The sequence below is a fragment of the Acinonyx jubatus genome, chromosome B1 (genome assembly GCF_027475565.1).
Source record: "Acinonyx jubatus isolate Ajub_Pintada_27869175 chromosome B1, VMU_Ajub_asm_v1.0, whole genome shotgun sequence".
In the NCBI taxonomy this organism is placed as follows: Eukaryota; Metazoa; Chordata; class Mammalia; order Carnivora; family Felidae; genus Acinonyx; species Acinonyx jubatus.
Genome location: NC_069382.1, coordinates 76,740,173 through 76,812,261, shown reverse-complemented (window position 1 = coordinate 76,812,261; position 72,089 = coordinate 76,740,173). Strand labels below are relative to the sequence as shown.

At 36.4% G+C, this 72,089-nt stretch overlaps 1 long non-coding RNA gene across 3 annotated transcripts; it reads left to right on the top strand.

Annotated features, from left to right (window-relative positions):
• The first annotated feature begins 15,467 nt into the window (after positions 1–15,467).
• LOC113601111 (uncharacterized) lies at positions 15,468–65,261 on the top strand. Of its 3 annotated transcripts, none has more exons than XR_008296080.1 (5): positions 15,468–15,545; positions 34,870–34,971; positions 50,229–50,367; positions 53,680–53,807; positions 63,924–65,261. It is a non-coding gene; the product is annotated as an uncharacterized LOC113601111 (long non-coding RNA). The 3 variants fall into 3 exon arrangements; XR_008296081.1 differs by lacking the exon at positions 15,468–15,545 and adding an exon at positions 31,964–32,099; XR_003422260.2 differs by lacking the exon at positions 50,229–50,367.
• Positions 65,262–72,089: the final 6,828 nt, after the last annotated feature.

Sequence of the window (72,089 nt, the reverse complement as noted above, 5' to 3'; positions counted from 1 at the left end):
AGACTAAAGATAAATAGAGTACAGAAGGCTGCAGATCCTTGAATAAATATGATATGCAAAAGGTCTGAATAGTCAACTCCATTTACAGACACTCCTGTGCAAATTAGATAGTTGGATTTTCCCCTAGGTAAGTGAATTTTGGAGGATATTTAAAATCAGAGTGGTAGATGGCCTTTTTATTAAAATAGAAAACAATGAGTATGTGCAAAGAAGTTTGCATTTGAATGTCCCACAGGGATCATTGGATTCACTTTAGCTCTCACAGATAAAGAAATTGAGATAAGCTAATTGGCCTTAAATATCACAAAACTAGGAAGGTAGGGAGTATACCAGACTCCATCCTAGTCTGTTCTCTGGTTACCATGACAAACTGCCACCCAATGACTCTGCAATTCCTCCTCTCAACTCCCCTGAAGCAAAATACTGAACTTTTCAAATGTTCCCAATCTTGGGTTATAAAATTTGTTTTGGTATATTAATACCAATGTTACTGATGCATACATAATAAAATAATTGGAGGTGGAAATGATTACTGAACTGCTCTGTGCCTGGCACTGTACTAGATGTGCTAGACCCAAAGGGTGCAACTGTGAGCAAGACATGGGCCCTAAACTCGAGGAACTTCAAAGCTAGTGAAACTGGCTTCTTGTTCTGCCACTTATGAGCCAACCACTTGGAGTCTCAATTTCCTCATCTATACAATGGGATAATCATAGCTCATAGAGTTACTGTATAAAGAAAGGTATACACAAAAGTCCTAACATACAGGATCTCAGTAAATTGAGTTATCACTAGCAGCTTTGTTTTACAAGCAAGGAAACGATGGTCCAGAAAGACCAACCAACACACTGAAGGTCACACAGTTGTAGGCAATCTGATTCATCCACAAACAGGATTTATATGGCTGGGGAATTCCTAACCATGCTCAAGGGTGTACCCTTCACTTCAATTTTGTTGAATATATCTTGCATCATAGTTGCTTTCTGTAGTACCTTTTACATTGCAATCTCTTGGAATGTAGAAGCAGATGATTGAATACCAAAGATGACTTAACAAGTGTTCAGGGGAAAGCCCCCCAATATTCTTGAATCAAATTCTTCATTTCTCATAATAAAAGGAACTTCACAGTCCATTTAATGCATCCTCCCTATTTGGTCATTCAAATTAAGTCTTGTACTATTGGCTTTCTTAAAAGCTAGCTAGTGTTCATTTTAAAAGATGCTTAAGTAGCAGATAATCATCATGTGAAAGCACACTCATGGTTACAGAGCTTTCCAGTTTAGAAAATAATGCATTATAGAACCTATTCAAATAATATGTTCTCTTCAGACTAGTGTGATGAATTTACTACTGGGTAGGGGAAGGTGAAGAGGTAATTGGTACCCATTGAGTAATATTCAAAGATTTTCAGAAAGATTTACATTTAAAGGTGATTTAAAGAAAGATTTACATTTTAATAAGCACCAATATTTGCTGTTATATATACCAAAATTCATTTTAAGAGAAAACAAATCTGTTACCTCTTTCAGGACTCCGATTCAGTGCACTCACTCTGGAGAAAGGCGAGGGAGAGATCCTCCTCAGCAGCTCTCCCTCTCTGCTTCTTCATCCTCATTAGCCATCTCTTCCCCAGGGCTTCTCCTGCCTCAGGTTCACTGGGAGCTTGTTACAAGGGCGTATTCTTAGAGCTCATCAGACCAACTGAATCTGAGCTGGGGGTAGTGTGGGGTGGGTTTGAGAGAATCCACAGTTTAAACAAGCTCTCCAGGTGACATTTTCCCCATAATAAAGTTTGAGAACAACTACAGGTGTGTCCGTTTATTGGTCCTTGTTTTAAACCAGTGGTTCTCAAACCTGGTTACATGTAAGAACCGTCTGGGAAGCTTTGAAAAAATATCGATGCCAGGGCCCCACCCATGGAGATCCTGAAATAATTGGTCTGGGACTGAGCCTAATCATTAGTATTTTCTCCAAGTGATTTTCATTTGAAGACATAGTTGAGAACCATGGCAATGCTTCCGAGATCCCCACGTGATGCTTTCCCACATCTGCCCTCTGTCTCAGTATTCTGCCCCCCTGTCTATTATTTTCCAATTTGCTGCTTCCTTTCCTTGCCTTGTACATCCCTAATTCCTGACAGATGGAATTCACAGACCATTTGGCATCTGAAAAGGGATACCATAAAGCGAAAAAAAGCAGGAAGTCACTCAGTATTTAACGTGTATTGCTGGCTTTTAATATCCAGGAAGGTTGTGTTCTAGTCATCCTCCTATAATTCAAATGATGCCCTTTGCACCTGGCTCTGAGATTCTGATTATGGAGATGACACATCTTAAAAATAAAACAACAGAAAAAACGTGATTGGTCCTATTCCTGCTGATGTTTAAATTTACTCTTATGAATAGGGGAAGGTCATGAGACATGTTGGGCCAAATGATATATCTCCTGTCATCTTAGGAGGTTCAGATTGAAGACTGGAGTTGGTCCATTTCTTTCATTCCACAACATGTAGAGATGTATTTCCTCTTTTGGATTTTTGTGATTATTGTTTCATTCATTATGTTCATTAAATAAATATGTATTGGGCACTACTACAATGAGAATGAATGATCTATAGTCACATGCAACAATATGGATGAATCTTACTAACATAATGTTGAACAAAAGAATCCATACATAAAAGCAATGTACCGTATAATTAAATAAAGTAAAAGCAAATGCAAAATTAATCTATGCTATTGTAAACCAGGATTGTGATTACCCATGGGGATGTATGTACTGGAAAGCGCAAAATGGAAGACTTCTGGTGAGCAAGCAATGTTCTATTTCTTAATCAGGGTGCTACATACTGAGTATGTTCAACTTGTGAAAATTTATTGAGGTTTTTACTCATGATTGTATTTTTGAACTCTTTTATATTTTCATAGAAGTTAAAACTACATAAAGAAAAATATTTCATGGGCACTGTGAGACCCTAGGGCTTCAGAAGTGAATATGTCAGACGTGTACCCTGCCTTCATGGTATATGCAGTCAGGTGGGGAACACAGGCAAGTTCCATCATATACAGTATTACAAGGTTTCCCAGAGAAAATGACAGCTAAGACATTTGAAGTGTGAACAGACGCTTGTCAGCATAAGTGGTGAGGATAGGGAGAGTACCCATGGTCGCAGGAACAACATGGACAGGACTCTGAAGGCTGAAAGCATGGTGGGGCAGACAAAGTGAAACAGCCAGCATGCAAGATGAGCCTGGACAGAAAGCAGGGCCAGATAAAAAAGACCTTCTAAGTCATTTCAGAAGCTGGACTACTTGTCACAATGGGGTCCCTGAATAACATTTGAAGGGGACGTGGCAGGCTGCAGTCCTGAACAGATGTGGTTTTAAAAAAAATTACTGTTACTGCAGAGAAAGGAATAGATTGGAGAGTGCAAGTCTGCAGGCTGGGTTCCTGTAATGCAGGCAGGAGATAATGGAGGTCTAGCTGTGATGGAGGCAGTGGGTGGACCAAAGTATTGAGAGGCATTTAGGAGGTAGACTTGCCAAGATTTGGTGCTAGGTTGGAAGTGAGGGAGAAGGAGAGGTGAGCAGCTCTCTCCTGAGAGGTTGAGCAGCTTAATGAATGGTGGACACTGGTAGGATGACGGTGGGTCCAGTTCTGGGCACAGAGAGAATGAGACTGATGATTCCAGCTGAGAACTCTCTTATGAAGGTGTGTTTTCTTGTTCTGCCTGCAGCCTTCCCTAAGAGCAGAGTCTATTTCGAAACAGCCACATTAATGGCAAAATGAAAAGAAGCTATTAGGTCCATTCATTGGGCAAGTTGAGGCATGTCTCTTAACCACTAGGTCTCTCAGCTTCTTTCTCTGTAAAATGATGACAATTAACAAGCCCCACCTATCCACCCAGAGGTAGAGAACATAAAATGGAATCCTAATTGTAATCATGTTCTCTCAATGCAAGGAGACATTATTTCATCATATTTAGTCTTGGAGAGCATTTCCCTGTATTTTCTTTTGCAACTGATGTTAGATAATGTAAAATCTGTTCTCTCTAACTTCACATTCACAGGAAAGGTATTTCTGATATCCGTAGGAAAAGGACTGGAATCAGACCCTCCTTCATGGTTACCTTTGAGATGGGATCTTTCTGTGTCAATCTTTGCCATTTTGGCATTTTGGTTCATTTTGTGTTGCCAGAAGGTTGTCTCTGCAGCGCATGCTTCTCCTGGAGCTGCTCTCGGAATGTTTTAGTTATAGAAGTGGTACCACCATCCACAGGTTGTGTACACAGCCTTTGTCTGCAGCCAGGAAATTAGTCGGGAATCTCGACCTCCTCCACTGAAAGACCAGATGACTTCCCACAGACTGTCTCTCTCCTGCTCACTAATGAAGAGAATCACAGATGCCATTTGATGATTACTTCCCAATTTTATTAGTTGTCTGTCTAAGAAGATAAATGAAAATCCTTCCTTTAGTACGTGTTTCTGCAAATTGCTCCAGTAGGAAAGGCCAGGTTTATGTGTAATCATTATTTATCTATTAATGGAACCATAAAACTATAATCGTAATTTAAACTATAAATCACGGAGTTAGAGATGACTTGTATGACTGCCTAAAGTTTCCGTGTCATGCTCAGTGTATGGTATTTTGGGGAGAGAATCTGACTCAACCATGCATCCTCCCTAGATTCTGAAGTAATTTCTGTAATCATTGTACATCACTGTGGTACATAGTATTGTTAATATTAGGCAAAATATGGAGAACTGTCTCATAGAAAATGTCACTATAATCCATTCATATAGTTCTGTCCAAGATAAAACGAATTACCTTGGTAGCTACTGAAAATACAGTATTACATTGTGTTAGAAAAGAACTAGTCTGAGGAATTTATTACATATTTACTTTGCGTTCAGTACCTTGGATATCTGAGTGCCTTCCTAAGTACTGAGTTGTGTCATGATCTTTAAGTTCAGGGACCCCGGGTGTGGTTTACTCCTTTCTCTGTCTCAAGTCTACGCTCTAATCCTTTCCTTACCTGTGCCCAGACTGTTCTTAAATCCATACACTGAGACTTGTTGCACTGGTTACACTTTTCAGTTTTATTATTTATATTTAGTTGCTTTTAAAATCTGCTTGCCTTATTTTTGCTTTATAGATTATATAATTTCCTTTGTTCTGTTTAATGTTTAAAACAATCTTGGGTTGCTTTTTATTACCTACACTCTTGGACTGTGAATTATGCTGTTTGTTGCATCAGCAGATTCTTCTGTGATAGTTTTTCCTCTTCTGTTTATAAATTTTGAGGGTGGTCTCCTCTTCCATGCAAGCCTTACCACACGCCCTGGCTGAGGGTCTCAATATTCAGTTGGACTCAATTTCCCCCAAGACAGACCCTCTCTTGTATCTTCCTTGTACATTTTCTTGTACCTTTCTATTTATACCTTCCTATTTTCAGAACCGCCTTCGCCTCTACTTCCAGAAGTAATGAGTACCACTGATGTCTGAACCACTGTACTATAGAACAATACTCTTCTATTTTCATTTCATCCAGATGATAAGAGAGAGCCATATTTGACTCAACTGAGAATGTTTTAAAACACACTATTATAAAGAGCATTATTATATGACCAGTGGATGATTAGTTGCTTTACTGTTCCTACATTAACAAAGCATACATGTATTGATCACATACTATATGTGTCAAGCCCCTTCTGGTCACAAGAGATCCAACGCTGAGCAGAACTTATCTAGTTGAGGAGATTGACAAGTGAGCGATTATTATATGATCTGATAAACACTATAATAGAATTATGACCAAGAGTTCTGAAAGAACAGGTGCTATTAATTATCGCAGCAACTTATGGACATTTACTTTGTGCCAAGCACTGTGTTAAAGGCTTAATTTCAGTACTGAGAGGCAGTTGACAGTGCTGAACCCATGTCAATATTCTCATTTTACAAATGAGAAAAATAGGGGTTATCCTATGAACAGGAGTTATACCCCTAGCAAGTGGCAAACTGGTGTTTTTAAGCACATCACTCCTGACTCTAAACCACCCCTTATGAGTAGAAACTGGGGGGATTTCGTGGAGGCAGTTCAACTGGGACTTGGATGAGTAGATATTAGCCAGTCAGGGGAGAGAGAAGTCACATTAGTATGGGAAGCATCTAGGAAGGGGAGCATCCTGATGTGACAGGGACTTAGGGAACATTGAAGGGGTGGGTAAGCATGGAAGATGAATTGGAATAGATCCTGAAGACTTCACAGCCACCATTGTCTCTCATATGAGCATCACTGGGTTTGGGGAGAGAAGTGAAAGGGTAGGATTGAGAGTTGGGATAAGTATGCTATTGACATGCATTTAAATAAGAAAAATATAAAGTTCAGATATTGGCAATGTATGTGAATTCTCTGCTCCATTTGCCTCATGTATAATTGGAACCACAGAGCTACCGTCAAATGAGCAGACTGTACCTACTATCCTGGTGTGGCGTTTACCCTGTAAACACTTATTGCCTCATTGCATCCTCCTTCCCTTACTGCACAGCATCTGTTTCTGTTTGTTACTGGACTCCACCTCAAAGGTTTCAACCAGCAACTTTTTTTTTAAATGATTTGCCATGGTTGAACTTTGCAAGGAAGAAAATCACCTCCTCCCCTGCCACCCCATATTCTGGAGAGTATGTAGTCTATTCAATGACTTCAGGCAACTAAGTTAAAAAATAATAATAATTTGTGATAACATTTAGAGGAATGTCAGCGAGTTATGGTGTTGCCTTTTGGTTGGCATATGCACATTTGATTATCACCTAGGTAAAAATTATCTTCTTATAATGTATATCAGGTGATGTGCTGAAGGTGAAGCATCCTTCCTTCCTTCCTTCCTTCCTTTTCTTTCTTCCTTTCTTTTCTTTCTTTCTTTCTTTCTTTCTTTCTTTCTTTCTTTCTTTCCTCCTCTCTTTCTCATTTTTTTGTTCTTTCATCCTTCCTTCCTTCCTTCCTTCCTTCCTTCCTTCCTTCCTTCCTCCCTCTCTGCCTCTCTCCCTTCCTTTCTTTTCTTTCTTTTCTTTTCTTTTTCTTTCCTTTCTTTCTTTCTTTCTTTCTTTCTTTCTTTCTTTCCTCCTCTCTTTCTCATTTTTTTGTTCTTTCATCCTTCCTTCCTTCCTTCCTTCCTTCCTCCCTCTCTGCCTCTCTCCCTTCCTTTCTTTTCTTTCTTTTCTTTTCTTTTTCTTTCTTTTCTTTCTTTCTTTCTTTCTTTCCTCCTCTCTTTCTCATTTTTTTGTTCTTTCATCCTTCCTTCCTTCCTTCCTTCCTTCCTTCCTTCCTTCCTTCCTCCCTCCCTCTCTGCCTCTCTCCCTTCCTTTCTTTTCCAATGCAACAGTGACAGGATTTCAATCCATCTGACAAATAATGTTTTGAGGTATTTTCCTACATTCACAAAGAAATTCCTGTGTTTTACTAGTATGTGTGTTAGGGGAAGTGAAGACATAAAAATTGTTACTTGTTGTGGCCCTTTGTTGATACAGATATTTTCCTCTCAGGTACATGTTCACAGCGATTAAACACAGGCCATCTGAGCACATTATTTCATTTGAAATCCCAATTAAAGTGTCTCATAACTATTAGAAGTTTAGTTGAACTTGTGTTCTTGGATTGTGCTCACTGTCAGCCATTCTTTTTATTTCAGTGCTAGATAATCACTAAATCCTTGTATTTATTTCCATTTTCCCAATTAGCTTAAGTTGTTAGTGCAAATTTATATGTCCTGGTTCTTCTAAGTTCTTGCCAATTACTTTGCAACATTGAACACTTTAACTGTGCTTGCTCTGGGGAACTAGCAATGAAACGGTAATTAACTGAGATACTTGCTCTTTTCTGTGAAAGCTAAGAGAGTGAGACTATACTCCAATAAACAGACTTAAAGCAAAATGATGGTAACTCTTTTGATAACAAATTGTTAATCATAGTTTACATGTAATTCATTTTTTACATTAGTTAAAACTACAGAAATGAAAACAAACTAAATTATAGTTTGTCAGATATAATAAAATGCTAACAGATCAGGTCTGGCTTGGCTCAGGGATACTCTACAATTTACATGACATTTTAAATGAATCATAAAATGTTAATCAAGTAGAAATCTTGACCAAATCCAAGTAATCTGATTGAGTTCTGCTATAGAGATGAAACAATGGAAATTTCTTTCCCATTGCACTTTTTCTTTGAAAAATCATTTATGGTTATTGAAGAACAGACTTAGAAATAATTTTTAAAATATTCTAAAGTTAATCTCTTCTACCACCTTCAAAGACAGTCTGGTCATTTTTCAGCACTGTGGAAAAAAATGAAATGGGGATAAATTATCACAATGCTCAATAGTTAAGTGGAATTTCAGACACACTTAGCAGCAATCAATAGATCAGTGACATTTACTGAGTTTCTACTAATGCGTCTAGATAAAGATGCTAAGGAACTGATAAGATACTAAGGAATAAATGTGTATGTGTATATATACAGTTGATCCTTGAACAACATGAGTTTGAACTGTGTGGGTCCACTTATACACAGTTATTTTTTCCAATAAATACAATAATATGCTGTAAATGTACTTTCTCTTCCTTAAGGTTTTCTTAATAATATTTTCTTTTCTCTAGCTTACATTATGGTAAGAATACAGTATATAACACATACAACATACAAAATATGTGCTGTTTGACTAATTATTTCTCAGCAAGACTTCTGGTCAACAGTAGGCTATTAGTAGTTTAGATTTGGGGAAGTCAAAAGTTATATTTGGATTTTTTAATTTTTATTTTTTATTTTTTTAGAGACAGAGAGAGTGCAAGCGGGGTGAGAGGGGCAGAAGGAGAGAGCAAGAGGATCCTAAGCAGTCTCCATGCTCAGCATAGAGCCTGATGCGGGGCTTGATCCCACAACCCTGGGATCATGACCTGAGCCAAAATCTGGAGTGGGACACTTCACCAAGGTGCTCCATATTTGGATTTTTGACTATGCAGGAGGTCGGTGCACTATATATGTGTGTATGTATATACATATATACATACACATAGTGTATATATATATACACACACACATACATACATATAGTGTGTGTGTGTGTGTATACCTCCAACACATTGTGATATTATAAGCTGGTTTTTATATGGATCTAATACTTTAGAAGCATAAAATCCAGAGATGATGTGAGAAAATTTTTTTGTGTTGTGGGACTTACAGATACCTGTTCTGAGGCAAAGACTGAGATGGTGAGATGGAAGACCCAAGTGGGAAGTTCTGCAAGTTACACAGAGGAAGAGATTCTATAGCTATACAAAAGTGTGGTGTCTTCAGTGGGAGCAGTTGCCACCCGCTCCTTCACTTCTTAAAAGTCTTCAACTCAGTTTACTGGGAGATCGTTTCTTTTTTAATGTCAACATAGTCAAGTTTATTATGTAAATTAAAAAAAACATTTAGTTTTAAAAAGGTTACATAGCCATTGTTTTTGGTATTATCTGGGTTTCATAAAACCAAAGATTCGTATGAGGTATTTTAATCAACAATGTTTTCCTAAGTTCAATGCCATTTGTTCTGCAGCAGGAGGTAATGTCCACTGCTGACATTCCTTAGCTATAACTTTTTTTTCCTTTCAGAATCTGGGTCTCTGGGCAGTGGGAATTTGTGCCACCAGAGAAGGAAAAGTAGCTTGTGTTAGATTTCCACATCCCCAGAAAAGTTCATTTCTTCTCTTTGTGAAACCTATCCATGCGGTTTATGATTTACTTCTCTCTCCTTTAGGAGCCAAGTATCTGTTTCCTATGAAATTTACTACATTTGTGAAAGTAAAACCTGGTACAACTATTCTTACATGGACTTGTCAAGACTAGGTGGAAAATTTTTTAGCTTCATTCATATCAAAACCTAAGTTATTTATAGAAGCTTTTCATTAGAAGGCTAATGGTTCATTGGGACATCTGTATCCTTGTTTTTCCTTAGAAGTTTCCAATTTTCCTCTCAACATCTAAATGAGTATGACAAAAATCATTCTCCTGCTGTATCTTAATATAATGTAGAATGAAATATATCATCAGATGCTCATTTCTAACAGACATCTCGATCTTGGCATATCCAAATTGAGCTCCTAATGTCTAAATACCAGCCCATATGCCCCATGACTCTTTCCTCTTTCAATCTGTTCTGTCCTCCATCTTCCTAATATCAGTTGATGGTGACACCATCCTTCCAGTTACTTAGTACAAAAATCTTAGTGCAATGCTCACTTCACTTTGAAGCACTCTATCCTGGTGTATCCTATCCCTCTTACCCTGCTCTATTTTTCTTTTTACCCACAGCATTTAGCATCTTCTAACACACCATATGGTTTACTCTTTTGTAATGTATATTATCTATTGTCTGTATCTCCATATTAGAAAGTAAGATTCTCAAGGACCCGAGGACAAGGATCTTTGGCCTAAAATAGTGCCACCATAGAAGACACTCAAGATATATTCGTGAATAAATGACGAAATAAGCTATGAATAAATTCCACAAGAGTTAGCTTCAGTTAGCTATTTTTGTTGCCTAGAAGTAGCTAAAAGTACCCAATATCAAGGAATCTCTTGCTGACGATTCCATTTAAAATAGTCTCAGAAGGGGCGCCTGGGTGGCTCAGTCAGTTAAGTGGCTGACTTGGGCTCAGGTCTTGATCTCACAGCTGGTGAGTTTGAGCCCCACATCCGGCTCTCTGCTGTCAGCACAGAGCTCACTTTGTATTGCTTTGGATCCTACGTCCCCTCTCCCTCTGTCCCCCCCTCTCCCCCAGCAGTCTCTCTTTCTCTCTCTCTCTCTCTCCCAAAAATAAACATTAAAAAAAATAATAAATAAAACAGTCTCAGAATGGCTATGATTTGGCTTTCAAAGTAAGAGTGAGGCAGGTTAGGCTGGTTTCTAGAGGCATCCTGCAAGTGAAGTGAATTATGAAGACTAGAAGAATGATCTCTAATCTTTGATAAACCTTTATATGTAATATTTTGAGAAGCGGTAGGTATAAGGAAAGACATTCTTTACGGCTTGAGAAAAATTAGTTTATATTTTGCTGTTATTGCTACAATTCAGCAGCATGATCACTTAATTCAAAGAGCATAGCTTTGATCCTGACAACACTCTCAGTAAATTTGAACAATTACATTCTTTCTTCTTTAATTTACTCAACTTAGCTATAGGAACTAGGATTAGATAGTTTTGTATTTATTTCTTCCCCAAGCAGGAAAATAAATTCAGCATTTTTCAAAATTTCTTAGAACATAGGAAATAAAGTAGTAATAATAAAAATGAATTCATAAGGTGTTTCATTTTCAGATAATTAAGACATAAGATTATTGTTTGTAAGTTGCATTGTATAGATAATTTGTGAGATGTAAACAGTGAATTATTATAGTTAGAAGTGTTATTGCTAGACTAGTTAAAATCAACAACACAAGAAACAACAGGTGTTGGCAAAGATGTGGAAAAAAAAGGAACCCTCTTGCACTGTTAGTGGGAATGCAAACTGGTGCAGCCACTGTGGAAAACAGTATGGAGGTTCCTCAAAAAGTTAAAAATAGAACTACTCTAGACCCAGAAATCCCACCACTGGATATTTACCCAAAGAATTCAAGAACACTAATTCAAAGGGATGCATGCACCCTGATATTTACAGCAAAATTATTTATAATAGCCAAGATATGGAAGCTGACCATGTTTATTGATGAGTGGATAAAGAAGATGTGGTATATATATACAATGGAATGTTATTCAGCCATAAAAAAGAATAAAATCTTGCCATTTGCAATGACATGGATGGAGCTAGAGAGTGTAATGCTAAGTGAAATAAGTCAGTCAGTCAGAGAAAGATAAATATAGGATTTCACTCATGTGGAATTTAAGAAACAAAACAAGCAAGCAAAGGGGAAAAGGAGACAGAGAGACAAATCAAGAAATAGACTCTTAATTATAGAGAACAAACTGATGGCTACCAGAGGGGAGGTGGGTGCGAGACGGGTGAAATAGGTGATGAGGATTAAGGAGTGTACTTGTTGTGGGGTGCCTGGGTAGCTCAGTCAGTTAAGTGTCCTACTCTTGGTTTTAGTTCAGGTCATGATCTCACAGGTTCATGGGATCGAGCCCCACATTGGGTTCCATGCTGACAGTGCAGAACCTGCTTGGGATTCTCTCTCTCCCTCTCTCTCTCTGCCCCTCCTACGATTGCTTTCTCTCTCTCTCTCTTTAAAAATAAATAAACATTAAAACAAAAAGGTGTGTACTTGTGATGAGCACCGGATAATGTATGGAATTGTTGAATTGCTATATTGCACACCTGAAACCAATATAACACTGTATGTTCACTATTTTGGAATTAAAATAAAAACTTAAAAAGGATGTTATTATTAGTCTACGTTTTCCAGAAGGTTTGACTTTTATTTAATGTGTTTGATTAAAATATCTGAATCTGAGATACATAGTTTTGAGTAATACCTTGAGTAATTTATTTCTACTTTATAGGAATAGTATTTAACATATATGAAGATCTGCTTCAAGTTGACATTATGGAAATGGTTAGGGTTTTAGAAACAAAAGGACAAGGGTAAAATAATTTTACAGTTTATAACGTACAGCTCTCTAATCTGATGCAACCATCCGGAGATCACACAACTTCAGAATTGGAAGAGACTTGGAGATTTCCATAAGACTTTATATTTTGACTAAGAGAAATCAAGTGATTTTCCCAAAGGTATCCCATCACACAACTGGTTCATGGCAGAGCTGGCACTAGAAACCAGGAGTGTGACTGCCAGAGCAGAACTTTTCACTTTCCAGAAGCAGAGTTTTGAGCTAAATTAGGCCATCTTGGAATCTTACATTCTACTTAAACTTGGCTGAGGAGAGCATTCTTATAACTGAGAGATAATTTCTACCAGGAAGCAATCTATATTCAAGAACTACCATGTTTCAAATACCACTAGTAGAAGCATTTAGTGGAGCTGATCGATTTGGATAACTCTAGAAGACAAAATAGAATCTACAGATAAGTTGGAGAAAGAAAAAGGAACAAAAGAGGAAGGAAACAATATTCTGGATAAGACAGAGTCTTGGGATATCCTGGAGGTAGAGAGAAAAAAAGCACTAAGCCGTTAAAGCATTCTGCTTCCTCTTGAAAGGAATGTGATTTGGGGTAAAAAATCATTGGAAAGAGGGCAAGTGGAATTAGAGCCTATCAATCCAGGAGCACCTGGTTGATGACAAGTCCAGCAGTAATAGAGAGGAAAGATGGCAGTTTCATTGGAATCAAGTTAAACTTGGTTCCAGAATTTAGTGGACGCTAACTACAAGGACATACCACAAAGAGGGAATTTCTTACATTCAGAATTCATCTGGAGAAGGGGAGATATTATATGGAGTATGAGGAAACATAGAAGTCTATTTAACCAGAACAGAGGAGCAAACATACATTAAAATCTCATGGGTCACCCCCAGGAGGGATGTAACTCCAGAGGTTCTGAGGGATGTAAACTGAGTTTGGTATGTTAGGTCTCAGTATTACATATGTTTATTATGCCATGTTATTTGTTAATACTCTATTATCTGTCCTTCCTGCTCTGTTACTCTTTCCCTCATTAGGTTCTACTAAATTATTTTGAGAGGAGAACTGTGCACTGTCTATTGTTCTATATCCTGCACCGCCCCTCCCATCTACTACCCAGTGTTCCTAATCTCCCTACCCTGCCCTATTTTTATCCCCTTGTATTTACTATGTATTATGTTTATAAGTTATTGTCATCTCCTGTTCAAAGAATGTAGGTTCCATGAGGAAAGAGATTGCTTTCTTTGTTTTTGTTTTCCAAATATCTAGAAACATGCTGGGAGGTTAGGAAGTATTGAGTAACTAAGTGTTGCCTAAATTGTTAGGTCCCTGGTTAAATATCTTGGTTAGTTCCACGTATCTTATGGTTATGTTGTTCTTCCCTTGCAAGTAGATCCACAAAGCCAGATATTTAAGTCAGCATAGTCTCTGTTTCTTTTTCTACGATTTGAGAGCAAGCTGTTGGCCTGAAAGGAGAGAAAGAACATAAACTGACCTGGGACTGATCTAGGACCTGGAAAGACTGTGGCACCATGAAGAGGGCTTTCTGCTCTGGTCTTTGCTAATTCAAAGAGGCCCAGAATTTGCCTCAGTATCCTGAGCTTACAGGTGGGAGACCCTGGCTCTTGTTCTATTCTGTCACTAATTTACTATGTGACATCTAACGAATCACTGTCTCAGTTTCATTGTTTATAACATGAGTATAATAATGGTTTTAAAAGTTTAAGATGCTGTGTATTTGTAAACATATTATTACTGCTTTTATTTTAAAAAACATTTTCCTAAGACAGCATCTATTTATGTATAGGATAAGATTTTAAGGCATAATATATAATTTCTTTAGGTGACATATTTGCTTAATATGCACTTTCATGAAATATTTCCTGGTTTAGAATATCAATCGTTTTTGTAGAGTATGATTTTGGGAGATATCTTTTTCATTCAGATATGGACATCAGTTTTTACTCCATTGGAAATCAGAAAATGAAGTTCGGCTATTTGTGATCACTGCTTTTGGCTGAAAGAATACTGGATTTGAAGTGAGATGCTGCATAGAGGTTGCACAGAGGGCCTGTGGGAAAGGCTTAGGCAGGTAATGGGCACTGAGGAGGAATGAGTTTGTCATGAACCAGCCCATCAGGTGCAAGGGCCATAAAATGAGGCCATGAGGGACACAGTGTTCCTGATGACAGTAGTAAATCTGTTTCAAGTAAAGTGAACTGTTTGCTTAAACTTTCCCATGTTCTGTCAGACCTTTGGCACTGAGAACCAACTCAATACAGAAATTAGCTCACCCAGAGACTGCAGGGCAGAAAGACTCAAGTACAGATTGTTGCATCAAAATTGTATTTAGTAAAGCAAAGCTCTCATGAAATATTTGGTATATTGTTTTTTTAAACTTTCTGGTTTGAATAGAATTTTCCTTTCTTATATTACTGTTCTTTTAGCATAAAATGTGAAACAAAGTTCTTACCTGATAAAATATGTATATATATATATGTATATATATATGTATATATGTATATATATGTATGTATATATATGTATATATATGTATGTATGTATGTATATATATATGTATATATATGTATATATATACATATGTATATATACATATTTCAGCTCTCTGACAAATCTATACTCTCTTAATTTTAATTTTTTATTAAAATTATACAAGGAAAATTATTTAGCATCCCAAGGAAGCATTGATTGTACTTATCCTCACGGACATTTCTTATTTTATTTTTATTTTTATGTGGACTTTTTTCTACTTCCTTTTCTCCAGTGAACATTGTTTCAAATAAAGCTGTCTTATATAGAACGACATGGTTGCTAGGGAGCCAGAGTCACAACGGCTGATGTTACTAGGGAGGATACAGAGGTGAGTCCCTGATTATAGAAGAGAACCATTTTTCATTCTCCTTGAAAGTGAGTCTTTATATACAGATGACAGGTTCACTAACTCGGTTAGGAATAAGACGTCAGAAAGAAATATGAAATTTTAATATGTTTCCTCAGAGTGATATAAATCTAAAGATATTTCTTCCAGATGAATGGATGGGGTTTATACCCACCTCTATCTTACTCTATGGTAAAAATGCTTTTGGAAAATACCACATAGTGCAAATTGGTTTATAAAACTGGGCAAACTCTCTAAGATCTTGAGCTCAAAACCTGTCATTAGATGAATCTCTGCCCAATATTCCTTTCATTTTCACATTTGATTAAGTATAGGTCAATAAACATCCACTGAGATCTACTATATGCTAGGCATTTTACTAGGGGATTTTCATGTGTTTTCTCATTTAATCTTATAATCCTGATGCAAAGTATTATTATTTTAACAAACACTAGTAAATATTCTAGCTAGTGGAGAAGGCAGAATTTGAATCCCATTCAGTGTCACTAACTCATTTCTCTTAAAACATCTCCTAATGATGAATAGAATAAATACATAAATACATCAGTGTCATATAAACTATACCAACAGTACTTTTTCTGTTAGTTTTATTAATGCTTCTGAAAAAATCCATAAATGGTAAAGTTTAGTAAAATACTTTCAGGAGATTATCCTGGCATTTGAAAACAAAATGTGCTAAACATTGCTTAGTTTTACCATTAGATAATTTAATTTTGTTGTTTGGATTCCCTGTAGGATGTTGTTAATGCCCACGGTTAAACTCAGTTAAAACTTACTGAGTAGATACCTTGTATACAACGTGGTGCTAGAATAGGTAGGATTGTCATTATGAAGCTTTCTATATAACATGGTGGAGATATTACCAGATGGCAAAAGGAAAGCATTTTGAGTATGAATCCTTTTTTTTAAATGTAATCTCTGTGTTCAACGTGGGGCTCAAACTCATGACCCTGAGATCAAAAGTCACCTGCTCTATCAACACAGCCAGCTTGGAGCACCCTGAGTAGACATCTTTAATGCCTTTTCAATATTTGAAATTTGCAAACAATCATATCAGCAACATGATCCTCTTCAACTTTAGATACCTACAGTCTTCAGTACCCTAGAACACATTAGTGGAGTCCTAAGGTCAAAGCCAAACACTATCTTTACACAACTTCTGAGATTATGGAGTTTTCATTGTCACCAGCATCCATTCACAGAATCTGAATAAGAGCATATGGAATAAACTAATACACTTTAAGAAAAGGTTGTGAATCTTGAGGTTTACACGAGATGAAGACATGAGCCACACTGAAGAATGGATTGGCACCCTATTAGCCTGAGAAACCACATCCCATAACCCAGAATATCTTTTAGAAAACAAAAGTGGATTAAAAAAGAGAGAGACATGTTCTTGGAGAGCAAGCTGTATGACTTGAGTGGGATTTATTGAGGTAGTTATTGTGTCTGGGTTTTCAAGAGTGCTGGAAAATTTTATGATCACCACTAGGCACTTGTAGCCTGGTCAGTGGAGATATAAGAGAAAGATTATTTAACGCTTCTGAATGTGGATTTATTGTCCGTGGGAATTAGGATTGAGAGTCTTTCCATGTATTGCTTTTTCTTATGCTAGATTATTTTTTTAAGATTTTTTTAAAGAAATTTTGGTCTTTTCCTCTGAAATACCTATTTGTTGATTACTGTGAGGGGCAGGACATGTGATTAGGTGTATTGGCTCAAGTGTAGCAAATGCCACCCTACCTTAATAGAGGTTGCTTAGAAAGGTAGAATTGGGGATTACTACCTTAATGGTCACCCATGGATTTAGCACTGTCAATCCCTTATCTCACAGAAGGCATGGGCAAACCTTTAAATGACTCCAATTTTAGAGATGGTGACACTGTGCATTAGACATAAGCCTTTGCAGCAGACCTGAGCCTTGAACACAGACCGAAATAAGAGATTTATGGGAAAGACAAGCCTTATTTTTCGAACCACTGGCTGTTCATAAAACATGACAATCAGATAAAACTGTATGAGTTTTAAACATAGGAAGAAAGTGGAGATATTTCTCCACATACTTTGTGATTTTATCTGTAAGCCAACTTTCTAGGAAAAACCTTATAAACAGTTGCAGTAAGCTGCAAGGTGTTAAGGGAAATGGCAATATTAAAATCAGCTGTAGGACTGCATTGTTTACAAATGAGCCAGTTCATTTAGAAGGATTTGATTCATTTAGGGAGTCAAAATAGCCAAACTATTCGTATAAATTACCTATGTTTTTATTTTATTTTATCAAAAAAAATTTTTTTAATGTTTATTTCTGAGACAGGGAGCATGAATCAGGGAGGGGCGGAGAGAAAGGGAGACACAGAATCAGAAGCAGGCTCCAGGCTCTGAGCTGTCAGCACAGAGCCTGATGCAGGGCTCGAACTCACAGACTGCGAGATCATGACCTGAGCTGAAGTCGGACGCTCAACCGACTGAGCCACCCAGGCACCCCATAAGTTACCTGTGTTTTTAAAAATTACCTATGTTGAAATATTCTAGGGGTTATGTGTATATATACAATTCACAAAGCATCCAGAAGTTAGTTGGAAGTTTTGGACATGGTTTAATGTGCCCCCTCCCCTCTGCCTTAGTACTGAAAAGGAAACATTCAGTTCTCCCCAAGATACCTACTGACCTTATTTTATGTCAGGCATTGCAAATGTGCCTATGGGTTAGACATAGGGAAATACAATCCTACTATTAAATAAAAAAGAATATTTATTAAACACAACATTGCCCTTGAGACAGGTTGTACGAAACAAAATAGGATTATTTGACCTTGCGTGCTATGTCAGTCATCATTGCCTATTTTAGAAGATCTTGGTTCATCATAGCAAAGACCCAAGAGACTTGCATATTTTTAGGTTATAATCACAAGAAATTAAAAAACTGTTTCATAAATATTTAAAGTCTTCTTTTTCTTCGGATACATACAAATAATTGCCGATATGGTTTTTTTCTTTTGTTTTTCTCTTTGAATAGGCAATGGCTACAATTGATTCAGTGCTACTTTACCAGAATAAGTAAAGGTCTATTTGCCTTGCATGATATTAAATTAAATCTGTCTGAGAGATAAACAACTTAAATTTTAATGCTTCATATTCAAGAGTGCATCTGTGCTAATATTTAAATAATACAATACATCTATCTTTCAGACTCTGATTTAAAGTTTCGGTCTTCTTTGGTTTTAGGCTTTTGTTGAAAGCTCTAAATTTATTTAATCCTTCTCTTTTCCAGAAAGGTGAAGGTATTAGTCTAAACCTTGCCTGACTAAAAAAAGAGTGCAAATCTTACTTCAGATTCATCCACTGAGTTATTTATTTTACTAGTTTACATCAAGGCTTAGTCATAAAGGCAAATAGTATGAAGCAATGTTACCTGTAATATTCTTTAGTATATTTGATAGAAGTATAGAATGACCACATCATCAAATATATGCCTATAAAGAAATTTATTTTATGTCTTTCCTCACCGATTTGAATTACTCCATTCCCCAAATCACTGAAGGTAAAGCAATCTTTCTAGGATTTCTATATGAATATAGGTATTTCTTTTTCACTTTTCATATATAAGATGAACCAGTGGAGTGTAAATACATTTTCATTTTCAATTTTTTCCCCTCCTTTATATTGGTATATATTGTTGCCAAATTACCTCCTTCTTTATGGAGGGTTTGTAATACAGACACACTCACTTTGCCTCATGAGACAAGATAGTGTAAGGAAAAAAAAATTCAGGGCCCTAATACTCTTCCTTCCCTTAACTTGGGTGCAGTTCTAAACCTTGAAGAACTTCAGTCTCTTTATTTGCAAAATGGAGTCAATCTATCTACCTTTTTTGGATTTTATGAGGATTAAATTAACATTCAAAACAAATAGATCCTGACAAATTGTGGGCAATAAAAAAGTGTCAGCCCTTTTCTCCTTATTGTTAACTGTGAATACATTCGTGGGACAAAGCCAATCATTCTTTTCTCTTCCTTCCACTAAGATCCAGGAGAAATGGCAAGACTTTATTTTACTTTTCATAATGTGTAGGTTGTCATTAAGAAGTTGTGGAAGTTAGTACTAGGAGATAGTCATGGTATTGTTTCATGTTTGTTTCTTAGAAGTAACTGAAGTATACTCATTTGAAATTTTATTAACCACAGAAACTATTGTATAGCTTGACAAATAAATCGAGTTGGCTTGAAATTTTATGTTTCTTGGAAAAGGTGTGTAGCGATCAAATACATTATTTTCACTTTGCGAATATTTAGTTCATAGTTATGCCTGAAGGAGTTCTTAATGAGTTTTAATATGATTCCCAGACGAAACAGTTAACATCTAACCTTGTAAAAAATTCCATAATTCTTAGGCATTTGTGATGGATAAGAGTCTCACTGATGGCCATCACCAGTTTCTTCCTTCTCTAAACCTGTCCATTGTTCCTCATATCAAGAGTGGAATCTAATTTCCATCTCCTTGAATCTGGGCTGGCCTAACTAGCTAGTGTGACCAATAACATGGAGCAGGAGTGATGCTCTGTAGCTGCTAAGACTAGGTTATAAGAAGTTTCACATCTTCTTTGTTGGTCTTTTGGGATGTTTCCTCAACCTTCCTTGTTGTGAGAACTCCCAGACACATGGAGAAGCCATGTGTAGGAGTTCCAATTGGCAGTGACAGCTGAGCCGTAGTTGGTGGCCATTATCAGCAGCCAACCATGAGAATGAGCCGCCTTAGATGTCCAGCCCAGTCAAGGCTTCAAATGACTCTAGCCCCAGTAACTGTTGGACTGCAACCACATAAGAAGCCCTGAGTTAGAACCAGTCAACCTACAGAACCATGAGAGAAAAAATTAAAAACCTGTTGTTTTAAGCCACCAAGTTCTTGGTAGTTTGTTATGTAATTGAAATATGGGTAACAGGAATAGCATTATAAACAAGCTACATGTTCATATAAAGATGTGGTGTCTGTTATGTTAAACCTCAACATATTAAACAATTTGTGTCCTTAATAGGACCAAATCCTGTTTTTTAATTTCAATGTGATCGAGTTCTAAAAAAACATAGTGAGTGTATGGTGTTAGATTTGAGGGGGAGAATCAAAATATAGAATTTTGGAACTCTGAGCCTCATATGCATCCATCCATTCATTTAAATATTGATTATGTACATATGCAAAGCAATATGCCAGGTGCTGTGGGGGATAAAGGGATGAGTCAGAAAGCTGTACCAATATTAGCATTTTGGAAGACCCTCCCTTTTCCCTCTGAAGACAATAAAACACAGTGTTCAAGTTTCCTGCTGGGTTTTCTTTTGGTGTTCTTTTCAGTTTTCTTTCTTCTATTCTTTTGACTTTTTTTTCCCCTTCAGATTGTAGTTTCTTTTAGTGTTTGGGAAGTGTAAAAAGAAAAAAAAACCCTTAATTTGAAGGAAAAATAGTCACATACATAATTACATAGTTATAAAAAAACACACAAACTAGTAATGTTAGTAAGCAATCTAAGTTTTGGTGAAGATTTTTATTTTTATTTTTTGACCCAGTTTATTTCTTTTTGACACTATAATATTGTTGTCTTTTGGTGAGATTTATGTTCATGATTTGATATAAATGACAAGAAAGATAATATAATTTTTCTGTAGCTCAGATGCTTCAAGGGTGATAAACCAACTATTAATTGCTTTCAAGTACTGTGACTTTAAGAATATGGACTTCAAAGGGAGAGAAGCTGAACCATATTTGTGACTGACGTTTACTATATTTTTTAATGTAGGTAATTTTCAAAACACTCTAAGCGTAAGTTTTATTATTTAAAAAGTGAGCATAAAACTGGTACTGGGGCGCCTGGGTGGCTCAGTCGGTTAAGCATCTGACTCTAGATTTTGGCTCAGGTTATGATCTCACAGTTGTGGGATTGAGCCCTGCGACCGACTCCACGCTGTGGATCATGCTTTGGTTTCTCTCTCTCTCTCTCTCTCTCTCTCTCCCAAAAATAAATAAATAAAAACTTTAAAAACATGGAGGGGGATGCCTGGTTGCTCAGCTGGTTAAGCGTCTGACTTTTTATTTCAGTTCAGGTCATGATTTCGTGGTTTGTGGGATTGAGCCCCACATTGGGCTCTGTGCTGACAGTGTTGAGCCTACTTGGGATTCTCTCTCTCTTTCTTTCTCTGCCCCTCTCCCACTTGTTCATTCTCTCTCTCAAAATAAATAAACATTTTTTTAAAAACTTAAACAAATTATACTGATATCCAAAGGCTATTATGAGTATTGGACACAAATATGCATGTAGAGTACTTGCAAGAGCTCTAGCACATAGTAAGAGAACCAACATTTTTCTGAAATTATGGTCATGGGAGATTACATTTTTAAGGTATGAAAAAATGGTGATGCTGATAGTTTAAGGAAATGTGGGTTCCACAGTCAGTGGGGCATTTAAAAATTGTCTAGATCTGTTTACTTTTTACAAATGGTACCAAAATTTAAAATGATCATTTAGGAGTGCAAGCTTTCTTTAAGTGTAATCCCATAAAAATGGGTCGTTTATCTAGTTGAAATGGGGGTAGGGATGAATCTCACTTTCTGCAGTGATTCATGTAGGATGAAAACCTAATGGATTAGCAAAGTCCAGGTTAACAATGGTCACATTAGGCTAATCTTTCCATATTTGTGACTATATTTCTTTTTAGTTCTGCTTGGCCATGTGTTGGAAGCCCTTGAAACTATATATTATCCTAAATGTCCTACATCATCTCTTGCCTCCCTGTGAGAGCAGAGTTCCTGCTCCTCATTCTGCCTGCAGAGTCCTAACCTGTGCTTTTGCTCTGGAGATCAGCTTCATTGCTCCAGCTTGGAGGGGAAAGGACACAAGTGGAATATGTTTTAAGGAAAAAAAACCTTGGAATGTGTTAAATTTACTATTGCAAACATTTTATTCCAATTACAAAATGAAATCAAACATGTTTCACCTTAATTGCTCAAGCAGACTGAGCTACATTTTCATCTCATAGCTTTAAGTTTTATAATTTGGGATTTCTCCAAATATATTCTAGGGAAGTTGGTGAAGGCACTACCAGCTGGTGAGCACAGATGTTATTTCATTAACATACTTAGCCAAACCATGATGACTCCTAATATATGTTTCCTTAATCCAGGATGTTTCTTTCCTTGAGTTCCTTTTCTCAAAGACTTCCAAAAATTTCCAGGGATGCCAGCACATATTCATGAGATTTTCCTGGTTGTAGGTCTTTCTTTGGTGAGTCCATTCCAAACTCCACAGAACTTAAAGCTGCTCCCCAATTCTTGTGCATCTCAAGTATTTGCCACTACTATCAGTGATGAGGCTGGCTGTGTTTTGTATCTGGCACAGGGGGTCTCACAGCTTACTCTCGCACCTATAACGTGTAAATAAGAGCATCTCTTCTGCTCTCTGTTAGAGGGAAGGCTAAAAGTTTGCCTGAAAGAAATAAGTCCTAGAGTAGTTGGTGACAGCTTTTTTTAATTAAACAAGAATAAAAATTTAAGAATAAAATATGCTTATTTTAAAATTTGAAATAATGTAAATTCATGTAGGTAAAAGGGGGAAACCCCCACTTTTGTCCATTTTGTTCACATCTTCTATATATTTCTATTCTTTTGTTTCTCTATATGTGTATATACATATTTTAAATCGGAGCTCTTAGAAGGAAGAGAAAGAGAAGGAGGCAGAAGCAATATTTGGGAAGATAATGGATGAAAATGTACCAACTTTGCTTTGATTAGTGTTTCATGATATGTTTTTTATTCATGCTTTCATTTTCAACTTTTCTATTTTTTCTATGTTGTATCCCTTATAATTATATATTATAATTATAATTATATATTCCTTATAATTAATATGCAACTTGTAATTTATAAGGTATAGCCTAAAATTTTTTTCCTTTAACTGGAACATATGGTACATTTAAATTTAATGCAACTACTAACATTTCAAATTGTCCTGTCTTTTTTCTCCTTTCTTGCTTTTTTAGGGTTGATTATTTTTTTATTATTCTAGTATACCCTTCCACTACTTTGGAAGTTGTATATTATGTTTTTTCTTTTAGTGGTTTCCCTAGAAATTATAATGTGAATAATCAAAGTCTAATGCCATATAATACCTTTACCCTTTTCCTAGACAGTAGAAATCTTAAAGACTTTTAATGCCATTTACTCCCTTCTTGATTTATACTACTTTGCTAGATATTTTAATTCTATCTTTTCTATATTCCACAATATATTATTACCATTTTTTTGTTTAATATAGTCAAAGTTCACTTAAATTTACTCAAATACTAATTTCTTTGCTCTCTATTTTTTCTTATATCTCAGACTTTCCATTGGGGATCACTTTCTTTATACCTGGAGAATATCCCCTAGAATTTTATTAATGAAGATCTCTTAGTGGAAAACTTTCTCAATTTTGCTTATAAGAAAAATGTCATTATTTATCCTCTTTAAAAATTATATCTTCGGGGCACCTGGGTGGCTCAGTGGGTTATGCGTCCGACTTCAGCCAGGTCACGATCTCGCGGTCTGTGAGTTCGAGCCCCGCGTCAGGCTGTGGGCTGATGGCTCAGAGCCTGGAGCCTGTTTCCGATTCTGTGTCTCCCTCTCTCTCTGCCCCTTCCCCGTTCATGCTCTGTCTCTCTCTGTCCCAAAAATAAATAAAAAAACGTTGAAAAAAAATTAAAAAAAATTATATCTTCTCTGGATATAGAAGTCTTGATTGACAGTCATTTATTTCAGCCCATTGAAAGTGCTGTTCCACTGGCTTTTGATTTCATTGAGGCTATTGAAAAGTCAGATGTCAGTCTGTTGTTACATTGAAAAAAAATCTGATCTCTGGCTTCTTTTAATACCATCTCTTTGTCTTTGGTCGTGTGCTGCTTTACTGTAATGTGACATTTCTTCTGTGGGGGATGTATTAAGACTCTGCAATTTGTGAATTGATGTGTCTTTTATCATTTCTAGATATCTTCCCACTATCTTCCCAAATACTGTCCTTGCCTTGTTCTCTCTCTCCTGTCCATCTGGGGCTTTGATTGAAAATATGTGAGGCATGCTAACTCTACCCTCAATCTTCTTACCCCATTTCTTTATTTCTTCACACTGCATTGTAGACAGTTTCTTCTGATCAATATTCCAATTAGTTTTCTTTTTAGCTGTTTTTAATCTGTTCACGGTCACATCAGTTGAGTTCTTAAATTTGAATAAATGTATTTTTTTTAATTTCTAGAGTATCTCTTTTATTCTTTCTCATTATCTGCTGGGTCATTTTTTATAGTGTCCACAGATATATTAATTCTTCTCTTTAATAGGCATTTTATAATTTAGAGCTCATTAATTAAATACCTGAAATCTCAGTTTGTTTTGGCTCTTGTTGTTGCTGTTGTTCTAATAATGCCTTCATTTGCTGTGTACATTGTAAGTTTTAATTCTTTGTTGCTTATTTTCTTTGGGAAATTATTTGTGGGAATTGTTGAGTCCTAGAATGAAGATGAATTCCTCTAAAAATCTGAAGAGTATTTTTGGTTTTTTCTTCCATGTACCTGAGGGAACTGTGTCTGTGACTATCTTAAAGTAAATTTATAGTCTGAGGTATTTTGGACCACACAAATGAAATGAATTTTAGCTACAGATATATTGAAAAGCTGGTTTACAACTTTTCATTGAAGATTTATCCTTTTTGTTTTCCTTTAGTACCAAGTCAGATTTCCTTGTAGCCTCCTGGAAGTGGGGAAAGAGGGATGGGCTTATTTCTGATTTACTTTCATTTAGTTTGTGGACACCTGGAGTCACAGATTATTGATGGGGAAGTGTCTTTTATCAACTTCCTAACTTGGGTTAACTTTGTGCTTTATTTTTAATCCCCATGATTCCATGAGGCTATGAAAATGAAATTCAAGTTTCTAGGTTTAGAAAATGCCCCCATGTTAACACTACATTAGTCCTATGCTAACTCTTTGGATTCATTTTTTTCCCTGTTTTTGATTGGAAATAAATTACTATTTTGTCATATCATAGCTGCTTTTAATATGACATTTTTATGATTAATCCAGTATTTTTAGTTGTTTTCAAAAGGATAATCAGTCCCTTCAAATTCCTAACTGCCATAATAACTGAAGCATAAATCCCCATTCTTGTCTATACTATTAGTATATTACTTAATCATATGGAGCTTTGTCACATCTCTTACTTTGTGATTAGTAATTATTAGGCTGTGTAACATTTTATTATATGTGTCACCATTCTAATTGTATTATAAACACCTAAATCAACATTCATGTGACACATATGGCACCCCAAGAGTGAGGATCACATTACTGGTGCCAGAATATATTGGCTGATTGAAAGACTAGGGTTTAATTTTTCCATTTTAGGAATATTCTTTTTTTTTTTAATCTATCAGTATAGCACCATGACCCACTGACAGTAAGTTTATGCTCTTTAAGTTGTTTTCTCCATACACACTGATTAATTTGTACTGATCTATTTCTACTCTTTGGGCAAGGACATTTATCACCAGGGGCTTGTATTCATGAGCTGGAGAAGATCAGGAAATGCAAGAGCAGACTACTTGTGAGTGTGTGTGAAATGGTGGAGGCAGAAATGGTGGAAGCAGGTTAGTTTTCTCTCAATATCTACTCTCCTTTTCTCTCATTACAAGAGGGTTTTTGGTTAGATACATGTCTTCCTAGAATAATAAAATATACTGGCCAGCCTCCTTTGTAGTGATGTATGAAATATAACAATATTCCGTGGGCTGTAAGTGGAAATACCCTGTGAGAGCTTCCAGGACCCTTTGATATGATACAACTGGCATGTACCTATTGAACCTTCACAACCACTTCCTCTAACCTGTTACCTAGAATATATGTGATGGCTATAATTCCATCTCAGGTCATGTGTGAAGACCATGCCCAAAGGATGGCACGGTGGAATGTTGGAAGGAGTCTGGATCCCTGAGGACATTGTGGAACAGGGCCGCCCTACTGTCTCACAGTAATGTTTAGCTATGAGCTCTTACCTGAGAGACAAATGAACTTTTAGCTTGTTTAAGCCACTGTTGTTTTATGTTTCTGCTATTCACATCTGAACATTATCCTAACTAATCTAATGAGTAAATAGTTAATTCCAGAAATTATGCTGTCAGAGGGTTTGCTTTTAAATATCTGGGATCCAGCACGTAACATTTAGTCACACCTGATTAATGGTTTTTGTCACTCCGTAGGTGGGATTGGATGGTAAATAGCATAAGCTAATAATGTAACATCTGTTTTATATGCTTAAATTAAATGCAGAGTAAACTTTACAGTTTTCAGTGTATGTTTTGAGTTCCATTATTTTACAATTTGTTTTGTTATCTTTTTAAAGTCTCCAGCTTAAATATCTTCCCTGTATCTTGTTGATATTGTATGGACTGGATAAAACCCCAGAAAAAAATGTTGTTAAGGTTGGGCTTCATGTCATAATGCACTGGGTGGCCCTGGAAACATGAGACATTTTTATAAACATAACATAGCTAGGTGTTTTTGCTTTATATCCATGTATATAAATCTCCCCACTGAAAACAAAATAAATTGATGAGAGCAATTTCTATGATGTTGATTTTTTTTTGTCACGCCACTGAAGTCTTAACACGATTCTTATTTCGGCAACTGATTATTTTTATGGAAATACGAAGGGAAATGTAAAGGTTTTACCAAGCCTTTCAGGAACAGATAATTACTATGTAATATATCCATTCCAGGGCCTAGAATTGGTTAGTTTTCCAACTCATTTTACGGAATGGCAAAATCCTGCTGTTGATTCCAGAAAAGATAACCCAAAAATGATAACTAAAGGAAAGTCCATCTATGGATATAGATGCAAAATCTTAAATAAAATAACAGCAAATTAAAACAACAGTATACAAATCACCATACCTCATGACCAAATAAATATTTTTTAGGTTGGCAAGTATGGGTCAACATTAGGACAGATGCAAGTGTGATTCATTTTACCACTAACTTAAAAGTGGAGGGAGGAGATCATTCAATTTTCAACTGAAAAATTCCTATTTTTATCAGAGATCCTGATCAAGTCTCTTAGAAAGATAGAAATAAAGAGAAAAATCCCTTAACTAAATATAGTGTATTTATAAAAGACCTTAAGCACAGATCTTACATAATGGCAAAATATTAGAAATGTTCTCATTATAGGCAAGCACAAGACAAAAGTTTTCACTACAACTGGTAGTGCCGATATTCGATGAGAAATCCTGTTCAATTTAATAAATTAAAAAATTTTATATATATGTGTGTGTATATCATTTCTAAATTACATAAGGTTTATGCTTTATAATATTATTTATATTATACAATACATTATATAATTTATACATGATTATATAAATAATATACAAATCTCTTTCTATATAGACTGACTGAAGTCAGTCTAGAACATCTGAGTAAATTACACAGACAGGTAACCGAGGCTCATTTGCCTGATCTATGTAGTACTAGTACCTTTCCTTCAATCCATGCCTATGGCACCACTGGGGACACGCTGACGGGGGAAAAAGGATCTGGGCCTGGCTCACAAAAATGTTGGTATAATATGTTGGTGCTAGTCACAAAACAGTTGCTGCTGTATGAAAGCCCCACTCGATCTTGACCCTGAAGGAAAGTGATTAAGAGAAATCTTCCCCTTGGACACAATTAAGAGCAATACACTTGATTATCTGTTGCACATTGAAAAAGAAGTGGCATGAGTAAAGGATGTATACTGACTCCTGAGGAGTTGGAAATAATATAATCAAATAGTCAGAAGGAACAAAACACAGACATGAGACAAAGATGTCCAGCAGAAACCTATGTACATAGACTACCAGAAAACAGCAATCTCATACAAAGCTCTTGGCAACCAAGTAGACAATGAATGTCAGTTAGCTTCTTACTGAGTCATCCCAGTGCTTATATAATGGAGCAATGAAGCCATGGTAGTAAGGATGGAATGTAAGCAAAGATCAAAACCATATGATTCCTTTCACTAAGGCTTATCTTTTCATCCCACAATCTTAGTCTTTGCTAGATTAGAGATCCTAGCTTTTCTTCCATGGGATCCACCCAACAGGGGGGTTATAATTACCAACTTGCCACTTTGGGGTCCCTTTGCCAGTGAACAAAAACAAAAACAAATAAACACACAAAAAGCAGGCAGTAGCCTGGAATAAAAAAGACGCATACATGTATAGAAATTATCCTTTTAATAAAAAATATGTATATATGTGTGTGTAACAGAGAATATATAAAAATCATCTACAAGTCAGCAAGAAATGAATCACCCAATAGAGGGAAAAACATGAAATATGAATAAATACATAAACTTTTGAAATGATAGTAACTCTGCTGTGAAAATCAGGGAAATTAAATGAAAGCAATTGTGATAAATGTAGATATTCCCTCAAATTTAGAAAAAAAGTAAAAAGATTGATGATTGATAATATCCAGTTTTGGTAAATTTGTGGGGAAATGACAACTCTGAATATACTGTTTGTGGAAATATAAATTGGTTAAGCCTCTTTGGTGGGCCTTTGGAAATCTTTATCAAAAATTTTAAATGAGCTTAACGCTTGAACCAAATTTCAACTTCTATGTACATAGGTATCTAGTTATATGCCAAGATATTCACTGAAGCAGAGTTTATAATCAACTGAGAGAAGCCTAAATATAAATCAATAATGAAATGGTTAAATATCAGCTTTATATAATAATATTCTGCTACAGTTTAAAAATAGGAAATACCTATAAGATATCTGGACATATTTTTAAGAAATATTTTTTTAAAGTAATGTGTATGATATGATTTTATTTATGAAAATAAAAAAAATTTGTTATACACATATATACTTTGTGTAGAAATGCACACACTAAGCATCGACAAAATTTACATTGATCTTTCAGGAAGGTTCTATGGGAGAGACAGCAGGAAGAGGGCAGCAGGGAGCGTAAGGTGGTATTTACTTTGTAACCTACATACTTTTGTCTTATTTGCATGTATTAAAAAAAATTAAAGCCTATGCAATTTTAAAGTGGTTACAAAGATCCAAGATTCTTTCTTTCTTGTTTGTGGCTATTCCTGCCCAAAATGTTCTTGCATCTATTCTTGTATCTTATATCATGAGTAAGTCATACAGCATTCAAGGTGTCCATTTTAAAGGAAAGCCTAATTGATCATTAGGAATTTAGTATACACGTGAAATCATTTTTCAGGACAAAAACAGTGTAAAATGGTAGCCATTGTTACAATAAATGTGTATTTATATTATGTGGACAGTGGTTTCACTCATTATAGATATACAGGTTCTAACAATGCCGTTTGTTTAGGTGTAAACACAATTCTCTCAGACAGTAAGGCTAGAGAATAAGATGGTGAATTTCTATTTCATTTGAGATAATCTTAAAGAGCTTGAAAATTAGAGGAGAAAAAAACAGGTAAATGTGACTCCAGGATTTTTTCTAGAATGTTTCATATTCTGCCAGTTCTAAAGAGCCTCCTGAAGGGACAGATGCTTTTCACTTATTGTCTATTATGTTTTCAGTGGATTAGGAATAAGAATCTTGCTCAAGGAATCCTGCAATGTATTGTAGTCACTAGGATTCCTATCATGTTTTTTATTCTTGGTGGAAGCAAATGGTTGTCATATGACTAGGAATTATGGCTCTCATTTTTGAACACTATTAATGCCCCAGAAAGTCAAGGTTTTCACCTAAGAAAAAATGTAAACTTAAATTGGGGAATAATAATGTCCAGTAAAACTGTGTCTAAGTTACATTGAAAGAGAGGTTAAGGAATTTTAAAAAGGTAATATTATCCCCTGAAGGAAACTGTTTTAGGTTATTTGATATTACATCAAGGCAAAACATTTCTTCTTTTATGTTTGGAGAAAACAAACGAATGAAACGTGTACCAATTACATTTTTACTAGTCACTGCTGACAGATTCAACTTCATATTGATTCCATTTATGAAACCTGAACTGATACCCCCTTTTGTGACTCAATGAAGCTCTGCCAATCTGCAGTGGGTCTAACAATGTGCTGGGAGACAGATGCGTATATGGAATGTAGACAAGGACCAGAGGGAAAAAGTTACTGAAAACAGGAATACCTAAATTTTCAACCCACTGTTGGGAAATTACATCCAGGGAGGCAGCACTGAATTTTACTGTAAAATTCTAAGAAAGAAGGAGGTCTACCAAAGAAGGGCCTCAATAAAATAAAATGGAGGCAATTGAAAGCTTGGCAAGCAGAAATGCATGTCTGGGTAATTCTATTAATATGGGATTTCAAGGGAGTAGTGTGTGAAAGAAGAGACTCAGATAAAGAAACTTAGAACTAGAGAGGTCAAACAGTTTAGCTCTTATTTCATTTCTAATACATCTAGGGCAACTTCTGGCTGTCAGTCTGTAGCTCTTTTACTACATTTGGTCCTTCTTTTCCTTTAAAGAGAAAGCCTTTTCTCAGAAGCAACACTGAAGCAAGTCAACAAGGGAATCTCTATGGACAGAAACATGGAGGGTGTTATAAATAAATATGGAGGTAAATAAATATGTTGATCAGCATAAGAGTGATAAAAGTAAATTTGGCGATAGAAGGTGGCTATCAAGCTTTTTTTTTTCCTGGAACTGGGTGAACTACAATTTTAAAAGTCAAATCAGCCAATATAGGAATAAAAATGGGAGTATTAAATAAATTGAGATGCAAATATTTATGATACAGATTCTATGTTTGCAAAAATAATTTTTCTTATTGAGAATAATGGCTGTTTAAATAATTATCCATGTTTCTATATAGATAGTTTAATCATTTGGGAAGCATGTAAAATACTCCTGGCCTGTGTTAAATGTACTGTTTGGGTTCAGATTATATTTGGCACCTTTTTTTTGACCATCTTTGTTGAAAGCACTTCTACTTTTAGTCTAGTGGACTTTAGTGGAACAATAAAATACCCCTTAGACAGAGTTTTTTTTTAGATAAAATTGTATTCTGTGTATAAAATTAATACATAGTGAAAGATATAGGAAAAGCTAAGGATAGACAGGATAGATGAAAAATGGTATTTCTTATTCCTATCTCTTGGGGATAACCATTGTTAAAGTTTTGACACATTGCTTTCTCAAATGAATATTTTGAGGTATGGAGATCTATGTGTCAATGCTCATATATCTTTACCTGTCTTTCTATTTGTCATCTATCCATCTATCTATTCCTCATACACATCCACACGTGTACACATACACGCACCCCATTTTGTTAAATAAATAAAATTAAAAGAATACAAAGAGCATTTTTAGCTAGACCATGTATTTATGTATACTTTTAATTATTATAATATATTTCTGTTTGAAAAAGAAGATTCATTTTCAGGTCCTAAAAGCCTAGTAATGTCTACATAAAAACTTTAATTTCTCATCCAATTTGAAGGGTCTCCCCTCTACTCAGCCTATTTCTGACACCCTCTGCCTCAAGGACTTGTAATGAGGAAGGTGAGAAACATATTATTATCAATCCTCATCCTACTGTTGGACTTCCCAGTGTTCAAACAAGGGAAGGGGAATTAGAGGAAAAGAGACAAAGTTGTAGATGACTAGTACTATTTTAGTTCTCTGTTGACTAATACTATTTGTTAGCCAGGTCCTCCATTTTGGAAAGTGTCCCAATATTTACACAGAATGGATGGATTTCTAGTTCTTTAGAGTCAGTTTGCACATGCAAGTGCATGCGCGTGCACACACACACGCACACAGAGTTCTGTGCTATGCTGTTTCCTCATACAGATATTTCTCTGACGCCTTAACATGTTTTCCAACTGCCTCCTAGTTTTCCTTTTGGGTCACATCCATCATACCACTTAGCTCTCACGAATCTTATGCATCCTTACCTTGCTATATGGCTGAAGTACAAGCTGCTCCTTATGACTATCTTTTGTCCTTATTTTGCTAACTCAGATGACTCCAGCCCATCACTTGCTTTCAGATTGAGAAGCAGTGTCTAGGGTCCTGAAATTCCAGGCGACACACATCAAGCTCTGTCAAGATTCTCACTTTATTTCAGTCTTTTTTGGAGCATTTGAGGGAGACGTTGAACGGAAGGGAAAATGTCACTGTATTCTCTGTGAGTTTGAACCATTCTTCTCTCTTAAGAGTGCTCTTGAATCCACTTTTGAACTTTAGACTTCGTGTAAGTAGGTTATAGGTGGTGGTAGGAGTTGATAGTTGCTGGAACAGTTCTTTTTTCTTCATTGAATCCTCCATGGAGGTGTCTAGTATCTCTCTTTAGAATGTGAAGTTATTTATAACTCATTGTTCTCAGTTTTGGGGCTTCAGCCAAAATCCTAAGACAACAGGAAAGGTCCTATTCAAATTCTTGAAATATATATATATATATATATATATATATATATATGCACACACCCAGATACAGAGATGATTTCACATTGCTTATGTTGTGCTTTTTAACCTTCTTCTTTTTACTGTCAATTATATCATGTTCATTTATCATGTAATTACATTTCTTTGGAAATGAAATACTAATAATTAATATTTCATCTTTATGAAAATGTCATAATTTATTTTCCCTTTTAATTGTTAAAATGTTAGTTTTTTATTGGATCATAACAGTAATACATGCTCATTAAACATTTTTGAAAAATACAGAAAAGTACAAGAAGACAATAACATCATTTGTAATTCCATGAATAAGGACTACCTGCCTTTTGGTATATTTCTTGCTAGATTTTCTCCCTCTGAATAGCTGTAGATAAGTATATGGATATAGAGATAGTTATATCTATGTATGTGTATATATGTATGCATATACAAACATATTTAATCTCTAATACTTTTTATTATCATACATCTGTATTCAAAAATGAATGGGGTTCCTACTGTATATAGTTTGTACCCTATTTTCACTTCCTATTATATTTTGATTTTCATATTTGAAGAAGTATTTTTGAAACCTATTTTTTTTATTACTAGCAAATCTATGTCAATTATACAAAGGTTAGAACATATAGACTAGCGAAGAAGAAAGTCAAAATAATATTAACTTTTTGGTATTTATCCAGTCTGAAGGTCTACCAAACCGCCTCTAGATAGAAATGAATTCATAATAATACGAATATGCAAATCTCACTAGCTATAGAACACATCAGTCTTCTGCTGCAAAGTCTGTCTCCTATCCCTACCCTCTCCAGTTATTTATGGGCATTCCTCACATTAGAATGCTAATCATTCACTTCTGCTGCTCATTCATCTACTGGTGGCAGCTGTATTAGGATATAGGAGGCATTGGGAGGCCATATCCCTCTGGAGAACCTGGTTGGTGGATGCAGTGTAAGCTGCCATGCTCTAATACCCCAAACCACAACCTTTTGTCTCTGGGAGTTCAGTCCAGTTTGCTACTGAGCTCCTTTTTTTCGCTTAGGATTCTTTCCAGGGATCCCATAGTTCGTACCTGAAATCTGTCCTTCCTACCATCCTCCCTCCACTTCCCATAGTCTCAGAATGATGTCTGTATATGTGGGCAACTAAACTATAGACACAATTACAAAAATACCCTTTGCCCTGGGGGGGATGTTTCAGCCTTGTTGTAATTCATTAGAAGTTGTCAGATGGGAAGTTGGCACAGGCAGTGCTTGCACGTGCACATACATACATACATGCACGCATTTACAGTTATGGGAAAGGTTTTTATAATACACATATTTTATACCATGAAATACTTTTCTGGGTGTATTTATTATTAAATCTTTTAAATTTTTTAATGTTTATTTTTGAAGGAGAGAGAGACAGCATAAGTGGGGGAGGAGCAGAGAGAGAGAGGGAGACATAGAATTTGAAGCAGGCCCTAGATTCTAAGCTGTCAGCACAGAGCCCCATGCGGTGCTCACTCTCACGAACTGTGAGATCATGACCTGAGCCAAAGTCGGACACTTAACTGACTGAGCCACCCAGGCGCCCCTATTATGAATCTTTTATGTGTTTAAAGATTTGTATCTGTGTAAGCATGTGTACATGGTAGTTTTAAAGATGTGTCTATAGATCCTTTGGTACTCCTCCACTAAGGAGAAGCTTAATTACCCTCCCCTTGAATGTGGGCTGGACTTAGTGAGTTGCTTCTAGTGGTAGAATATCACCTCTGATGTTAGATTTTAAAAGACTGTGCATCCATCTAAAGCTCCCTCCCTTCCTCCCTTCCTCTCTCTGTCTCCTTTCACCTCTCTTTCCCTCTTTCTCTCCCCACTCTCCACAGGGGAAGCAAGGTTGTGAACAGTCTTATGGAGATGATCACATGGGGAGGAAATCAAGCCTCTTGCAGTCCTCCTGAGCCTGGAAGAAGATCCTTTAGTCCCAGGTGAGTCTTCACAGATTGCAGTCCTGGCCAATAGCTTGGCTGCAACCTCATGAGAGATTCTGAACTAGAACCATCCAGCTGAGCTACCCCCAGATCCCTGACTCAAAGAAACTTGAGAGAGAATAAAAACAATTGTAATTTTATGCTGTTTATTTTGGGGTAATTTGTTATACATTAATAGATAATGAGCACAGAATAGATAGATAAATAGATGATAGATAAATAGATAGATAGATAGATAGATAGATAGATAGATATAGATAATGTGAGTTATAAATTTATGAAAACCTATGACCCAGGACTCAAGCTTGCAACATTCCCTACTACTCAGTATACCATGAACACTTTTATATGCCATTAAACTTTACCCAATAATATTTTTAAATGATTAACAGCATTCTATGGTATAAATGCAATTTGCTTGACTCCAATACCAAATTTTGGATATTAAACTAATTTCTAGTTATTCATAATTAATAATCCTCTGTTGAACTATAAAATGTATAGTCAGGATTCTTAATTGTAAGCCACAGAAAACTTTTCTTGATGATTTAAACAGAAAAGGGATTTTCTTAGGTAATAGACCTAAAATTACTTAAAAATAAAAAGTAAAAAGCTCTGAAAAATGAAACAAGGGGCAACTGGGTAGCTCAGTTGGTTGGTTAAGTGTCCTACTCTTGATTTCAGCTCGTCATGATCTCACAGTTCATGGGACTGAGCCCTGTGTCAGGCTCTGCACTGACAGTATGGAGCCTACTTGGGATTCTCTCTCTCCATTTTTCTGTCCCTCCCCTGTTTGTCCCTCCTTGTGCACACACACACACTCCCTCTCTCTCAAAATAAATAAACTTAAAAAAAAAAAAGGATATTAGGAAATGGAAAAACAACATACCATATAGCCCTTTGGAGTACAAAAAGCTGCAGAAAATATTCAAATAATATTATGAAAACTGTTTCAGGAGGAAAATGAAGCCACCTCCATATCTTTAATGCTGATCCTACACCTATGGCACTCACTGATCTCGGTGGCACTGCTGACTCAAGTGCCCTGGGAAATCTTGTCTTGTGACTGCCAGGCAGGATTCTCTTAGTCTCTGCTTCTTTCTGATACTGCCTCCCAAGTTTGGGGTTGGTGGGTGTGACTGGTGGAGTCCTTTTCAAAGGCATCTGCCCTCCAAATGAGAAGGGAAAAATGAGAACTTGGCAATTTTAGTTTCTATCCTGGGAGATAAGTTGGATCTTCTACTGAGAACAAGATATAGATACTGAGAAGTGAAAAAGGGTGCCAGATGTCCACTGACATCCACATTGGCATGTGCAACATTAGCTTAAATTTTTCTTGCAGTAATAATAAAATAAAAACCTTTCTCCAACTTAATGTAACTAACCTTCCTGTGTCCAAAATGCATTCCCCTCCTTTCCAAAGGGGAACCACACAAAATGTCATTCACTGCTGCATCCTGGAAAATCCTTTTTCCTTCTAGTTTATTTACAATCTATTGTAATCCTAAGAGACAAACTGAAAGTTGTTTAGCATCAACATACCCTATACCAAATGGTGGAAGGAAAGATAAACAAGAAGGAGGAAGTGAAATATATAAGCCTGAGAAAGGAGGAAAACACAAAAAGTTGTTGTGATCCTCTCTTTGTAACTGGTCACGAGGCTCAAGTTGGTGATTATGACTTTTCTACTACTCATTTTGTGTATCTTTTTAAAAAATTTAGCCAACACCTCAAATGTCAAAGTGCTTAACGTGATGTAGTGTCCCATACTGACATTCTTGAGGAATCTACGGCTTTGGTTATCTTTCCTACATAAATGTTGTGGCCTCCCAAAGAATTTTGTCAGTGAACATTCAGAACCAGGAGGCATCCCAGGATGTTCTTTTAGAGTCATCAATATTTCTTACTTTCTTAATTGTGTAGCAGCAATTCTAATTCCTCTTGACAGAATCAATCTCAAAAGTCAAGAGCATAATACCCTTTATTTCCTGTTCACTTAGTGGCCTGAAGAGTCTGAATTGGCCAGGTGGTATTTTCAAGTTACCCATTAATTATTCCCTTGTTGTATCTTTTGATATAAGCAGTAGTGCTTTGGTTACTGAAACAACCGAATCAACAGCACCTAGAATTTCACGGGTGGAAAGTTATATTTTGAGAATGCCTGTATTTTGCACGGTGCCTTCTGAAATCTAGAATTCCCCATTCTACCCCCTTTCAGTCAACTGATCATTGGCAACTTTGCATAATACCTTAGGCAAGAGTAGAGGAAAGGATAAAATGGTAGCACTAAAACCATTTGTGCCCTCAGAACTTTATCAGGTCCCATCGTGTATATCCACTTCCATTTGATGATGGAGCATTTTGGAGTACACCTGACTTAATAGACAAGTGGGTTAAGATGTCAGATTCATAATGTGAAGTTTCAGGTCCCATGGTCACATGTTTAGTTGTAAATAGGTACCAGAGACAAACCAGGATCTATTATTCAAAATAGGAAGAGACACTTGAGGAAAGGGTAATGGCTTTGACCACGAGCCTGAAGAATTTCTTCTGTGATTCCCCTAGGGGCTAGCCACAAACTTAACCATTGGATTTCCTGGGTAAAATAGTGAAGCTACTTCCAGTACAGTTTGGTCAGCTGAAGAGCCTTCTTTGTCCTCTGAGACCTTACTTGAAATTCATACCTTTTATATTTCACACCTATTATATTTCATAAATGCTCAGACGGCATATTCAAAAGTGGTTACATTTTCTCTCTTACAACTAAAACGGCTCAAGTGTAATGTCCTTTTGTAGTGGATACAAATTAATGCACCTTATCTTTCACTTTGAGAGAGCCCATATTGCCCTGGAAACATCTTTTAGAGAAGTTAACATTAGGGTACTGTGTTTTTATATTTTTACCAGGTATATTTTTACCTTTGGTTCCTAGTTTCCTACAAGCCAGAATAATGTTCTAGGAAGGTGAAACAATCCATTTATCTAAAGGGAATCCAGCTTATCTCTTACCTAAACTCATAAGATTGGTATTTTTCAGAGGTAGGAGTCTCAGGAGAATGACTAATGTCTACTATAATAATGAATGATTCCTGTTAGGTCTGAACTTGCAGTCAAGGAGGATTAACAATTCAACATACTTCTTTGAATGAGGCTGAGCAGTATGAGTACATTTGACAACCAGCATCTTAAGAAAGACCGTTAAGTGTATCATTCAAATACAAAAACCAGTGTACTTCCCCTAGCCACTTTTACCACACTTTGACCCTGTGGACAAGACATGTTTCAAAACTTTTAGTTTGTGTTGTTTTCGTGTGGAGAAATGTGAATGTTCTCTTCATGGATATGTTCAAACTTTCTGAACAACACTATGCTCCCATAGTCATTTGTCCTGGGGGAGATATAGACAAATGGATTTAGACTAGGGTGGGCAAGAGACACTTACTACACTGAACCTATCATGATTCTCTCTACTTCCTAATGACAGAACAAAAAGGACAGGTCCAATGTGCAGAGGTAGGGGAATAGTACCCGATTTGTCACTTTGTTCATCCTCTATGAAAATTCCTCTGTTTACTTTTTCCTGTTTATTCAACAAATCCTCCATCTTTTTTTCTGGTTTGCCAAACCCAGTCCTTTGACGTTTCTTTGTCTCTCTTCATGTACATTTCCCTGAGGACTTTTTAAGGGTAATTACATAAACATAGCTTTTAGTGACTAAAAAAGTAACATGTAGGGAATGCTATATTTCAAGCATTTTTAACTCCAACGTAAGTGCAAAAATTTCTACAGGGCATAGGTATGTAAAGTTGAAAGGAATATCTGATGGGTGTTTGATCGCTTTATGCTATTCATTTAAATACATAATCTTCATATGTCTACGATTATTCTAGTATTAATTCTTACAGTCAAATTTCTAGGTCAAAGGAGGGTCATGTTCATAAAGGGCAAACTTGGCCCCAAGAAAAGATGAATTAATTTATAATTCTACCAATAGTGTACAAAAAGCTTATTTCTTTATATCTTTGTTAAGATATTACAAATAAACACAATCTTTGACAATCTGCTAAGTAAAAGGTATTATTTTCTTATTGATTTCTAATAACTTTTTATATATAAAGAATATTAAACATTTACTTGTCATTGTTGTTTAAATATTTTCTCTAGGTTTTTTCCTCAAGTTAGAAGGAATGTTTGTATTAAATATATATGTGATGAATATATCAACATTTTCCTTAATTTTTTTGTTGCCTGGATGCATTGATAGCATGCCTAGAAAGTCTTTATCTGTGCTTAATTTGTGTAAATGTTCCCCTATAGTTTCTTATAAAACATTTTGTTTCATTATTCCAAAGTAAATCTGTATCCAATCTGTAATTCATTCTAGGGTATATCTTTTGGGGGAGTTGTTGCAGGGAGTATGGCCAGAGTCACAAAAGATGAGTCCACAAACAAAGTACAGTTAAGTGAAGGTCCTCATACTTGAGTCAGAATGAGGCCCTGACTCCAGAATGAAGCTTCTTTTTATTAGGATAATTACTAAAGACTACGTGCATAAAATCAGCTAAGCAAGTGTGCTAATCAATCTAATGGTTTAGCTTTTCAAGGTTGAATTTCGAGTTAATTGGTTTCTATAACACTAGGAAGGGTCAGGTGTGAAGGAGGACTGGGGTCCTGGACAATGTTAATGGCTCTAGGCATTCCTTACAAGCAGAGCCACAGCCACTTTCAGCTATGTAAACATGTCCTAAGGCCTTGCACTTCTTCAGCCCTTCTCTTTTGAAGTCTTTTTCCTTTTTTAAAAAATTTTATTTATAATCTTATATATTTTTTTGAAATTAACATCCAAATTAGTTAGTATATAGTGCAACAACGATTTCAGGAGTAGATTCTTTAGTGCCCCTTACCCATTTAGCCCATCCCCCCTCCCACAACCCTTCCAGCAACCCTCAGTTTGTTCTCCATATTTATGAGTCTCTTCTGTTTTGTCCCCCTCCTTGTTTTTATGTCATTTTTGTTTCCTTTCCCTTATGTTCATCTGTTTTGTCTCTTAAAGTCCTCATATGAGTGAAGTCATATGATTTTTGTTTTTCTCTGACTAATGTCATGTAGCATAATACCCTCCAGTTACATCTATGTAGTTGCAAATGGCAAGATTTCATTCTTCTTGATTGCCAAGAAATACTCCATCATATATATATGTGTATATAAATATATATATATATATATATATATATATATATATATATATATATATACCACATCTTCTTTATCCATTCATCCATCTGGACATTTGGGCTCTTTCCATACTTTGGCTATTGTTGATAGTGCTGCTATAAACATGGAGGTGCATGTGTCCCTTGAAAACAGCACAACTGTATCCCTTGGATAAATACCTAGTAGTGCAACTGCTGGGTTGTAGGGTAGTTCTATTTTTAATCTTTTGAGGAACCTCCATACTGTCTTCCAGAGTGGCTGCACCAGCTTGCATTCCCAACAACAATGCAAGAGAGATCCTCTTTCTCCTCATCCTCGCCAACATCTGTTGTTGCCTGAGTTGTTAATGTTAGCCATTCTGACAGGTGTGAGGTGGTATCTCATTGTGGTTTTGATTTATATTTCCCTGATGATGACTGATGTGGAGCATTTTTTCATGTGCCTGTTAGCCATCTGGATGTCTTCTTTGGAGAAGTGTCTATTCGTGTCTTTTGCCCATTTCTTCACTGGATTATTTGTTTTTTGGGTATTGAGTTTGATAAGTTCTTTATACATTTTGGATACTAACCCTTTATCTGATATGTCATTTGCAAATATCTCCTCCCATTCTGTCGGTTGCCTTTTAGTTTTGCTGATTGTTTTCTTTGCTGTGCAGAAGCTTTTTATTTTGATGAGGTCCCAGTAGTCCATTTTCGCTTTTGTTTCCCTTGCCTCCAGAGATGTGTTGAGTAAGAAGTTGCTGCGGCCAAGATCAAAGAGGTTTTTGCCTGCTTTCTCCTTGAGGATTTTATTTTTAAATTTATTTTTTAATGTTTATTTATTTTTGAGATAGAGAGAGACAAAGCATGAATGGGGGGAAGGGGTCAGAGAGAGAGGGAGACACAGACTCTGAAGCAGGCTCCAGGCTCTGAGCTGTCAGCACAGAGCCCGATGTGAGGCTTGAACCCACAGACCGTGAGATCATGACCTGAGCTGAAGTCGGAAGCTCAACTGACTGAGCCACCCAGACGCCCCTCTCCTTGAGGATTTTGATGGCTTCCTGTCTTACATTGAGGTCTTTCATCCATTTTGAGTTTATTTTTGTGTATGGTGTAAGAAAGTGGTCCAGGTTCATTCTTCTGCATGTTGCTGTCCAGTTTTCCCAGCACCACTTGCTGAAGAGACTGTCTTTATTCCATTGGGTATTCTTTCCTGCTTTGTCAAAGATTAGTTGGCCATATATTTGTGGGTCCATTTCTGGGTTCACTATTCTGTTCCGTTGATCTGAGTGTCTGCTCTTGTACCAGTACCATACTGTCTTGATGATTACAACTTTGTAGTATAGCTTGAAGTCTGGGATTGTGATGCCTCCTGCTTTGGTTTTCTTTTTTAAGATCGCTTTGGCTATTCGGGGTCTTTTCTGGTTCCATACAAATTTTAGGATTATTTGTTCCAGCTCTGTGAAGAATGCTGGTGTTATTTTGATAGGGATTGCATTGAATATGTAGATTGCTTTGAGTAATATTGACATTTTAACAATATTTGTTCTTCCTATCCAGGAGCACAGAATCTTTTTCCAGGAAGTCTTTTCCTTTGATGCTTCTCTCCTGCATCTCCCACAGAGAATTATCTGTTTTTCCCCCCCAAATGATAAGTTCCCTGCTCTATTTTTAAATAGTTTCTCCCCTGATTTAAAGAACTATCTTATCCCACACTGAATTCTTAGGTATGCTAGTACTTGACCTGTCTGGGCATACTTTTCTATTCCTTTTGGTTTGATTCTGTGCCTTGGTTTTATTATTGCAGAATTTTAAACATTTTATTATATTTAGTTCTTAATTTGTCTTTGGTTGGTAAGAACATATTATTTTCCAAGTGACTCAGTTTGTCGAAGCTATTTAAAGTTTTATTCCTAGAATACTGCTATAAAGTTGTTTTGCATTGGCATTATGTTCCTATTTTAAATACTTATGGCATTTGTATTCACCTCATAGCTATATTAGCAACAGTTATTTAGTTTTAACAATGTTTAACTGGTTTCAAGAAACTGTCTTGCCCAGGTAAATAACATATTCTATATTCTAGAGGTCTTGTTTTGACTCTCTTCTTAGTGGATTCAAATTAGACTTGGAATAAAACTTTGCTTTCCATGAGTCCACAAGTAATATTCTTTATTAGCTCATACACAGACACATAAACACAAATACATAAATATCTAAAGCTCTCTTTTTGTTGTGTGGATACAACAGAAATTTTAGTTGGGGTTAGATCTTTAGGGAGATACAAATTTTTTTCCTTAAAATTATCTGTAGATGTTAATTTTTAGTATCATTCTTAATTTTGATTTATTATTCAGACAGCTCTAGAATACTTTTTATTTTATCCTGGAGAACTGCACTTCAGAACTTGACCTATTGCATATCTTAGATTATCATTTTGTTATTCTCATGTAAAATGACTATTTTGATACATATACAATTATTAATTACTTCATTGTCTTTGACATTTTGTGTCCCTGAGTATAAATCTAAGACTTCCCTATTTTTAAAAAAACTTTACATAGCATACTTTTTTTCTGTCTATATGCTTGTTTTACATTTTAGTAATGCAAAATTTTCTTTAAGAGAGCTTTGGTAATTGGCACCTTTCCAGTAAAATTTCCTGCAGCAAGTAGAGCAACAGCAATCACACATATTCTGTTTGCACTGCTGTTTCAAAAAGTTTTCTACAATTATATCCTTGATTGTTTCTTCTGTTTTAATGTTAATTTTTCTTGGAATTTTTGTTTTGAATTCACTGTATTGTGGGTTATCTTTTCAGGTCTGTACCCCTAATTACTGATTTGATTTCTGTACTCTGCTATATTCTATATTGATTTTAATATAGATTTTAATTCTATTGAAATGCTAATTTTGTCACATTATTCCCTTATTTCATACTCAAGACTTAGTCCTAGATTTCCTCTTTATTTTGCTCTTCAATCATGCTTGGTTTTATTTCAATTTAATGTCATTATTTCATTTGTTTCTCTAATTAATTGAGTTCAAACTTTCAGGAGATTTATGATAACATGAAGTGATGTTTTCTTATAATTGTAAGTCTTCTGCACTTTTTTTTTAATATATGAAATTTATTGTCAAATTGGTTTCCATACAACACCCAGTGCTCATCCCAAAAGGTGCCCTCCTCAATACCCATCACCCACCCTCCCTTCGCTCCCACCCCCCATCAACCCTCAGTTTGTTCTCAGTTTTTAAGAGTCTCTTATGCTTTGGCTGTCTACCACTCTAACCTCTCTTTTTTTTCCTTCCCCTCCCCCATGGGTTTCTGTTAAATATCTCAGGATCCACATAAGAGTGAAACCATATGGTATCTGTCTTTCTCTGTATGGCTTATTTCACTTAGCATAACACTCTCCAGTTCCATCCATGTTGCTACAAAGGGCCATTTCATTCTTTCTCATTGCCACGTAGTACTCCATTGTGTATATAAACCATAATTTCTTTATCCATTCATCAGTTGATGGACATTTAGACTCTTTCCATAATTTGGCTATTTTTGAGAGTGCTGCTATAAACATTGGGGTACAAGTACCCCTATGCATCAGTACTCCTGTATCCCTTGGGTAAATTCCTAGCAGTGCTATTGCTGGGTCATAGGGTAGGTCTATTTTTAATTTTTTGAGGAACCTCCACACTGTTTTCCAGAGTGGCTGCACCAATTTGCATTCCACCAACAGTGCAAGAGGGTTCCCATTTCTCCACATCCTCTCCAGCATCTATAGTCTCCTGATTTATTCACTTTAACCACTCTGACTGGCGTGAGGTGATATCTGAGTGCAGTTTTGATTTGTATTTCCCTGATGAGGAGCGACGTTGAGCATCTTTTCATGTGCCTGTTGGCCATCTGGATGTCTTCTTTAGAGAAGTGTCTATTCATGTTTTCTGCCCATTTGTTCACTGGGTTATTTGTTTTTTGGGTGTGGAGTTTGGTGAGCTCTTTATAGATTTTGATACTAGCCCTTTGTCTGATATGTCATTTGCAAATATCTTTTCCTATTCCGTTGGTTGCTTTTTAGTTTTCTTGGATGTTTCCTTTTCTGTGGAGAAGCTTTTTATCTTCATAAGGTCCCAGTAGTTCATTTTTGCTTTTAATTCCCTTGCCTTTGGGGATGTGTCGAGTAAGAGACTGCTACGGCTGAGGTCAGAGAGGTCTTTTCATGCTTTCTCCTCTAGGGTTTTGATGGTTTCCTGTCTCACATTCAGGTCCTTTATCCATTTTGAGTTTATTTTTGTGTATGGTGTGAGAAAGTGGTCTAGTTTCAATCTTCTGCATGTTGCTGTCCAGTTCTCCCAGTACCATTTGTTAAAGAGACTGTCTTTTTTCCATTGGATATTCTTTCCTGCTTTGTCAAAGATTAGTTGGCCATATGTTAGTGGGTCTAGTTCTGGGTTTCTATTCTATTCCATTGGTCTATGTGTCTGTTTTTGTGCCAATACCACGCTGTCTTGATGGTTACAGCTTTGTAGTAGAGTCTAAAGTCTGGGATTGTGATACCTCCTGCTTTGGTCTTCTTCTTCAATATTACTTTGGCTATTTGGGGCCTTTTGTGGTTCCATGTGAATTTTAGGATTGCTTGTTCTAGTTTCAAGAAGAATGCTGGTGCAATTTTGATTGGGATTGCATTGAATGTGTAGATAGCTTTGGGTAGTATTGACATTTTGACAATATTTATTCTTCCAATCCATGAGCATGGAATGTTTTTCCATTTCTTTATATCTTCTTCAATTTCCTTCATAAGCTTTCTATAGTTTTCAGCATACAGATCTTTTACATCTTTGGTTAGATTTATTCCTAGGTATTTTATGCTTCTTGGTGCAATTGTGAATGGGATCACTTTCTTTATTTGTCTTTCTGTTGCTTCATTGTTAGTGTATAAGAATGCAACTGATTTCTGTACATTGATTTTGTATCCTGCAATTTTGCTAAGTTCATGTATCAGTTCTAGCAGACTTTTGGTGGAGTCTGTCAGATTTTCCATGTATAATATCATGTCATCTGCAAAAAGTGAAAGCTTAACTTCATCTTTGCCAATTTTGATGCCTTTGATTTCCTTTTGATGTCTGATTGCTGATGCTAGAACTTCCAACGCTATGTTAAACAACAGCAGTGAGAGTGGACATCCCTGTCGTTTCCTGATCTCAGGGAAAAAGCTCTCAGTTTTTCCCCATTGAGGATGATATTAGCTGTGGGCTTTTCATAAATGGCTTTTATGATGTTTAAGTATGTTCCTTCTATCCCGACTTTCTTGAGGGTTTTTATTAAGAAAGTTTGCTGAATTTTGTTAAATGCCTTTTCTGCATCGATTGACAGGATCATATGGTTTTTATCTTTTCTTTTATTAATGTGACGTATCACGTTGATTGATTTCTGAATATTGAACCAGCCCTGCATCCCAGGAATGAATCCCACTTGGTCATGGTGAATAATTCCTTTTATATGCTGTTGAATTCGATTTGCTAGTATCCTTATTGAGAATTTTTGCATCCATAGTCATCAGGGATATTGGCCTGTAGTTCTCTTTTTTCGCTGGGTCTCTGTCTGGCTTAGGAATCAAAGTAATACTGGCTTCATAGAATGAGTCTGGAAGGTTTCCTTCCCTTTCTATTTTTTGGAATAGCTTGAGAAGGATAGGTATTATCTCTGCCTTAAACGTCTAGTAGAACTCCCCTGGGAAGCCATCTGGTCCTGGACTCTTATTTGTTTGGGAGATTTTTGATGACTGATTCCATTTCTTCGCTGGTTATGCATCTGTTCAAGCTTTCTATTTCCTACTGATTGAATTTTGGTAGAGTGTGGGTGTTTAGGAATTTGTCCATTTCTTCCAGGTTGTCCAGTTTGTTGGCATATAATTGTTCATAGTATTCCCTGATAATTGCTTGTATCTCTGAGGGATTGGTTGTAATAATTCCATTTTCATTCATGATTTTATCTATTTGGGTCATCTCCCTTTTCTTTTTGAGAAGCCTGGCTAGAGGTTTATCAATTTTGTTTATTTTTTCAAAAAACCGACTCTTGGTTTCGTTGATCTGCTCTACAGTTTTTTTAGATTCTATATTGTTTATTTCTGCTCTGATCTTTATTATTTCTCTTCTTCTGCTGGGTTTAGGCTGCCTTTACTGTTCTGCTTCTATTTCCTTTAGGTGTGCTGTTAGATTTTATATTTGGGATTTTTCTTGTTTCTTGAGATAGGCTTGGATTGCAATGTATTTTCCTCTCAGGACTGCCTTCGCTGCATCCCAAAGCGTTTGGATTGTTGTATTTTCATTTTCGTTTGTTTCCATATATTTTTTAATTTCTTCTCTAATTGCCTGGTTGACCTCTTCATTCTTTAGTAGGGTGTTCTTTAACCTCCATGCTTTTGGAGGTTTTCCAGACTTTTTCCTGTGGTTGATTTCAAGTTTCATAGCATTGTGGTCTGAAAGTATGCATGGTATGATTTCAATTCTTGTATACTTATGAAGGGCTGTTTTGTGACCCAGTATGTGATCTATGTTGGAGAATGTTCCATGTGCACTCGAGAAGAAAGTATATTCTGTTGCTTTGGGATGCAGAATTCTAAATATATCTGTCAAGTCCATCTGATCCAATGTATCATTCAGGGCCCTTGTTTCTTTATTGACCGTGTGTCTAGATGATCCATCCATTTCTGTAAGTGGAGTATTAAAGTCCCCTGCAATTACCACATTCTTATCAATAAGGTTGCGTATGTTTGTGAGTAATTGTTTTATATATTTGGGGGCTCCTGTATTCAGCGCATAGACATTTATAATTGTTAGCTCTTCCTGATGGATAGACCCTGTGATTATTATATAATGCCCTTCTTCATCTCTTGTTACAGCCTTTAATTTAAAGTCTAGTTTGTCTGATGTAAGTATGGCTACTCCAGCTTTCTTCTGAATTCCAGGGGCATGATAAATAGTTCGCCATCCCCTCACTCTCAATCTGCAGGTGTCCTCAGGTCTAAAATGAGTCTCTTATAGACAGGAAATAGATGGGTCTTGTTTTTTTATCCATTCTGATATGGTGTGTTTTTTGGTTGGCCCATGTAGTCCATTTACATTCAGTGTTATTATAGAAAGATATGGGTTTAGAGTCATTGTGATGTCCGTAGGATTCATGCTAGTAGTGATGTCTCTGGTACTTTGTCTCACAGGGTCCCCCTTAGGATCTCTTGTAGGGCTGGTTTAGTGGTGAAAAATTCCTTCAGTTTTTGTTTGTTTGGGAAGACCTTTATCTCTCCTTCTATTCTAAATGACAGACTTGCTGGATAAAGGATTCTCGGCTGCATATTTTTTCTGTTCATCACATTGAAGATCTCCTGCCATTCTTTTCTGGCCTGCCAAGTTTCAGTAGAGAGATTGGTCATGAGTCTTATAGGTCTCCCTTTATATGTTACAGCACCTTTATCTCTAGCTGCTTTCAGAATTTTCTCTTTATCCTTGTATTTTGCCAGTTTCACTATGATATGTCGTGCAGAAGATTGATTCAAGTTACGTCTGAAGGGAGTTCTCTGTGCCTCTTGGATATCAATGCCTTTTTCCTTCCCCAGTTCAGGGAAGTTCTCAGCTATTATTTCTTAAAGTACACCTTCAGTACCTTTCCCTCTCTCTTCCTCCTCTGGAATACCAATTATGTGTAGATTATTTCTCTTTAGTGCATCACTTAGTTCTCTAATTTTCCCCTCATACTCCTGGATTTTTTTGATCTCTCTTTTTCTCAGCTTCTTCTGTTTCCATAATTTTATCTTCTAGTTCACCTATTCTCTCCTCTGCCTCTTCAATCCGAGCCGTGGTTGTCGCCATTTTATTTTGCAGCTCATTAATCGAATTTTTTATCTCCTCCTGGCTGTTCCTTAGTCCCTTGATCTCTGTAGCAATAGATTCTCTGCTGTCTTTTATACTGTTTTCAAGCCCAGCGATTAACTTTATGACTATTATTCTAAATTCACTTTCTGTTATATTATTTAAATCATTTTTGATCAGTTCATTAGATTTCGTTATTTCCTGGATGTTTTTTTGAGGGGAATTCTTCTGTTTCATCATTTTGGATAGTCCCTGGAGTGGTGTGGAACTGCAGGGCACTTCCCTTGTGCTGTCTTGAATACCTTGCATTGGTGAGTGGGGCCGCAGTAAGACTTGATGTCTGCCCCCAGCCCACCGCTGAGGCCACAGTCAGACTGGTGTGTGACTTCTCTTCCCCTCTCCTAGGGGCGGGATTCACTGTGGTGTGGTGTGGCCCGTCTGGGCTACTTGCACACTGCCAGGCTTGTGGTGCTGGGGATCTGGCGTATTAGCTGTGGTGGATTGGCAAGGTGCACAGGGGTGGGAGGGGCAGGCTCAGCTCGCTTTTCCTTCAGAGATCCACTCTGGGAGGGGCTCCGTGGCACCGGGAGGGAGTCAGACCCACTGGAGGGATGGATCTGCAGAAGCACAGCGTTGGGTGTTTGCGCGGTGCAAGCAGGTTCCCTGGCAGGAACTGGGTCTCTTTGGGATTTTGGCTGGGGGATGGGCGAGGGAGATGGCGCTGGTGAGCGCCTTTGTTCCCCACCAAGCTGAGCTCTGTCATCCGGGGCTCAACAACTCTCTCTCCCGTTGTCTTCCAGCCTTCCCATTCTCTGAGCAGAGCTGTTAACTTATAACCTTCCAGATGTTAAGTCCCACTCACTGTAGGAACACACTTCGTCTGGCCCTTCTGCTTTTGCGAGCCAGACTCGGGGGCTCTGCTTGGCTGGCGGGCCGCCCCTCCGCCCTGGCTCCCTCCTGCCAGTCCGTGCTGCGCGCACCGCCTCACCGCCCTTCCTACCCTCTTCCGTGGGCTCTTGTCTGCGCTTGGCTCTGGAGACTCCATTCTGCTAGTCTTCTGGCGGTTTTCTGGGTTATTTAGGCAGGTGTAGGTGGAATCTAAGTGATCAGCAGGACCCGGTGAGCCCAGCATCCTCCTATGCCGCCATCTTCTCCCAAGTCTTCTGCACTTTAAATCTATCTTTTCCTTCCAGCTTATGTAGGACCCCTGTAACTTTCTTATTAAATTTATAGATACCCATTCTGTAATAAAAGATTAATTCAAGCCAAATATTTGTCATTAAACCATATAGCTGGTTGTGTTTAGATGTCTCTTATTAGATCTTAAGCTAGTATTCAGATGATATGCACAACTATGAACTCAATTTTGGAGGATTGTGCTAATTCAGGTAGCATCAACTCTACTGGACATAGAATCTCCTACTCCTTTTTCTAAGCTTATGGAAGATTTTTTTTTCCTGAACAGCTTGAGGCATTATATGTTTCTTCCTCTGTTAGATACACCGCATCTAAAACTTCAATCCCCTAACTGCCCTTGAAGTTTTACTTATCTCTCTCCCTTCTAGTTTGGCCTCATATCCCAGTGTAATATTTTCCATTCACTTTCAATCTGAAAAGTGTTACAAATTACTGAAATTGTTGTTCTTTAATAGGAGAAAAGCAGGAAGGACCAGTGTGAGAGACAGGTGAATGTAAGGGAGAATTCTCTCTTTTTTTTTCCCCCCTTGATTTTTTTAAATGTTTATTCAGTTTTGAAAGACAGAGAGCATGAGTGGGGGAGGGTCAGAGAGAGAGGGGAAACACAGAATCTGAAGCAGACTCTAGGCGCTGAGCTGTCAGCGTAGAGCCTGACATGGTGCTCAAACTTGCAAACTGTGAGATCATGACCTGAGCCAGTTGCCGCTTAACCGACTGAGCCACCCAGGTGCCCCATGGGGGATTCTCTTAAATGCTAGTAAAAAACCCCAGTATGAGCATTGATTAATATTCAAACTACTGCTGTTGCAACATCACATCTCTTCCTATGCTGAAGAGAGAACATATGTGTAGGTTAATAGGCAGGAGAGCTTGTGGAGTGTAATGGGTTGTATGAATGGACTGTGTGGTGAAAAAGGGTGGGAGGAGATGAGGCTGAGGGGATCAGAGTTACATAATCATGACATATATCTGCCTGTGGAATCTAACTTTATCCTGAAGGAGGTGCTGAAATGTTCAAAGCTGGCATGTAATGCAGTGGGACAGAAAGATCTCTTTGGTAATCATTTGATTGGAGCAGGAGGAGATTCCTGACAGGAAGAGCACATAGGATGCATGGAAATCACCCAGGCAAGATAAGGTAACATCCTGGGGGGAAATGAAAGACTTTGTGATTGGAATAGAGGGCAAAGGAACTGGAGGAATCCAGGGTGACTCTTAGGCATTTGGTTAATGTTACAGGGTCAAGGAGTATGACATTCACTGGAATAAGCTGCCTTCTTGGGCTGCGGCATTAAGTGATGATGAGTTCAATTTTGGAACTTTATTAGTGATTTCATATATACAATTTTCTACACAGGCAGTGATCACTTTAACTTGAGTGGAACAACAACAAAAATGTTTCCAAGGATAATATAAGCTGACTGTTTTGTACGCATGTATTGCCTACTTAAACTATTTGGATTGTGGTATGTTGTTGCTAAGGCCAAGGAAAGTAGAGAAATTAACGAACAAGATCAGTATTTAAATCAGGGTTGCTTTGGCAGCACAAGAGAGTGAGAAAGAGCTTAGCTTTGGAAGGCAGGAAATTAATATCCTTGAACGGATTTTACTCATTAACAATAGGATTTGGGGCAAGGCAGTTCGTCACTTAGTCATATAGGCTCCTGAGTTCCCTATTTGTAAAAGATAGATAATATCATCTTTCAAGTTATTTCGGAGTCTTAAGATCTGAACCAGATAGCTGATATGAAATTGCTTCCATATGCTGGTTTCATATCTGGAATGACAAGAAACAACATATTAGATATTTGTTGGAAACTGCATTGGGGCAAAAATGTTCTGGTGGACTACCTTATGTAGTAAGGAAGTAAGGATGTAAGGAAGAATAGCCTTTTGTACATTTTAATGCTACCTTTGATAAAAGAATATATTTAATTCAATTTTGGTAAACATAATAGTTTGGAGACTAGAACATTGCAAATGTAAATTCTGACACATTACAAATAAAATAAAGCTAAATGGCAGTACTGAGTGCCAGAGAGATATTTTTTGCAATCAATTTTTTAATTAGCATTTTCCTTTATTAAAAATACAAGAAGAGAGAAAAGAAAATAGTTTTACATTCAATATTAATATAATTTTCAACTCCTGGCTATGATTACATCATAAATATCACAGCCAAACTTCTTGCAGAACTAAATACAGAGCATTTCATATTCTTTCAAACAAGTTCACATAATTAAGAAAGTGTTTTTCAAATGAAATAGAATTATCTCGTTTACTCTGTTGTATTTACATATGTCTTTCATGAAGAGCTATTTGGCAGTAAATCTAGCTGTTCTTTAAATAAGCGTACTAAAATACTTCTTCAGAGTCTAAAGTTCTACTAAGAGGAAAAAAAATCCACACCAATTTTGCCTCTGAAAAGATATTATCACTGCTCTTTTTGTTGGTCTAGAGACAAAATATTGGAGAAAATGGAATTTTACCAAAAGCAAATTATGAATTCTCTTTCACAGAATCTTATCCTACAGTTTTTTTATAAACCAATAAAAATTAATGGATTAGGGGGAAAACCCACTTATTTACCTCAAAGTATTTTGGAATAAAGAAACTGATCATTATTTACCCAGTGGCAGTCCTAGGTAAGCTCCCCTCAGGCAGAAGTCCAAATGAAAGACTTAAACACTGCAAATTGTGTTTGTCACATGAAGCTCTACCCCTCAAAACAAGCCAGCCCCACTTTTGATTGGTAAATATTTTAAGCTAGTGTCCAGTCAGCACCTTAGTTTGAATGGGTTTTATTACTAAGTTTAAATTTTGGGTATGTTAATATCTGACAGAGATTCTATTTTAACTCCAATGGTAAAACTAAAATAAATAAATAAATAAATAAAAGAGGGGGAAAAAAAAGGAAGCTATTTTAACAGCTGAATGGGTTTGAGAACAATAACTTTTTAGTTTGTGCCTGAGTGTCAGCTCATTCTTGTTGTCACCAGGGGATTGATTAGACTAGTGTTTCAGAGGCCATCTTTGAAGTCAGGCTGCTGGAGTTTGAATCCTGGCTTGCCTACTTAGGAATCATGTGGCTTGAAACACATTACCTTCCTTCTCTGTCCTCATTTTCCCTAATTATAAAATGGGGAAAGTAATAGTACCTGTCTCATAGTTGTTGAGAGTATGAATGAACATATAAAATGTTTAGAACAGTTCCTGACACACTAAGTACTCAGCAGTTATAAGCTCTCCTTACTATTCTCAAAGAATAGTTAACACAACAAAAAGCTGATAAACAATGAGAAAGAATAGAGTAGGCTCTTTTAGACTAGTGCCCTGGACGTTGCAGGGATTTGAGAGAAGGAATGCACCATTAATGGGGGCTCTACCAAAGGCTACCTCTCATTCTTATTGCTTGGGATCGATCTTGAAAAACCAAGAGAAGGAGTATATCGCTATTTCCCTGAATGCTGGCGACCTAACCAGAACCTTCAGTTCTTTTCTTACTGGTAACATTCATTCCCAAATGAATCCCTCCTCTCCCCCTCCTACCCCCGCAAACTTGCGAAGCCCACATGCCTCTCCTTGCTTGAGAAATACATGTGCCAAGTTTGAAATTTTAAAATTCAAACTCCTTTAATTTTTTGCATACACATAAATTCTGGCAAATTTCAATGCTGGTAAAAAAACACGTTTTGCTTGTTGGAATGCTATTATCGCTCCAAACGAATGAACAGATTTCTTCAGCCTTTTTAAATGTAATTCATTTCTGAGAAGACAATAGGGATGAAGAATTTCTTCTTCAAGGGTCATGCTGAAGGAGGTGTAGAAAGTACTGAATTTGTGCATGCAACATACTGAATAAGTTTCCTCTCCTCTCATCTATAACTGGTTATTTTATATACTTTTATTTGCAAAACTCCCAGTGAGACAACATAGCCTTGACAAAATGAAGAAGAGTGTTAACCAGAACCTCATTTAACCCATTACGATGGATAGTTTCATGTGTCAAATTGGATAGACTATGTTACCCGCCTTTTCAATCGCATGCTAATCTTGGCGCCGCTGCAAAGTTATTTTGTAGAAGTGGTTAACATCTGCAAACGGTCGACTTTTAGTAAAGAAGACTACCCTTGATAATGTGCATAGGCCTCATCCAATTGGTAGAAAGGTCTAAGGAGAAAACAGAGGTTTTTCCCTTTCATGTGGGGTCTTCAGTGCCAGCTTCTACCTGAGAATTCCAGCCTGTAGGCTTGATCTACAAGTTTTGAACTCAGACCAACCAAACCCCACAATCTCATAAGACAATATATGTGTGTGTGTGTGTGTGTGTGTGTGTGTGTGTTACACACATATTTGTATATTATGCAGTTTTGAGGATGAATTTATCCTCAAAAGAGGTGTATTTATGTGTATATATAATATACATTGGTTCTGTTTCTTTCTCTCGTAGAGCCCTGACTGATAGACTCTTCACCTTAACTGTGATATAAAATGCAAAGTACAAATTTCACTGGAATAAGACTTTTTACTTCAACTGCAACAACACTACTGATATTCAGAATTTGGGCATCTGATATGGTTGGTTTTTAACTTTTTATTGAAATATTACACACACACACACACACACACACACAGAGAGAAGAATAACACATATCAAATTGAACACACCTGTGTAACCAACAGCCAGATTAAGAAACAACATAATCTGGATACCAGAAGTCACCTTGGTTCTCCTTGCTGTCATGTCTCCCCTTCTCCCAGAGTAACCAGTATGCTGACTTCTAAACACATAGATTAGTAACCAGACATAAAGATTTTCAGTATGGGCAAGTAAATGTGTTTGGAGGATAGATGTCATTATCTTCAGACTTAGAGTGAGGTCTCGAAGCAAAGAGACAGTCTTATTACTCAGAGATTGCTCACAGGTTAAGACTTACTAAAGTTCAGAGCAAATGATGAATTTTTCTTATTATTTTAAAGCCTTAGTCACTAGACGGGTTTTCTTAAGTGTATATTATAAAATCTACTCCAATCAGTAGTTGCAGAAAGCTAAGTCCAGAGAGTAGGGAATTTAGGAGACAGTTTCTGCCCTTACATTATTTAATAATTAATTGCAAGAAATAATTAATTCTGTAAAAAGGAAGTTTGTTTCCTTTCAAACTTCAAGCCAGTGGTGCTGGAGTGGTCTTGAATACTCCAGCTTTTTCATAAAGATGTTAGATCAGCTTCTTTGAAGAGAAGAGACTTTCTATGAATATATGAAAATATTCATAGTTTCAAATATGAAAATATCTCTACTATTGGCATTTACACGATTTGTTATTAATAGTACTTTACCGACTTTGTGAAGTTCCCTTAGTCTTCTGAAGCTATTTCCTGGTATCACATATGCAATCAATTGACATTTCCTTACCAGAAAGTTAACCCACAGCAATTTCCAACTTGATGTACATTTTAAAGTTAAATAAATATCAGAAGATTATTGGTGTAACTAGCACCGCTTCAGAACTTGCATTAGAAAAACTCTATTTCATGGTGGAAAATAGGACTTTTACATCCAGAAAGATCTATGGAAAGATGGATGCTTGGGAAATGAAGCCAGGAAAGGACTCCAAAGTTCCTGTGTATACTCTCTGGCCAGAAACCTCCCAGGCACCTGTTACAGCATCCCCTCTCTCTTGGTCAATGTGGGCACTCAATTCTATTTCTTCCTTGGGAGGGCACTACTCAGATCTAAATATACACAACTCCCCAAATCCCTCAGTTTTAAAAAATTTCATGACATTTGATTTATGGAGGTGAAAAAAAAAAGGATCAGGGGAATGGAAAGCCCTGTTAAATGGCTTGGCCATTCTAACTTTCAGTGTGGTGATGAGAACAAAATCAGATTATTCTGGCCGTTGGGGATTTCCATGTTGATAACATTTCTGTATTTATATCATAGTCATATGGGTGCATGTCTTATCTTCACTAATACACCACAGACTTCTTAAGGAAAAGATATCTTCCCAATAAAGTTTTGTGTTCCTCCAAAGTGTCTAAAAAATCAGTATTTGTCATATGGCTTTAAAAAATAACCATCATTTAGTTTTTAGTATTAACCCATTAAAATTAGAACAAATTATGCAGTTTTGGGGATGAACATTATTTATCCTTCAAAAGAGGTTTAGGTTTTCTGCCCATTGCTTAATTGTTTAAAGGAAGAATAAGCAGAACAAATCTAAATAAAGCCTTGATATGTCAACACTTGGGATGTTGCACATTATTCTAGTTATTTCATCTTGAGAAATAGAAGATCAACAGAAGTATTAGAAAAAGAGTAAGAAGATCATGAAAGATCTTACATTATTGATCTCATTTCTTCCTTTAGTTACAACCTTTACAGCAAAACTCCTGGAAAAACATCTATTCTACTTGATCTCATTTCTCTACTCCAATCTCCCTCAAATCTTCCCTGACCCACCTTTTGCCTGCACCAAATCCACTCTACCAAAACCTTGGGGGCCACACATTTCAAGCCTTATATGACTTGACTTACCATTGGACAAAGTGACCACTCCCTCCTTTTTGAAGTTTTTGGCTTAGCTTCTAGGGCACACTCTTCAGGATGCCCCTCTGCCTGCTCCTTCTCAGGGGTTTGTGCCAATCCCCCCTCATCTGTCAGTTACCTTCATGTTGGAGTGCTCAGAGCTCACTTGCCTCTTTCTCTGTCTACATTCACCCTGATGAACATGATGTCAGTCTCATTGCCCAAGTTGCCTTCTGAATGTTGATGACTCTCACATTTATAATCTTAGGCTCACCTCCTCTAAGACTCCCAGTTCAAGCTACCTATTCAGCACTCTTAATGGATATCTAATAGGATATCTAAAGCATCCAAACTGACTTCTATCTTCTCCCAAACTCCCCCTGATATTACTCTGCAAACTTGTTTCTCATATATTCCTCCTAATTTCAGATTCAGGCCAAAATCTCATCTTAAACTCCTCCCTCTCACAGTCTACATTCAAGCCATCCAGCAAATCATAGTGGCTCTACCTTAAAAATGTTTTCAAGACTTCACCATATCTCACCAGTTCCACTGCTGCGTAATGTTTCACTTAGATTATTGCAACTGTCTCCTGACAATGGCGTGTCTGCTTCGCTCTTGCCTTCCTACAGTCTGTTCTCAATACGGCTGCCAGAGCGATTGTGTTAAAAAGTAAGTCAGATCACATTACTCCTCTGCTGAAAACCCTCTGTTGGCTCTCCAAGGTACTTAGAGCAAAATCCAAAGTTCTTATATTGGCCTGCAAGAGCCAACGTGATCTGGCAACCTCATTTCTTACTATTCTTTTTCCTCCCTCTAATCATACTGGTCTTGCTGCATGTTCATGGTTTCTGCACTTGCTATCTCCTCTGCCTGGAACACCTTTTCCCCAGTCACCACCCCCTTGCTTCCATCAAATGAGCTTCTCAGAGAGACATTCCTCCTCTATTATATCTGAAACAGCAACCACCTCCACATTCCTTATCTTACTTTCCTGTTTAATTTTTCTCCAAAGTACCTATGAACACGTGGCATACTACATATTTTGCTTATTTAGACACAGAATGAAAGTTCCAAGAATGAAGGGAATGTTTTTTTCTCTCTGCTAAATACTCCGTCACCTAGGATTTTAAGTACCCAATTATTTGTTGCATGATTGTGCCGCTTCCCTTCTCTCTCCCCTCCCCTCCTTTCCTCTATTCTCTTCTTTTTCATTCCTTTCCCTTAGCTTGTCTTCTCTACCTACATTTATTCTTTCGATGATCTCCCCAGTGACATGGCTTTGGTTACTACAAGAAGTATAATCCAAAACTTGTTTAATAATTATTGCAATATAAAATATATTTAGAGGCATCTGTCCCCAATGAGAAAATGAGGTAGGCAACATAGAAATAAAATGTTGTTTTATAACATTTACGTCCATTTCCATATAGACGTATTTCTACTACCAACAACTTCACTCACCCTCTCATGATTTTCCCTTAAATTATTAGAATAACTTCTTAGTTGTTATTTGTAACTTATTTGTGAATATCTCTAACCTTTTCTTCACATAGTTGCCAATGTAATCATATCACACATATTTAAATATATTTCAATTGCTTCCTACAAATGAGGAGGATGATAAAAATGAGGTGTCGAATCAAGTATTTTGAAACTGGAATGAGCCATGTTTTTCCCCTAAAAGTCAAATATATGTTTCCAATATGAGTTAATCATATCAAGGAGACACTCTGAAGAATGCCTGCATTATACATGTATATAATATTTCCACTGCGTGAAAAATACTGCTTAGTTGAATTAAAGGCCTGTATTGCCATTACAACTTTTAAACATTTCATTCTTTTAAATAAAGTAGAAATAAAATTGAAATCCATCTTGAGGATCATGATGCATTTCTATAAATCTGTGGACTGTTGCTTGCCATTAGGCCTGAGTTTTGGTTTGGTCAGCATTTTCTTTGCTAAGAAGGTCATCCATGAAACCCATTTTAGATTGATTGGTTTCTTTGTTAAGTTACACGCTATTTTAGTGGTGCAGAACATGGATAAGTTTTCTTTCAGGAAACACAAAAGTAGAAGTGTTTTCCAAATCTTTCTATACTTGAGTGACATTCTTCACTGGCCCAAACTTCTTTGGCTAATTGATTCTCTAAACAAGACCTCAGCCAACCTTCAGAGCAGCTGTTTCTGGAATAACGGAGACTGGCAAGTGAGGGAATAACTGTGGCTTTAACAGGCATGCATTTGCTTTCCACCACATTCTAAATTGCCTTCTCTGAAAGGGTTGCTTTTGATGACCAAATGCATCTTGTTTTCTCTCGGTTAAAAAAAAAAAGAAAGAAAGAAAATACAGTCCTATTTTTTAGACCATGATAACATAAAGCAGTCACTGGAAAAATTGGCAAGAGTGACTAGAGTTCCTAATAGGCTGGCCACTGTGACTTGGGATATTTTTCTGAGAAACCCAGTAATGCCTGTTTCATTTTGGAATAGATTCCTTTCCCCCAGTGGCACTCCAGAAGCCTAGCTGTCTGTTTCAATTATAAATCCCCAGTCTTCTCATCACAGACTCAGGGCTATAACTGACTTCTGGCAATTTATGATCAGACCTAAAGCATTTAGCTAGTGAATTGTACCATTTGTTGAGCATGTAAAAATTTCTGACACTCAGAGCCAAAATTAAAATGTCATTTAGTAAATGAGTGTGTTAAAAGCCAGGGAATCTTATAAGAGAGATAACCAGTGTCTTACTTAAAACCCCAGAATTTTAGAGCTGGAAGGGAACTTAGTGATCACTTACTCTAACCCTTGATTTTACATATGAGGAAACTGAGGCCAAGGAAGATTAAGTACCTGGCTCAAAGTCACAACTGGCTTAAACAGATCAGTAGCGTAGTTCCCTCCAAGAGTCTGTTTCATGTCCCATGATTCTCTTTTCACTCAAATGGGCTTTTGTGAAAGAGCAAAATCGGAAGACAGACAAAGATCTTAGGTGTTTATTTTCCATTATTGACCGTTCTCTTTTCCCCAGTGGGGTAGGCCAGGGTGGGCACAGGTGGAGGACGATTGTGCAAGCTGAGAAGCTCCTGAGATAATATTGCTTAACTTCTATGTATTTAGGACTGTTACTGTTACTGTAGGCTGAGAGAAACAGGAGGGGGATGAGATTGTCTTTCCTGGAAACAACTACAATAGATAAGAACTTTTTGGGAACTGTTTAATAGTAGAAAGCATGAGGGCATTTTGGACAGCTGTTTTTAGTCAGTGTGTTTGGATAATTTGGTTCACTGTAAAGAGGTCCTGGGTGTATCATGGTATCCTGGATTTTCAGTTAGTTGGGTTATAGGACAACTTCTATCAAATAAAGCACAAATTTGAAAACAAACTTAGAAGACCCTTTGGAAAGACCATGGAGACTGAAATTTTGGAATTAAGAGCCATTTATCACTGGAGTTTTGCTGACAAAATTGATAGGAAATTAGGAGAAGACTATTTTTGTAGTTTTATACCTTCAGGATTGTTAGAGGCAGAATCAGTCTATTAAAATGATGTTCCCTATACTGCTGCAGTATGCTATGGAGAGTCTTGGGATTCCTAGAAATGTATTAGGGTTTGAGTTTTCTTACAGTTGACAGTGAGGTTGGCTCTACACTAGGACTGTAGGTTGTCTTTCCAATAAACATTTTTCCCCCTAACTAATCCTGAACATTCACATTTGATGGTGCTATATCCACGTCTCAATTATTAGGATATCAGAGAACATCTGTTGCATTGTAGATACTTACATGTTTTTCAAGAAAGTGTAAAAGGATTATGAATTTATGAATTATGAATTATGAATGATTTAATTCAGAGAGGGACAGAGAGTGAGTGAAAGGGTTTAGTATTGGATGTGGCCATGTTCAGGGTTAGAAAACCTCTTCCAGCCGCCTGGGTCCTATCACCCAGAAGTTTATGGGGGTCAGTTGTCCCTACATTTCCTCCTATCCAGTTTGGAACAGAAAGAACAGATAACCCATCGAGCTACAATATAATGGCCAACGATTTTCTGTGGTAGCATGAGACTAGCGTTTTGATGCATGTAAATTAAAGAATATCAAAAAAGGGAAAATTGTTAAGGTTCTCCAAATATCCAATTTCTAATAATTCATCTACTAGGTTAATAGATTCAGTTTTTCTCAGCAAGCATTTGTTGATGCTAGTTGTGAAATATTTGGCTTCCATAGAGATAGAAGATCCCAGATATTCCTTGTGAGAAAGTCCATTAAAATTAGCATGTCCATTAGCATGTCCAAATTAGCATGTCCATTAAATTTCATTTTAACCATAATATTTATTTGAAACAAGACAAGAGAATCTTACTTCTTGGTACTTTAACAAACTATATGTAAAATAGTAAATTGATTCCCCTTTTACTACATCTAGCAGTTCTTCTTGTTTTTTTTGAATTTTTAATGTTTATTTATTTTTGAGAGAGAGACATAGAGTGTGAGCAGGGGAGGGGCAGAGAGAGAAGGAGACACAGAATCGGAAGCATAGCAGTTCTTCTGATTGACTAATTATATTAATATGATTATTTGGAAATACCCTGGATGCAGTATGCTAGTTTTAGTGACTTTAAAGGATTTCATATACCTACATGTAAGTGTAGGAGACAATGATCATAATTGATGTCACATAATGTAAGTGAATTCAGCATTTGAAGTTGATTTGCTGGAACATCTGATCTCACTGGAAGGAAGTGCTGATAAAGGCAGAAAGGTTTTCAAGGGAGAGAGGTATCAAGTTCAGTAACACCTCATTAAGTGCAAGTGCTTTGTCTGCAGGGAAGAGAAATTACTGATATTTTCATATCTTGCAACATTTTTCTTTGTAATTTAGCAGCACAAAGGCCTTGTTTCTAGAGGAAAATTCTCTGGAAAACTATCTTTTTTTTCCTGGGCCATGGTCTTTGACCTTCTTATAGTGGGACTCATTTTAAAAGTTCAAAATTGGTGAGGGATTACATTGAAAATTGTATCCATTATTTTTCTAGAAATAAAGCAAGTTATAAAACTTCAGATGGAAGGGGTACAGAGAATACCAAATGGGATAGATGAGAAACAAAACAAAACAAAACAAACCTATATACTATAGTGAACTTTTATACCAGAAAATACAAAGAAAATTTCTAAAAGTTTCCAGAGAAACACAGAAGGTTACTTACTAAGTAATAAGAATCAATATCTGACTTCTCAGTAGGAATACTGGAAACAGGTAAACGATTCCACAATATCTTGAGGGAAACCTTTTAAATATTAGACTTCTACAGCCAAATAAAATATTGTTTAAATATTAAGATGAAACAAACATATCCTCAGATATATAAGGTATCAGTGGTTCACCTCATAGGGACACTTTTTAAAAATAACTCTTAGAGAATGTACTCTAAAATGAAGAAAAATGAATCTGGAAGTGATGAGATATGGAAAGTAAGGCCAAGTTCATTGTTATAAAAAAGCAATTAAAAGTGAATAGCCATAATGTTCTAAAAATAAAATTCTAGAGAGCATCAATGATACCAGGGAAGTGAGTATAGTATAAAGGATAGATCACAGGGAGGTGTCAGCTTGTAGAAATTTTAATCTTGTTCAGAGTGAAGACACAGATATTTATAAACTGTAGCAGAACTAGAGGGTATAAAAGTTCATGAGTTTTATGTAATGGCAGCCCACCAGAAGAATAAAAATAAGAAGTATAACTATTAAAGTAGCAGAAGAAAATTTTATTTAGCCCATAGAAAATAATAAAATAGAAAAAATAAAGTATAATTATTGTAAAATAAAATATAAACTAAGATGACACAGTTAAGATCTGATATAACAGTGATTACAATAACTATACATGGGTTAAAATCAGTGCAAAAATGAAAGAAACAATAGCTGAGGGAAGAAATCAATAAAATTAAAAACAGCAAAAACAATAACAGAAAAGGTATGAAAAGGAAAAATGAATCTTTAAAAAGATTGATCAAATATGTTGTGAAAGCCAGTCAAGAGAAATGGAGATAAGTTTTAAATTTTAACAGTGGAAAATAACTAGTAGAAACATAAATAAAAATTGAGAAATAGTGTTCAGAACAACTAGATGTTAATAATTCAACAAGCCTAGATAAGATATGTGAAATATATGATTTTGTTATGATTTCCAAGGTGAAAGTTTTCTCTGGCATGTCTAATAAATGCAAAATTTCTCTAAATTGAAAAAATGCATTAAAAGCATTAAATGCATTAAAAAGCTTAAATTATGATTTAAAAGTTTGCATTGGTTGGACATGCCAAAGAAATCTTTCACTTTGATTCAAGACCATGGTAATTTGCCAAGCCTGTTTTTGGGAGCCTTATAGTCATATCACTAATCTCTTAGGGTTTATAGGAGAAGACAGATGGCTTTAGTATGTTATAACAGTTCCCAGTAAAATATTGTCTCCAGAGGATACTAACCCATGCTAGTAAATGAATCAAAAAGTGAATTATATAATTATGGAACAAAAGCCCCATTGTCCATGAGGGCCAAGGACTCACCATTAGAGAGGCGATGCTGACTCAGAGTAACCCAATAAGATATGGCCATCTCATGCTTGGGGGGCTCTAGATATTTTATTTATCACTAATTGTACAGTAGAAGATGACTAGGCACTTGGAGCTTGAAAAGTGTTTACTGATTTTCTGTGGAACCCCGTGAACCATGCTCCCCTGGATCCATCTTAGCTTTTGGTTATGCTGTTTATTCCATTGTTTCAAGTCCTGTAACCCTATACTCAGAACGAGTTCTGAATGACTTTCTGCTGCTATCAGTAACTTGGATCAACTAGTAAGAAATTTAGTTTCTCTGTGAAGGCAGAAGAATGGATAATTTTCAGACTGCATACTTTATACTCCAGAGACCTGAGGGGAAAATCTTACCAGTAAAGTGGTAACATTTCTGTAAAAGACTATAGGTATAATACTTAAAATAATTGAGACCTGTAGGCAGAATTCCTAAGGGAGGAAAAAGGTATTTGTTCTGTTCAAAAGCATATGTGAGAATATCTATCTTTGGCTTAATCGGGTGTTTGCCAGGGTTGTGCCATTATTTTATATTTAGATAATGCAACCAATCAAATAAATTTCTGGCACACTTATAAAGCTAACCACCAAATCAAAACAAAATAGGACCATTTGTATTTGAATACTCAGAAGTAGCTAGAGATGACAAAATAAGCTCTAATGATAACTGGCCTTGTTAGCTGACTGGTACTGGTTTCAAAATAGCATGTTATTCCCAAGAAGGAGATTCTTTTGATTCTGATCTGGTTGTCTTCTGGGTTGATTCTAGTTTGAATTCAGCATTTCTAGAGAGCAGTTATGAATATCATGCTTATTTGGCTTCATGTTTGAGTGCATGCTCATTAGACAAAAACTGAATGATAAATCAGGTCAGTGTTTGAGTGGTCAGTTATGTCTAACTCATAACTATGTTTGTTGAATCCTGATTTATGGGCAAGGACTGAAGTAGAGTCCATTTCATGTTATACCCAGAACTTCATCTTCCATAACATATGCCTTGGAATTTGAAACCTAAAGGATTTGATAATTTTCTTCGAAAACCTGCTACCTTATGTAGTGCTCCTCTACTTCATATTTTACTATCATGGGACATCTGGGAAGAGTCACTTTGTTTTAGATTAATGGGCTTGGCTGTTAGATTGATGGAAATATGGAGTACTTTTCTGTTAGATGAAGACATTTGTTTCTCACCTCCCATGCAGGGAATGAATATTGTCTTTTTATAGTTCAGGAAAGCAATTAGATAACAATTTTTTTTAAAGGAGGGTTGGTGTGTGTGTGGGGAGATATCTAGAAACTATTAAGGCTTAAAAAGCTCCATCCAAAACAGCAATAGCTTACACATACAGTGTTTTAAAGTTTACAATGATTCCCATATTTATCTCATTCATTTGTTCATTTGCTCACTCCAACCATATAGACAACACTGGGCTGCCTTTTAGTCTTTCAAACAATTCTGTGAACTGGGTGCTATCCAAATTTGAAAGAGACAGTGTATGTTACTCTATGAATCTCATGCATTGTTTTGTGATAGGGTTGATCATATTGATATTTTTGTTTATATGTTCTTTCTTAGGGCTTCTATGAATTATGGTGCTCATGAGGCCAAAAGCTTTAAACCATGTAATACCTTTCAAGGGTAACTGCACATTCTCCAGCTACCCACTATGTACAAGGTAATCAATGTTTCATTGGATTTAGCAGATGTAAATGTTGGCCCCAAAATGTGCAGCAGACAACTGTGAATGCCATGTACACTAGTACTTCCATGAGGAAATAAAAGAGATAACTAGAAAAGGTCACTTTAACATATTTACGTACTAATAGACTTTCCTCTGTGCTCTATTTAAAATTAAATGTCTATGCTGGACACTTCAATATAACCTCTAGTTGTAAGCAAATATCATTGGATTTTTACTTAGCTTTCTATCACAGCAAAAGTCTTACTCGTAACTGCTAGTTTATTTTACCATTTCTTCCTCTAAACTGAGATCCTTAGAGCCTTTGTGTTTTTCCATGTACTCCTTTCCATCATTAAGCACAGTACTTGACACCTAATAAACATTCAGTGTAAGATTTTTCGTTTTTTTTTCTGATGAGTGGCTAAATCATAGATTCATAAATCTAAATTTCCAAATATTATTTCTGCCTGTGGGCAGTGCCATTAAGAAGTCATTATCTAGGGACACTTGGGTAGCTCAGTTGGTTAAGTTTCGAACTTCAGCTCAGATCATGATCTCACAGTTCATGAGTTGGAGACCTGTGTCAGGCTCTGTGCTGGAGCCCGCTTTGGATTCTGTGTCTCCCTCTCTCTCTGCCCCTGCCACATTTGCTTGCTCTCTCTCTCTCTCAAAAATAAATAAACATTAAAAAAATTAAAAAAAAGAGGTCATTATCTAATAAGGTGCCTTTTGATACATACACTGACAAAAACAAATTCTGTTCACATAATTGAACTTTAGTGGAAACTATGGATCAACTCCTTTCAGTATGTACATTGTATTGAAATAAGACAAATTCTACTTTGACCAATAAATTATTAATTACAAAAATTTAGTAAAGAATATTCAACTCCAAACAAAAGAAAACTATACTAAGTGCGTCATTTGACTTCCAGGCAGGTGCTCGCCATCTCCATCTCCTTTTTTTTTTTTTTTTTTAATGAGAACATTTAAGATCTAGTCTCTTAGCTAATTTTAATTATGTAACTATATTTCAAATTTAAAATATATGACATAATTATACAGCATAATATATAATTATACCTCTATTCTTATGTAACTTTTGGAAATGTATCCTAATGACCAAATCTGGACAGCCTATCACATTTCATCTTGAAAGTTTGCTACAAAAAAAACATTTTTTTGGTTTGACTGACAGGAATAAGAACAGAATGGCTAGATAAAGACTTCTTTAAGAGTACCATTCTTCCTCACTCCCCCAAAAGCTCAATGTCATAGATGCATAAGCATAAGATTATCTCACCTTGATAGAATACAATGGAAGTATCATGGTCAACTTTCATAAGATCGAACCAAGAAAAGGTCTGAAGTGATGTACAAATAGTACAAATAATAACGTTATACAAATGTACAAATAATATTCTCTCTTCTATTCAGTCAGATCAGTGCAACTGCAGGGGCAAGAAAGGGTATTTTCTACTACTAAATGCAATATGCTTCTATAAAAATGTTTCAAATCTGATATTACTTATAAACTTTTTTTGATGCCTGGGTTGAGGTTGAAGACTTGTAATATAAAGAGTGGGTCAGTTGTGAATCTTGTCAACATTGTGCTGGTGACAGACTTTGTTACATGTAAAAAGAAAAATCAGCTTCAGAACATTTCAAATGTGTTGGCTGAACAGATATAAACAAAAAAAGATTGGCATCCTTGTAACTATATTTTATGTATTCAAAAGCCCCTTTCCATTCATGGGGAAAAAAACCCAGAGTTCATTATGTATTTATGAAAAACAAAATTACCTATTCATAAAAATCAAAAGCAATATGTTTTGCTTATATCAACGGGTAAAATTAATACAACTTTTCCTATAATAGCTCATTTGCTCTGACATGATTTTGAATACCAGAACAAAATGTCAAGAAGAGTTATAAATTAGAATAAGAGATAAAATTCTTCAAGTAAATTGTTTTCTCTATAGAGTCATAGGAATCAATTATTTATTATTCATGGAAATGTTAGCACTTGTAATTTGTACAAGGGCTTTCATTTTTACTTATTGATTCACCTACAGGGCATGCCCCTACTGTAAACATCAAGGTACATTATTATTGTTGCTGGCACTACCTATTAATAACTCGATATTGGAGCTGTGCTTCCAGTGACATGTTTAATCTGCTTTTGATTAAACCAAGCATTCAATTATTCTTGGATAATATTCCCTTGAATCATACTTTTAAATATTAAGAGCAACAACCTGACTCTTCTTTCTCTCATATACTGTTATATTTGTCCCTGTCTTGTAAAAACAACTGGAGATGTAATGAAACTTCATGGAGGCCTGTTTTCCAGACATCAGTGCTCCCTTGCTAGAACAGGTAGGGATGGGAAATGCAACTTCCTACCAATGAGACAGCACTTGGTAGGATTATTCAATTTCTGAACTTGCTTCTGCTACCAAGGCTGTTAATTAGCACCAACTATGACAGCTTGTGGCATGATTGGACTCTTGTTCAACACAAATAATCATTAGCTGCTAATGATTTTAAATCACTGTGAACAAGACAGAGTCTGCCCTTCTGACCTAAATGTTCCAGGGGATGCTTAGAAGTTACAAGGTCTCCTGTAATGGATGAGGCTGGGTGTCTGGATTGGGAGCTGGGATTTTTTCTTAGCCACAGGAATAATGTCTTTCAACAAATAAGACATTGGGGTCTCAATTTACTTAATTTAAAAAATAAATATTTTATCTGATATAGCATATTTTGTGTACAGAATTGGTGCCATACAAAAAAGCCACATAAAGGAAACGCATGAAGTACTTCTGTTGGATTTTGTGTGCACCTTTGCAAGTTGTTGGAAATGTCACTTTTGTTTTTCTTTCCACAGTGATTAGCGTAGTTAGTTTTTTTCCCATTATATCTAGATAACTAGTCACTTAAGACTGGCTCAGCTGAAAGTGGAATGAATCAACGGAAAATGAAAAATGGCCCCTCCAAAGCATTGTGGAAAAAATTTTTAACATAATGAGTTAGTGATGTAGTTCTTTATATATTTTACATGTATTTAATATTTTGTATAACAGTTACTGAATTTATACATACAACTATAGCTAGAGACAGACCTATGAACTTAAAACACATCAGAATGAAATAGAACAGAGATCTGATTTATCAAGACAAAAGTTCCTAATGTAAGGAATAAAAAAATAAGAATGTAAGAAATATAAAAATATAATAAGATATTCGAGGCCTCTCAAGGGCATTGCTAAATAAACTTATTATAGCATTACCAGATGCTTTAACTATTAAACAAACTGTTAGAGTATATGAATCAGCATAGGCCAGGAGTAAGAGTCTTAGGTTCCATTTTTATTGTATTTGTCACTCCCTCATTGCATAATAGCATCCCGAACAGTTGCTGCCCAGAACCTCTCAAAGGTGGGTGATTATTGCATTCTATCAATGGTTATACCAGAGACACAGGGTTATCACTGCACCTATTAGCAGCCAATAATGAATGATATATACAAACAGTAAATAATACACACATATTTTCCAACATGGAATTCTATTTTCAGGCAAGCATAATTGCTACTTTCCTTTGCAAGATTCCCTATAAATGTGTACTTATTGAGAAATTAGTCAAATATGGGATTGGTTTAACAATTATTAGTCTCAACTAGAAGATAACATGGGACAAATAAAAACAGAATGACTTGGAGATTTGTCTGGCTTCTTTGGGGACTGATAGCTTAGGAAAAGTTAGAGATGGGAAATAGGAATTCTTAGGTTTTTCAGAATTGGATTCAATGATTTTGATATTTTTAATGATGATGAGGTTTAGGATTTTGGTAACATTGCATGTTATCAGTTTCAAGTGTTTTATTCTAATTGGCTCAAATGAGCTGTAACTTCTTTACTGAGTAAATTCTGCTTATGACCAGAAGATGCTTAATATAGTAGTAAAAACTTGTATTTATGGGATGTCTGCCATGTCCCAAGAATTTGGCTAGGTGCTTTCACATATATTATCTTACTTTCACAAAAACACAGTCCAAATTGATGGAGAAATTAAAAGCCAAGTGTCTATGTGTCTCAACTTTTGTGAAGCATGGCACTGGTTTTGGCATAATTGTCACTGTTTATCTTTGGTCTTTCCAGCCTCTTTTCCACTTCCTTTCCTAAATCCTTGCCCCATGAATACCTTCTCAAAAGAAAGTATTGGAAACTTGCATGTTATGAATATTTAAATAATATCAAAAACAAAAATTCAAGAAGTTTTAATTCTAATATAAAAATTACAGCAGTAGCTTATCTTAGCATAAAGCCCTAAGTACTCCCTAATGCACGCAAATCTGGAATTTTCTGAGATACTTAGACAGAATCACTGGCACTGACAAAAACTGAAGTTAATACTGGACCTGGCGGAAAGAAAAAACAAATATCCTTGGTTACGGGTAAAATTTTGGAATCATGATCCCAGAAATGTTCTATAGAGTACTTCATTATTGTTACAAGCCCCAGGACCAAACAATAGAAAAGTAAAAGTCTAAATTAGCAGCAAAGCAAAAAGCAAAAACACTGTATTTTTGCTTCTTTCATGAAGAAACCCTAAATATGTGTGTTCTTGTGTGTGTGTATGTGTCCCCATGTCTGTATTCCCATGCCTGTGAGCTTATATCTGTGCATTGGTGCACATGTGCATGAGTTAGAAAGGAAAAGTACAAATAATGTAGGAGACCATGATAGTTGTCGCTGAGTGATAATACCCCAACAAAACAGAAATTTTATTAAGCTTTAACCCGTCTGTGGATAGATAAATCCACATCAGGTTAGATTCATACAAGAAAAACCGAACAAAGCACTCAAATGAAGTTATAGGTGTGAAAGGGAAGGAAAAATGAAAAAAAAAAATCATCCTGAAATTGTCAGTTTCAAGCCAGGGAAATGTGATCAGAGCCATAAAAAAGTCTAAGATGTAACAAAGCCACAAGGCTAATGTGATAACTGGATGCTTGATAAATCTAGCTGGAACTTGTTTCTATCTGTGAATTGAGGATAATCTTTGAAGAGAAACATGCGCCTCTTGACTGCTTAGATTCTTCTTCTAGGATCGGCACTATAATCCAGGTCAATTAAAGGAAATTGGCAGAGGTTCCCTGGTGAAAACAAAAGCAGGTTTTCATGCAACATGTGCTGTAGGTTAAGTAATGGACTCTTGGCTTCTTGGGACAGGATGTACTACTGGATATGTGCTAGGATCATTACAGAGAGAGCTTCAAGCATCCACCAGGGTTACAGGCAACAGTTATTAAATCCATTTCCTACTCAGGTTCTCGGAGGTTCATCAGCGGCCTCCTTCCTGAAGTGACCTGATTCTTCTGCCCTGAATGTATGGTGTGACTTGCAAAGCTTCTCTCAGCATAACAGTACACTCTTTTCATTATTGTCTTTTTCTCTGGGGCTGGGCATTTTTCCCAGCTGGCTCTTATTTGGCTCTTGAGAAATCAAATCCTGTCCTGGCTTTGTGTATATCACCCTACTGCTTTAGTGTTTTATTATTATTATTTAATATTTATGGATGTGACATCATAATCATCGTGTGCCCATTGCCAATTTCCTTAACCTCATTTTGACAGTCTCTACCCACAGGGCTACAGATGCTCTGTGAAAAAAAGGTGCAACTTTCAGAGAGCGCTTTCAGTAAGATATCATTAGTGAGTTGCTAATTAGCATGTTTTCTCTGCATCATTTTGGATGGTCTCAGCCTTGTTTTCAGTTTTTTTGAAGCATGCATTATTTTTGCCTCTCTTAAAACATACCATTAAATTTCACTTCATGTAACTACATCTGGAAAGAAAATATCAATCATTTCTCAGTAATTAAATGTGGCCACTTCATTGCTGATTTACTATCTGGTAAAATCTCAGAATTTCCTTGAGCATTATTTTAGAATCTAGCCCGTGAGAAGTGTTATCACAGATATTCAAAGTTTTGTGGTAAATCTAATAAGATCTCATGATAATTTTGGTGATACCTTATTAAAACTCCCTGTAGTATAATTAAGCCCCACCATCCTGCATTTAACTGAGGCGAGGAAATTCTGAACTGTAACGTCAACAGCTGCAACCACTTTATGAAAATGTTAAGACAGTTAGCAAAGCCAAAACAGTTACAGATTACTATTATGTAAATTATAAATTTACATACACCCCCACATACACACATATACACAGACATACACACATCTGCAGCAGAGTTTATTTTAAAATGGAGATATGGGTAGGTGAAATTTATATCTACCTTACCATCAAGTCTTACGTGTAAATCAACACCTTTTCCCGTCCCATGTCCTCTGTTATACAGGTCCATGGAAAGCCATCCCACACCCACCCAGGAGTCTCACCTCACATTGGCTTTTTCCTCCAGCTACCGTTTTCTTTCACACTGAAGTCTTCCCAGTCCTCACTACAACTTCTACAATGGCTTTTCCCTAAGTTTGAGGTCACAAGGCTATAAAACCTGCTACAGGGTGTTAGGGGTAGCAGTAACCCCACCTCCCCTTAAGCTCAAACCACTAGGCATGGAACCAGCTTGTGAAAGCTAATTTGCTCTCTATCCTTGCACAAGAAATATATGTTCCACAACAGCTATTATTGTGTCCTATCTAGGATTCACTGGATCTCCAGTGGATACCAATGAATTGTGTATAGAGTTTTTCATCTCTCTCTATATCATATATAGATGTATGTGTATACACACACACACACACACACACACATATATATATATATATACACACATATACATCTCAGAGATATATCCATATCTCTGGATATCATTTTTAACTTAAATTTTTATGAAGGTAAATTATAAATACAATTCTAAGAGATAATATAGAGAGATCTCTTGTATACTTTGCCTAGCTTCCCCCAGGGCTAACATTTTGTAAAATTACAGTCTAATATCACAGTCAGGATTTTAATATTGATACAATCCACTCAATATTATTAAGATTTCCTCAGTTTTATTTGCACTTTTGTGTGTGTGTGTTCTATACAATTTTATCACCTGTGTATGTTTGTGTAGCTACCAGCACAGTCAAGATATTGATTCTCGCTGCCTTTTATTACCATGCCCACCTCCCACCTTCCTCCTTATGTCCCATCCATAACTCCTGGCAACCATTAATATATCTTCAACTTTTAAATTCTATTATTTCCAAAATCTTATATAAATGAAATAGGACCCTTTGGGACTGTTTTTTCTTTTTTCCACTCAGTATAATTCCCTGGAGATTCATCTCAACATATTATATATCATGAATTCGTTCCTTTTTCTTTCTGAGTAGATTCCATTATATGTTATGTTCAAAAGTTAGTTTAGTAATTCATTGATTGAAGAACATCTGGGCTGACTCTAGTTTTGGCTATTAACAAATAGAGCTGCTATGACCACTTATATACAGGACTTTCATAAACATAAGTTTACATTTTCTCTTAGGAAGTAATGCATTGAGTTGAGAGCTGAAGGATGGAATCAAAACCCAGTAGTTCATCCCAGTATGTTCAGTTTTTATAGAAACTACCAAACTGTTGTCCAGAGTGGCCATACCATTTTTAAATTCCCATCAGCCATGTATGAGTGATCCCATTTCTCCAGGTTCTCTGTATCTTTGCCATCATTTAGCTTTGTCAGTTTTTTATTTTAGATATTTTCATAGGTGTATGGTGAAATCTTGTGACATTAACTTGGCATTTCCCTAGTGGCTAATGATAGCAAACAATTTTACTTTTGCTTATTTGCCATCTGTAAACATTTCCAAGAAAGTGTCTGTTCATGTCTTTTGCCCATTTTCTGGATTTTTTTTTACTGTTGCGTTCTGAGACTATTTTATATATTCTACACATAGTCCTTTGTCAGCTATGTTATCTGTAAGTATTTTCTCCCAGTGTGTAGCTTGTTATTTCATCCTCTTCACATGCACTTTCTCAAAGCAACAGTGTTTAATTTCTGGATGTCATTTAACAATGTCATGAGTGAGACCAGAAGGAAGA